The sequence below is a fragment of the Hyla sarda genome, chromosome 6 (assembly GCF_029499605.1).
Source record: "Hyla sarda isolate aHylSar1 chromosome 6, aHylSar1.hap1, whole genome shotgun sequence".
In the NCBI taxonomy this organism is placed as follows: domain Eukaryota; kingdom Metazoa; phylum Chordata; class Amphibia; order Anura; family Hylidae; genus Hyla; species Hyla sarda.
Genome location: NC_079194.1, coordinates 208,683,066 through 208,755,154, shown reverse-complemented (window position 1 = coordinate 208,755,154; position 72,089 = coordinate 208,683,066). Strand labels below are relative to the sequence as shown.

Genomic DNA, 72,089 nt, shown 5'->3' with positions numbered 1-72,089 from the left:
ATTTCCATAGCCTTAGGGTGCATGTACACCACGTTTTTGCTATACAGTTCCCGTATCAGGTTTTTGATGAAAAACTGATTCCTCAAAACCTGACTGAACTGTATCAAAACGTGTGTACAAACATATACGGTTGAAAACAGTATACGGTTTGAAAAATGGTGACCGGTTGCATCTGTTTTTTAAGGAAAAAAACATAAGTTTTTAACTTTTTACTCCATTTTGAATAAAGTTTCACTTGTTTGTTTGAAATTCCAAAGTCAAAAACCGTATGGTGAAACCCGGATGGAACCGTACGCACATACAGTTCTGCACGGTTCCCATTGACTCCCATGTTTAAAAATAAAATAAATAAAACGTATACGGTTTAATACAGTTTTTCACCCGGACCAAAAAACGTGGTAGACTATGGTTTTGGGTACAGGAAAAAAAACGGACAAAACCGTATAAGATGTAAAACGGACTAAACCGGATGATGCGTTTGACATACGGTTTACAATGTTAAGTCAATGCATACGTTTTTTTTTATTCACTTCCATGCGGTTTTTAACTTGAAACTGTATACGGGAACTGTATAGCAAAAACTTGGTGTGCATGCACTCTAAGCCAGTGGTCTCAAACTTGGGCCCTCCAGATGTTGCAAAACCACAACTCCCAGCATGCCCGGACAGCCGTTGGCTGTCCGGGCATGCTGGGAGTTGTAGTTTAGCAACATCTGAAGGGCTGCAGTTTGAGACCACTGGTCTAAGCATTAGAGTTGTAGTTTTTCAGCAGCTTTAGAGCCACAGGATGAGCAACTCTGCTCTATATAGTATGGCTATAATGTGTTCCATATGCATTAATACAGTGTTTGCCAACCAGGGTGCTTCCAGCTGTAGCCATACTACAACTCCCAGCATGCCCGGCCAGCCTTTGACTGTCCGAACATTCTAAGAGTTGTAGTTTTGCAACAGCTGGAAGCACACTGGTTGGGAAACACTGCTTTAATATCATAGTGCATGGTTTCCCAACCTGTGACTTTCCAGCTTTTGCATATCTATAACTTCCATCATCCGGGCTTGATGGGAGTTGTAGTATAGTTTTACAACACCCGAAGAGCCACAGGTTAAGCAACAGTTTAATAGTCACTCATCTACAAAGAGTGGGGTGTTTCTGCAAGTTGCCATCCTGGGTGGTGGTAGGTGCGTTGGTTTCAGTAGCTTAGGTAGGGTCACAAGGAGGGCATCCGCGCATATTTCACACGCGCATGCTCCCTGCGGTGTCTGGGCAGCTCTGTTTGTCCACTCGTAGCGGCAGATTTCCATCTGTGCATCTGCAGGCACTGTCTACAGCAGACACACAGAGCTCCCCAGCTACAGAAGGGAGCTCGCTCTTGAGTGCTGTGGATGCGTTCTGTGTGATCCTACCCTTAAAGGGGTACTCAGGTGAAAACCTTTTTTCTTTTAAATCAACTGGTGGCAGAAAGGTAAACATATTTGTAAATTACTTCTATTAAAAAATCTTAATCCTTCCAGTATGTTTTAGCTGCTGAATGCTACAGAGGAAATTCCTTTCTTTTTGGAACACTGATGACATCACGGCCACAGTGCTCTCTGCTGACATCTCTGTCCATTTTAGCAACCATGCATAGCAGATGCATAGCAGATGTATGCTAATGGCAGCATGGTGGCTCAGTGGTTAGCACTGCTGCCTTGCAGTGCTGGGGACTTGGGTTCAAATCCCACTAAGGACAACAATAATAAATACAGCATTATTATTATTATTATTATTATTATTATTATAATGTCAGCAGAGAGAACTGTGCTTGTGATGTCATCAGGGAGCATTCCAAAAAGAAAATAATTTCTTCTGTAGTATTCAGCAGCTAATAAGTACTGGAAGGATTAAGATTTTTTAGTAGAAGTAATTTACAAATATGTTTAACTTTCTGCCACCCGTTGATTTAAAAGAAAAAAGGTTTTCACCGGAGTACCCCTTTAATCTGCATGAAAGGTCTTGGTCACATGCCAGGACTAAAGCAGCACAACTTTCTATTGTCTGATTTTAGGGAGGTTCCTTGTACACACCATAGGTGGCTCTGTCACCAGTCACTGTCATCACAGCAGGCAGTAGGGGACCTAATGCCCATTATCATTGTTTCTGCTGGGGAAGAGGTACAAAACAGTCCCCCCAGAATGTTCAGAGTTGTCAGGCGATGAAACCTATTTTGAGCTGTCCTATAAAGGAACATATATTGATAAGTAAGGCTATTTTACTACTTTTTTTCTGGTCTGTAATGCTTTCCTTCTGCTTTTGCTACAAACTGTCTGCTCTGTTGTCCTCAGCCTGGCATCCTGTTTGGTGTACATCCTGTAGCATACTTCCTGTTCACATGACACTCTCTAGTGGGGAATTCAGCCAATTCAATCTCCCTCCCTCACTATGTGGGAGGGATTATAGTCAAGAAGGTGTAGAGGTAAGGAGAATTGGCTGAATTTCCAGCAAGAGTGTCCTGCACATACAGGAAGTTTATTAGAGGATGTACATTAGGATGTTGGGCTGAAGACAACAGAGCAGACAGTTTGCATCATGGATGGACAGCATAAAAGACCACAGCAAGGTAATAAAATAACTATTTACTAATATAAGTTCGTTTATTTACCAGTTGAAAATGGGTTTTGTCATAAGACAAACCCTTTAAGGTAAGCATCACTCAAGGTTTGTGGCAGATTTTCATTGTGTTTTGAGTCAAAGAAAAAGTGGATCCAAGAAGGAAGAAGTAGAAGTCCTTACTTTATATTTCCAATAAATTTTCAATCCACTCCTGGCTTTGGCTCAATAAAACTGAGTTTGACTGAATCAAAAACTGCTACAAAAAGCCTTGTGTGAACCCCCTCCCCAATAAAAGAATCTGCTTTTTCTCTTCAGAAATAGTGTCACTATTGTCAATGGCTGCTATTGCAGAATTATTTGCCAGTCACAGCTAATACATAATGTCACTGTTTGTGGGCAAAAAAACAGTTTTTATTCTTATTTTTTTCCTTCTGATTTTGGACAGCCTTTTTAATCCAGAGAAGAGCCTCTCTATAAAGATTCCTGGCGGCTTTGTGTTTTGCTGAAAGGGAACCTGTCACAAATTTTCAACCTATATAATCAGTGGCAGCATGCAATGTATATAAGCATCTTATTGTCTACCATTATTGGATGTCCGCAGTCCAATCTAAAGATGTAAAGAGGTGTGGAAATTTAAAAAGAAAACAAAGAAAAAAAAACTACGTGTCCAAGGGTCACAATCTACTTGTCTCTCATGACGATCCACTTGTCCCGGTACACAAAATAATTTAAACCAAAATAGCATGTAAATAAGGTATTTTTTAGTTTATTTAGTTTTTGCACTTTTGTTTTTTAATCCTCACCATAACTCTTTTTATTTTTCCATCTACAGACCCATATGAGGGCTTGCTGTTTGCTGGACCAATTGTACTTTGTTATGACACATTTCATTTTTCCTTAACATATACCAAAAAATTTACCTTGCCGGACTGGGCCAGAACTGCATGTCCCAGGCGTCGGGCGATATGATTTTTTTTTTTTTTTTTTAGATAACTAATTCAAATTTTATTTTATTTTCAAATAATGCACAAAACTTAGCACAAACAAATAGAGCCATCATACAAATGTGGACAAAAAGCAAAACAAGGTGAGCAACCCTGGTTGGGTACGTAGGTACTCGTAGCAGGGGCTATGGAGAGAGCCAATAGAACAACTCAATAATCAACTAACCAAGAAGTTAAGTCTCAGAGGAGAGCCATCAGTCAAAAAAGGGAAAGGAAACAACTCCTAGCAGAATCAACAGAAAGGGGAGTCATCCGGGCGATATGATTTTCACATCCCTGATTTCAGCTACCTACTAGTCTTTTGGATGGATATCTCGGCGAGTAGTCACATTCTTCAGCACTGTAATTATGTCTGTTGGGACGTGATTGACAGCGCAGGAATTCCCCTCATCTCAGCAAGCTGTTGACATAATCTTGTGTTATCCCACAGTGATCTTCAAGCTGCCACTCCTGGGCATGCACAAGATTTTGGCAATAGGTTGCAGAAATCAAAGTGAATGGCTGTTCTGTCAATCAAGCCCCAACAGTGTGATTACAGCCCTGGAGACTGTGACTATGTGCCTGAGGTGTCGTCCCTCATGACTAGTTGCAGGTAATTTAACCCCTGGAGGACATGCAACTTCGCTGCAACCTGGTACAGCCTGTGACGCACGCTAATGGCAGGCATCAGTGATCATGCTTATGTCTGCCAGTAACCCTTCAGATGCTGTGATCAATAGCGAGCGTTGCATCTAAAGGCATAGTTTTTTGGTGGGTTGGGGTTCTCATCGAATCCAGATCCAACGACTTAAAATATCTGCTTAAGATCTCTTACTCATCCTCCTACCACCATATATTCGCTTGTGTAAAACAGCCTGGCAGGGCACTGATCTTCATTGTACTGTAAATGCGATCCAATAATTGCATATAAGTCTTGGAGACTTAAAGTGTAAAATAAACAATAAAAAAAGGCCATGACCTAATGAAAATTAAAATCACCTTCCGTTTCCCATTTTACAAAAAAATAATAAATAAAAATAAAGGTATTTGTTATTGCCGCATGCAGAATTCTCCAAACTAAAATATTTCAATTTTCCCCCAAAAGTAATATTATTTTATGGTAAAATGAAAGGTTTCATCACAAAGTACAACTGGTCGCTCAAAAAAAAAGCCCTCATACTGGTCAGTTGATAATATAATATAAGCGTTATAGCTCTTAAAAGACAAGAAGGAAAAAACTAAAATGAAAATTGGCTATGTCCTCAAGGCCGAAACATGCTGTGTTCTTTAGGAGTTAAATGTTGTGTGTGATATCTTTGGATCAGACTGCGGACATCCAATAATGGTAGGAAATATGACACTTTCATACATTGCTGCTGGGTATATAGGCTGAAAAATAGTGACAGGTTCCCTTTTAAAAGACCTTCAGAAGCAAACTTTGATACGGACAGAGGTGTCAGCAGAGAGCACTGTGGTCAGACTGAAAAGAACTACACAACTTCCTCTGTAGTATACAGCAGCTAAGTACTGGAAGGCTTAAGATTTTAAATAGAAGTCATTTACAAATCTGTTTAACTTTCTGGCACCAGTTGACTTGAAAATATTTGTTTTCCCCGGAGTATCCCTTTAGGGTATGTTCACACACTAGTAGATAGCAGCGAGTTTCCTGCTGCGAGTTACGCTGCCATTGATTTAAATGGGTCCACGGACAGTCCGCAAATCTGACACTATTGCGGACTGTCTGTGGACCCATTCAAATCATTGGTAGTGTAACTCGCAGCAGGTTTCCCGCCGCGTGAAACTCGCTGCTAGTAATATCGTGTGACTGCACCCTTAACGCTTTAGGTGCAGTGATCAATGCATAGAAACATAGAATGTGTCGGCAGATAAGAACCATTTGGCCCAATAATCTGAATCCTATCAATAGTCCCTGGCCCTATCTTATATGAAGGATAGCCTTATGCCTATCCCATGTATGTTTAAACTCCTTCATTGTATTTGCAGCGACCACTTCTGCAGGAAGGCTATTCCATGCATCCACTACTCTCTCAGTAAAGTAATACTTCCTGATATTACTGCATAAACCTTTGCCCCTCTAATTTAAAACTATGTCCTCTTGTGGTAGTTTTTCTTCTTTTAAATATGCTCTCCTCCTTTACCGTGTTGATTCCCTTTATGTATTTAAAAGTCTCTATCATATCCCCTCTCTCTTCTTTCTTCCAAGCTATACATGTTAAGGTCCTTTAACCTTTCCTGGTAAGTTTTATCCTGCAATCCATGTACTAGTTTAGTATCTTCTCTGAACTCTCTCTAGAGTATCTATATCCTTCTGGAGATACGGCCTCCAGTACTGCGCACAATACTCCAAGTGAGGCCTCACCATTGTCACCTAAAAGTGAGAATTGACGGGTTCGCCAGGGCTTTGTTGGGGGTCTGATCGGGACCCATCGGTCCCCATCCACTAACATGGCGGCTGTTAGCCAATTGGTAGTGATCTGATCAGTGATGATTAGCTAAGGGGTGCTCCTCTTTACCTAGTTGCTAGACATTAATAGACATATATACACACTCAGACTCTGGTTCTCAGAGCAATCCTCATTTTTGGGCATCCTTAGATGGTGCTTTCAAGTATAATAATATAGGAAATATAGGCTGTTGGACAGTTCTGGATTTTACTATACTACTATAATCTAGCCAGGCATCAATAATACAACTGTTTAGAAAGGTCCCACTTTAATATTTGCTCTGTTTTATACATACAGGTTATGTGATTGTGGATAAGTGCAGGGCATTGGTAAAACAATGACATCTTATTCCACTATTGGTACATTTTCTTATTTGATTTGCATTCTACTGACGGTTACATCTTTCTGTCTTTAGCCCTTGACCAGCTCCAGCTATGATGATTCACGGTTTCAAAAGTAGTAATCAAGAATATAGCTTTGGACCATGGAAAGTGGCAGCTATCAAAACGCACATCATGAAGTCGGCCGATGTGGAGAAACTGGCAGAGCAGATGAACATGCCCTGTCTTCCAGAGATGATGTTTGGGGACAATGTCTTAAGAATTCAACATTCCTCTGGATTTGGTATTGAGTTCACAGCAGAGGATGCACTTAGAAGAGTGAATAAGAACCAGGGAGTTGTCAAAGTAGCTTGTGCTGAAGAATGGCAAGAAAGTAGATCAGAAAGTGAGCACAGCAAGGAAATTGTGAAGCCTTATGACTGGACATACACAACTGACTACAAGGGAACCTTGCTGGGTAATGACCTGACATTTAATGTTGTTCCCACAACAGAACGTATTAATACAGAGAAACTGAAGGCAAGAGAACAGATCATGTTTTTTGAGGAGGTGCTACTGTTTGAAGATGAACTTCATGACCACGGAGTGTCTAGCTTGAGTGTGAAGATCAGAGTTATGCCCTCCGGCTTTTTTCTTCTCCTAAGGTTCTTCCTCAGGGTGGATGGAGTTCTTATTCGAATGCATGACACTCGTCTTTACCATGAATCCGACAAGACATACATGTTGAGAGAATACACATCCAGGGAAAGTAAAATAAGTAACTTAAGTCATTTGCCCCCTCCCCTCTTCACTGAGCCTAATGAAATCTCTCAGTACTTGCCCGTTACAGAAACCATTTATGAGAAGTTAGAATTCCCCACATTACCACAGGTAGAGATCGGTGACTCTTCTGGGCAGGTAAACCAGCCTGTGCCATAGACGCCTAGGGAGTTAAGTGTCTTGAATAGAAAATGTGAACTGATGTTCACAGCACCATTGATCACTCTGAATATTTGTGCCCCCAAAACATTATTACATAATAATTTGATGTTCAAGTAACTACATGAGTTTACATGTTTTAACAGGTCTCACAAATGCAAGATGCCTTAGGTTGTATCTCTCTGTATATGAAATCCACTTTCTGACCCATAGCATAATTGACTCCAAGCAATGAGCAGTGTATTCTTATCGTGCTCCTGGATCACATCTCAGTTTTTCACTGCAATACATTAGGAAGTATTGACACGTAGGTCTCAATAAGACCTACTACTTTTCAAGAAGACAATTTAATAAAAAAATGATGAAAAATAATAGTGTCTGACTTAGCTAATTATTTACCACATAAAAAGAAACCTATTGAATTGCAAATTGGTCTTTTATAGGGGTGGTCTGTTTTCTGTGCATAATGTATGGTGGACTAAAAACCCATCATAAAAAATCTGGTCTGGATAAGAAATTTCACTATATAATTGGTATGTTTTCCATGACTCTATACTGTCTTGACCACAATGTCCTTTTATAATTTCTATAATACAAAACTTTTGCTTTGATGTGGATAATAAAGCAAAATCCCTCTGGGGAAAAAAAAAACCCTGAAAATAATGAATGCACTGCAGACTCAAAAACCCACATTATTGTTGTGGACTCCTCATAGAAAAGATGAAGGCTAATCTGTGCATGAATGTGCTGGCCTATCAGTAGCAGTTTTGGATTTTCCAAAAAATGTACGCTGCGTAAACATGGCCTTAGTTATAGTAATAAACATGCATGTTCATCTTTGCCCAGAATGCATAGGTTTTCAGTACAGAAAAGGCAATAAGTTGTTTTTAGACACCTTTGGTACTAGATTATCTCCTTTTGAGTATAAAAGTTTAATTTTAGCACACCCTCAACATCTGCTGTTGAGGGTCTGGAGTCTGGACATCCATATACAAATCCGATGGACAGCCATTCTTGCTGAAGTCAGTAGATTGGGTGACATTCATCTAACTGGCCTCTATATAATGGGGATTTGGACTTAAAGGTCTCTGAAGCTGCTTGAAAACAAAAATATGAATCTTTCTTGCACCTGCCACCGCCATTATCCCGTATTCAGTCCAATTGCACAGCAAGCTGTGTTTTGAGGTTGGCTTGTACACTGCCCAATGAATGGCCTCAGAGGTGTCCAAGCTCATCTGGTAGTGCCTGCGCCGACCCCCAAACACAGCAAGCGATGTGCAATGGGTCTGGCACCAGGAGAGCTGCGGCATTGGTGGGAGTGGGAAAGGTAAGTATATGCATTTTTTTATGTTTTCAAGCAGACTAGTAGTCCATCAAAAAATTTTTTTTATACCATGTCAATTACCCCCATGTCCAAAAATGCAGCAGTACCTCAGATCTACATTGACTGGAAGTTGTGCTCCTCCATAGTATCTGTAAAGTCCGACACCCATATGCAGCTGCTCGTCGCCATCTGGTGCACAGTTTCATAATCCCCATCGCGCTGTGCGGGCCCTCCCTGCCGCAAGTCGGGTCCTCCCTGATGATCAATGTTTAGGGCATGCTCAGCCTGCATTGGCTAGACTGAGCAAACACCCAGGATGCAGGGATCCAATGACTGAGCTGCATGCGCATTCAGCAGTCCCGGCTCTGGCCCATGTGACCCTAACCAGCAGTCTGCAGCTCCTGGGCCTGTGCTGTAGCTATATGAGCACAGTAGTATGCTACTATATTGGATATGGAGATGTTTCCTTATATGTATGTCTTGTTATTAATAAAGCCATCTCAGGTCATGAAATTCTTTTTGCTATTTGTCATTTTATTCATCTTTGCGATAATCCAATCCATATGGAATACCCAATTTAGTTTCTCTACAAAGAGTGATAAGGAAGGAGGCCTAACGCTAATCCAATTATGTAATGTAGATTTTTTTTTTTTTTGCCACCTCCGATGTAAAAATAGTATTTTTGGCTCTGTCATTCTAGGAGATTATACCAAACAGGACCCAATCCACCAATAGATGAAAAGATATAGCTAATGTAAAACAATCCTGCACTTTTTTCCAAAATTGTTTAATGACTCCTATGCAATAATTAGCCGCAACTCCGTCCCCCGTCAGGCGAAACAGGGTCCCACCTGCTCACTCACACCAATAGCCATCATCCTTCAGCCACAACTCCCTCCTCCGAAACTCCCTTGTCCAAAATGCTGTCATGCCTCAGATGATTCTCCCTTAGACGCAACTTCCTGCCGCATAGCAGAGCCGATGTTGCACAGCATGTATAGTAGAGTCGAAACTGTGAAACTTGCACGTGTACTACAGACACTAAATGTTCTACAGAGTGTGTATAGCAGAGAGAACACTGAATAGCATATACAGCAGAACCCCTTCAGATGAGGGAGTTTTGTATGATGCCTGACAGACATTGGTCTGAGGGAGGAGGCAGGACGCTGTTTCGCCTGACGTGAGACAAAGTTATGGTTGAAGACTGATGATGTCCTAAAATGGACACTGTACCAGAGCAGCCTGCCGTGCCATAGGCTGAGCATCTCTGCGCACTCCCGACAGAACGCAGCAGAGATGCGGGAGCGGTTCCCCCCCAGCAGGCTTTATCCTTCTGCCGGCAGCTCACATTATGAGAGCAAGAAGACTGGTGAGAAACAGAGCTTTTTAAAGCTCTAAAAACAAAATTAAGGCAGGGGGGTGTTAGGTGTAGTTAGGGGAAATAGTTTAGTATAGTTAGTTTGGTGACAGATACTCTTTAAATAAACTACAGTAAAATCTCCCTTAGTGGACACCTCCCAGTAGTGGACAGTTTTTAATCCCGGGCGTAGTCCTATAAGACTTAATGTATTTGCACCCTCTAAATAGGGGACACTCCCAATAGCTGACACACCCGTGCCGAGCAACACACTCCCAATAGCGGACAACCATGATTATGTGCCGGCTCTATGAGGCCCTACCTTGTACACAAGCCCTTGTAAGGGGGGGGGGGGGGGGAAGGTACAGACAATACCACAATAAGGGGCCCTGGCTCCCACTGCATCCCCCTTGTCACGATTCGGCTAGCTGGAGGTGGATCCTCTGTGCCAGAGAGGGATTGGCGTGGACCGGTTCTAAGTTGCTACTGTTATTCACCAGAGCCCGCCGCAAAGCGGGATGGTCTTGCAGCGGCGGTAGCAACCAGGTCGTATCCACCGGCAACGGCTCAACCTCTCTGACTGCTGAGATAAGCGCGGTACAAGGGAGTAGACAAAAGCAAGGTCGGACATAGCAGGTCAGGGCAGGCAGCAAGGATCGTAGTCAGGGGCAACGGCAGGAGGTCTGGAACACAGGCTAGGAACACACAAGGAAACGCTTTCACTGGCACAATGGCAACAAGATCCGGCGAGGGAGTGCAGGGGAAGTGAGGTATAAGTAGGGAGTGCACAGGTGAGGATACTGATTAGGCCTGCTGCGCCAATCAGTGGCGCAGTGGCCCTTTAAATCGCAGAGACCTGGTGCGCGCGCGCCCTAAGGAGCGGGGCCGCGCGTGCCGGGACAACACAGACAGGGAACGGGTCAGGTATGGGAGCCGAGATGCGCATCGTGAGCGGGCGCGTCACGAATCGCATCCCGGCTGGGAGTAATATCGCAGCGCACCCGGTCAGCAGGTCTGACCGGGGCGCTGCGAATGAGAGAACGCTGCGAGCGCACCGGGGAGGAGCGGGGACCCGGAGCGCTCGGCGTAACACCCCTGCAGCAGCTCCAGCACAGAAGTAGAAGAATATATTGGTTATGGAGTAGCAAGTCTGCAACGTTATTCCATACAGCAAATTGAATTTAATCCCAAAGTATACCCCCTGAGTGGTGGCTAAAATAATTTTTTTTGCCTCCATTAGGTAATGGTGGTATACTGTAAACAGACATTGCTATGGCACTTTCACAAAATCCTCACCTGCACTGTTCATTTCTGCTCTGCTCCATCATATACATGACATACAGTGGGCACTGACAGCTTCCCCAAAATATACAGCAAATAGTGTAATAAAATGCAGTGTGAAAAGGGAGCTCCTCTATAAGGTAGGTTCACATCTATGTGGAAGTCTCGCTTCAGGGCCTTCATAACAGATCGGATTTAGTACATACAGTATATCTCAGTGTGAAGTGTTATTTCTTCTGGTAAAATGCCTTCAATTCATGAAAGAACTATTTCTACACCAATAAACAGCTGAAGGTTAGAAACTTCCCTTCATTTCAATAGTTTATGTTTCTTGATTAGAAGATAGGAGCGGACTGACTGGCCGGGAAAAGGGGCCGCTGTCCGTCATATAAAATCTAATTTTTTTCAAATAGTCGGCCCCGGCATGGGGAAAGGTCCCGCCACGGCCACTAGGTCTGTGTGGCTCCGATGTCAGAGCCAGGCCCGGAGCTGTTACCGTTATTCCACTCCCAGACAGCCACTGTAGCGGTGGCCCTTTAAGAGAACTGCCTGGAGGCGCTTAGGTCACGCCCCAAGGTGACGTGAACCTCATGTCTAAGCACGGCAGCGCCGGAGTTCACTCCTGCCCTGCTTGTCCTCAGTGTACAGAGCCCCACTTGTCCTCAGTGTACGGAGCCCCGCTTGTCCTCAGTGTACAGAGCCCTGCTTGTCCTCGGTGTACGGAGCCCCGCTTGTCCTCAGTGCACGGAGTGCACCGAGCCCTGCTTGTCCCGGTGTACAGAGCCCTGCTTGTCCTCGGTGCACAGAGCCCTGCTTGTCATCAGTGTACAGAGCCCTGCTTGTCCTCGGTGCACAGAGCCCTGCTTGTCATCGGTGTACAGAGCGCTGCTTGTCCTCAGTGCACAGAGCCCTGCTTGTCCTCGGTGCACAGAGCCCCTCTTGTCCTCGGTGTACCGAGCCCTGCTTGTCCTCAGTGTACAGAGCCCTGCTTGTCCTCAGTGTACAGAGCCCAGCTTGTCCTCAGTGTACAGGGCCCCGCTTGTCCTCACTGCACAGAGCCCCGCTTGTCCTCGGTGCACAGAGCCCCGCTTGTCCTCGGTGCACAGAGCCCCGCTTGTCCTCGGTGTACAGAGCCCTGCTTGTCCTCAGTGTACAGAGCCCTGCTTGTCCTCAGTGTACAGAGCCCTGCTTGTCCTCAGTGTACAGAGCCCTGCTTGTCCTCAGTGTACAGAGCCCTGCTTGTCCCTGGTGTACAGAGCCCTGCTTGTCCTCACTGCACAGAGCCCTGCTTGTTCTCACTGTACAGAGCCCTAATTTTCCTCAGTGTACAGAGCCCCGCTTGTCCTCGGTGTACAGAGCCCTGCCGAACAAGTGTCCTGATCTCTCTGCTGGCTTTCTCAGTCAGCATCTGCATGGACCCAAAAACAGGCTAGCCTGGCCAGGTGGGTGGCTTATGAATTGTACAGTTGTATGTATCTTCTACCTGCCTTTCACCTTATCCCTACATGATGGCACAGTCTGAGATATAAGTTATATGTGAAATATAACTTATATCTCTGACTGTACCATCATGTAGGGGGCAGTGAAGATGGAGTAGGCTTCCCAGCTGCAGAGTATTTCTGGCAGGGACTGTAGTTAGGCAGACAGTCTTTCTCACTACAGTTCCCTCCAGAAATACTCTGTGCTGCTGTGCTATTTCTGTAATAAATCTAAGAGGCCTCAGCCTCACCCGAGCAGGAGGCAAAAAAGGTAAAGTGTGTGGTTATAAATGGACCAGTTGCTATTTTCTACCTGCCTTTCACCGCTCACTATATGATGATGATGTCACAGTCAGAGATATGAGTTATATTTCTGACTGTGCCATCATGTAGTGAGCGGTGAAAGGCAGGTACTCAGGTGGAAAACTTTTTTTTTTTTTTTTTAATCAACTGGTGCCAGAAAGGTAAACAGATTTGTATATTACTTCTATTTAAAAAATCTTAATCCTTCCAGTACCTATTAGCAGCTGTATACTACAGAGGAAATTCTTTTCTTTTTGGATTTCTTTTCTGTCTTACCACAGTGCTCTCTGCTGACACCTCTGTCCGTTTTAGGAACTGTCCAGACAGGAGAAATTCCCCATAGCAAACCTATGCTTCTCTGAACATTTCCTAAAATGGACAGCAGAGGTCAGCAGAGAGCACAGAGGTCAGGCAGAAAAGAAATCCAAAAAGAAAATAATTTCCTCTGTAGTATACAACTGCAAATAAGTACTGAAAGGATTAAGATTTTTTAATAGAAGTAATTTACAATTCTGTTTAATTTTCTGGCATCAGTTGATTTAAAAAAAAAAAAAAAAGTGATGTCACAACAGTCCACCTCACTGATGCAGTTTTCACAAAAGCTTACCGAACGGAGACTTACTTGAGATGTCACATTAACTTATCTGAATGTAGTCAGCTGATGACTTTAAGCCGTGTTTACATCACGACTTGAACCTTCAAGTCACGGATAAGTCTACAAAATGTCAAAATCAGCTGCTGACATGTTTTATCTGTGCTCAGATCGGCAAGGGCTCCATTCAACTCAAGATTGTCAACATTTTACGAGTTTTGGCTTAAACTGAAGAGCACAGGAAACCACGCTTTTCAGTCCAAGCCACAACTTGTATACAGTCATGGCCGTAAATGTTGGCACCCCAGAAATGTTTCTAGAAAATGAAGTATTTCTCACATAAAAGGATTGCAGTAACACATGTTTTGCTATACACATGTTTATTCCCTTTGTGTGTATCTGAGCTAAACCAAAAAAGGAAGGAAAAAAAAGCAAAAATTGGACATAATGTCACCCCAAACTCCAAAAATGGGCTGGACAAAATTATTGGCACCCTTAACTTAATATTTGGTTGCACACCCTTTGGAAAAAATAACTGAAATCAGTCGCTTCCTATAATCATCAATAAGCTTCTTACACCTCTCAGACGGAATGTTGGACTACTCTTCCTTTGCAAACTGCTCCAGGTCTCTCTTATTGGAAGGGCACCTTTTCCCAACAGCAATTTTAAAATCTCTCCACAGGTGTTTAATGGGATTTAGATCTGGACTCATTGCTGCCACTTCAGAACTTTCCAGCGCTTTGTTGCCATCCATTTCTGGGTGCTTTTTGACGTATGCTCGGGGTCATTGTCCTGCTGGAAGACCCAAGATCTCGGACGCAAACCCAGCTTTCTGACACTGGGCTGTACAGTGTGACCCAAAATCCATTGGTAATCCTCAGATGTCATGATGTCTTGAACACATTTATGGCACCCAGTGCCAGAGGCAGCAAAACAACCCCAAAACATCATTGAACCTCCACCATATTTCACTGTAGGTACTGTGTTCTTTTCTTTGTAGGCCTCATTCTGTTTTCAGTAAACAGTAGAATGATGTGATTTACCAAAAAGCTCTATCTTGGTCTCATCTGTCCACAAGACGTTTTCCCAGAGGATTTAGGCTTACTCAAGTTCATTTTGGCAAAATGCTTATCCACCATTCGGACTATCCTGTGTTGACACCTTTCATCAGTTTTTCTCTTCCATCCGTGCCCAGGGAGATTAGCTACAGTGCCATGGGTTGCAAACTTCTTGAAATGTTGCACACTGTGGACAAAGGCAAATCTAGATCTCTGGAGATGGACTTGTAACCTTCAGATTGTTGATATTTTCCCACAATTTTGGTTCTCAAGTCCTCAAACAGTTCTCTTCTCCTCTTTCTGTTGTCCATGCTTAGTGTGGCACACACAGACACATAATGCAAAGACTAAGTGAACTTCTCTCCTTTTTTATCTGCTTTCAGGTGTGATTTTTATATTGCCCACACCTGATACTTGCCCCAGGTCAGTTCAAAGGAGCATCACATGCTTGAAACAATCTTATTTTTCCACAATTTTGCCAATAATTTTGTCCAGCCCATTTTTTGGAGTTTTGTGGGACATTATGTCTAATCTGCTTTTTTTCCTCCCTTTTTTTGGTTCAGTTCAGATACCTACAAAGGGAATAAACATGTGTATAGCAAAACATGTGTTACTGCAATCCTTTTCTGTGAGAAAAACTTAATTTTTTAGAAAAATTGTAGGGGTGCCAACATTTACGGCCATGACTGTATGCTCGAAAAATGACCAGAATGTAGTCAATAGCTGACTAGGTTTGGTCAATAAATGTAATGGGGCCCATGCATTTACATCATGATTTCTACATCCATCTAGTTAAATACAATTTTATATTTAAAAATCTTATAGAATCGCATGTCTAGATGCATTCATTGACTTCTATTGACAAATCTAATCCAACACATGCACCCATTTTGGTCCGTTTATATTTTGGTCTATTTTTGTTGTTGGAGGTAAGGGAAATAAAGTAAATCAGTCCTCAAAGGACAGAAGGAAAAGATGAGAGGAAGTAGGATCCAGATAAAGACAATTTATTATATGATTCAGAAAATAGAATAAAAATTAAGTGGACCTCCTGTTGCCTTAGCAGGGCCCTTGCATCAGGCGGAGGGTTTACAATGGTAAATACACAATATAACATATATGTAAAAACAGTCTGGAATGGGTATACCAACTGAGAAGAAAACGTCTGGATGGTATAAATAGAATAAAATAGGTTGCGCTAGATGTTATGATAGTTTGTTGGAGACATAGTGCAAAGTTCAAATATTATAGAAATGTTCAGCAGTGATATTTCGTTGGTGCTATAGTGCACAGTAGCGAAATTAAAGATTCATTGGTAGCAAAGTGCAACAGTTAGGCTGGGTTCACACCACGTTTTGTTAAATACGGTTCCCGTATACGGCTGGGATGAGGGGGGGGCGGGGCTTAATCGCGGCGCCCGCACTCAGCTGTATTCGGGAACTGTATTTAATGCATATCTATGAGCCAACCGGAGTGAACCGCAGCCTCCGGTCGGCTTCTTTTTCGGCCATATGCGGTTTCCCAACCGTGGTCAAAAACGTGGTCGACCACGTTTTTGCCTGCGGTCGGGAAACCGCATACGGCCGAAAACGAAGCCGACCGGAGGCTGCGGTTCACTCCGGTTGGCTCATAGATATGCATTAAATACAGTTCCCGAATACGGCTGAGTGCGGGCGCCGCGATTTAGCCCCGCCCCCCCTCCTCCCAGCCATATATGAGAACCGTATTTAACAAAACGTGGTGTGAACCCAGCCTAAGACAATTAGGATGCTGAGGTAGAGTTATTGTAGCAGGTACAAATTCCGTTCTTCTCATGTACTTACGTTAGTGGTATAGGAGGAAGCAGGGTTGGTGCACAGCACGGCAGGTTGGGGTGTAAGAGAATCCGAAGTCCAGGCTGGCACAGAGGCGTCCGGCATTTAAAGTTGATACCTGTCTGTAGGGTCTCGTTCTCCAAGTGTGTTCAGCGGTGCACGGGACAACGTCAGGCCTTGGGGTAGGTGATCGCCGTGGTGAAAGATAAGTGGTGCAGCGGTGGTCCCGAAATAGGGGGCATCCAGCTGTTGCAAGTGTGGAAAAGGGGTTCTCCAGTTGGTAGAAAGGTAAGGGTGAATAGGTAATGATGCTAAACGCGTTTCAAGGCCGCGGGCCTTTTCTTCAGTAGCAGGATAATATAGAAAGATTTAAAAACAAAAAAATGGATACAATGGTCCTGATTTACTAAAAGTGGAGGGTAGTTTTTATTCTGGGTTTTGATTCCCGACAAGTATTTTTCCACGGTATTTACTAATGTTTCCCTACCTTTTGTACTTTTCCCTGCATTTTACATTTTTTACACATGCTCTGATCTGTGGGGTTTTCTAGAGCTCAAATCCACCACATTTTCTGTGGAAACATTAGTAAATATTTCGGGATTTTTTTTGAAAATGTTGGGGCCATGCCCCCTTTCCCCAGTGGCCACTCCCCTTTTTCTAGGTAAAACGCAGAGTCGGTCAGATTATTTGAATTGTGCGGTTGGTCAGGTTTATTTGAATTGTGCAAACAAAAAGATGACCAGTTGCCAATAGCAACCAATCAGATCCCTTTTTTTCACTTTTCAGAGGCATTTTCAAAAATAACAGAAGAAAGCTGATTGGTTGCTATGGGAAACACCCTCAATTTACAGCGCAATGTGACACATTTTGGCGCACAACCCAACAAAACAAGGGTTTACAATAGTAAATCAGGGCCGATGTTTTTAATAAAACTGACAAAAACATGTGAAAACATCCTACTTTCTGTGTGACAGAAACGATTTTTAGACATTAGACATTCTTTTATGCCCACTATTTCCTGTGACTATAAGGCTAGGTTCACACTGCAGAATTTGTGGGCAGAATTTCTGCCGGATATCGAGCCGGCGGCGCTAGGACCAAGCAGACTGCATTGCTGTCTCCATAGACTGCAATGGATTTCTGGGTGGATCTTTTTGGGAGATCTGCTCAGAAATGCATTGCCAACTATGGGGACGGCAATGTAAGGCTAGGTTCTGACTACGGAATTTCCGCCTGCAATTCTGCTTTGAAATTGCAGGCGGAAATTCCGCTTGCTAAAATGTATTGTATAGTGAATGGGTTTTCCGTTCACAAATTCACACTTCGGAATTTGTGAATGGAAAATCCGCTTGGAAATTTCCGCCTGAAGAAAGGCGTTGCTCTTTCTTCAGGCGGAAATCCGCGCGGAACACATTGCAGTCTATTGGAGACTGCAGTGTCCGCGCGGTCCTAGTGCCGACTGATTCAGTCAGCGCTGGCCGCACTTGGAATCTCCGGGCGGAAATTTTCTGCCCGGAGATTCCGTAGTCTGAACCTGGCCTAAGCCATCCATTTCAATAATACATTCCACTGCTGCAAAAAATTGTGCTGTGAATGCAGATCAGATTTTTCTGGGCAGCAAAATCTGCAGCTGCAAATCTGCAGTAGAAAATACGCACGTGTGAACACACCCTTCGGGTGTGTTCACACGTGCGTATTTTCTGCTGCAGATTTTGCTGCCCATTGACTTCAATGGGCAGAAAAATCTGCTGTCTCAAATCTGCAGCAGAAAATATGCACGTGTGAACGCTCCCTAAAAGAAACGCCAAACTTGTCCGTGCTTTGGAGGCACGAGTTGTCATGTGAACGCAGCCTAGTATAAGCTATTATTGTGTGTAATGAAAACAAAGCGAACGTGATGCTCAAGAGTCTTAGCCTCCCTGCCGCTAGGGGTCAGTATTCACTGGGCGCTCGTTTACTACTCTTCCTAGTCTCTCGATATCTCTTGTCTGTGCTCCATTTCCGATCTCGTTCGTTTCTGTGTCTGCTGCTCGTTGTGTCCGTTCGAGGGGCTGCAGAGGGGAGACCTGAGAGGTAAATATCCGTACAGGCGGGAGTATAGGCGGCCTGTACACACCTGTGTTATCTGTTACGGCTACACTCGGCCGCTGTGTTGTCTGAATGAACGTGTACGGGCTGTGTGTGTGCGGCATGAATGGAGACAATACTGTAGTGTATGTCCCGGCTCAGTGATGGGATTATAACTGGCGGAGCCTCACACAGAGGACATATTGAGGCTGCTCTATGGGGCTCCTATTGGAAAACACCCATAAGATGCCTGGTATATTACTGGAGCCCTGCAAAGTGATGCGTCCATAGTGATATCATAGGCCTGAACGTAATTGGCTGCTGCAGTCATGTGACCCTAGGTCACTATGGACATCTGGTCAGCTTCATAGTAATATGGGAGGTACTAAAGGAAGGCTATGTTCACACCTGTACCCTCCACTGCATCAAACTGGTCCAGGGTAAATCTGGCTGCTGTACATGGTGTTGGGTCATGTTGGGGTGTATGTGAAAGCCTCTTTGGGCTTAGACAACCCAAGAAGCACAATCGGAGCTAAAAGGGAACAATTTAAAAAATTTTTTTTGTTTTTGTTTGTTTTTAATCACATCATCCTTCTTGTTAAAGGGGTACTCTGGTGAAAACCTTTTTTCTTTTAAATCAACTGGTGGCAGAAAGTTAAACATATTTGTAAATGACTTCTATTAAAAAAAATCTTAATCCTTCCAGTACTTATTACCTGCTGAATGCTACAGAGGAAAATTCCTTTCTTTTTGGAACACTGATGACATCACGAGCACAGTGCTCTCTGCTGACATCTCTGTCCATTTTAGCAACCATGCATAGCAGATGTATGCTAAGGGCAGCATGGTGGCTCAGTGGTTAGCACTGCTGCCTTGCAGTGCTGGGGACTTGTGTTCAAATCCCACTAAGGACAACAATAAATAAATAAAGACTTATTGTTGTTATTATAATAACGTCAGCAGAGAGAACTGTGGTCGTGATGTCGTCAGGGAGCATTCCAAAAAGAAAAGAATTTCCTCTGTAGTATTCAGCAGCTAATAAGTACAGGAAGGATTAAGATTTTTTTTAATAGAAGTAATTTACAAATATGTAACTTTCTGCCACCAGTTGATTTAAAAGAAAAAAGGTTTTCACCGGAGTACCCCTTTAACTTGTAACCAGGGGAATTTTCAGCTAGATACATTGGAAAAAAGTTGTAATACTTGTTAATTTATATGAATGATCATCCTTGTAATACACAGGCTATGACCCCCAGCATGTAGGTGCTTCAGTCTGTTCTATATTAACATTAGCTACAGGCCGGTCTGTAAATGCAGCTCTAGTAGTACTGGTGGTGCAGGTACTTTAGCTTTGATTGAAGTTAAAGGGGTAGTCCAGTGGTGAAAAACTTATCCCCTATCCTAAGGATAGGGGATAAGTTTGAGATCGCGGGGGGTCCGACCGCTGGGGCCCCCTTCGATCTCTCTGTACGGGGGCCAGGCTCTCCGGCCAGATAGCGGGTGTCGACCCCCGCACGAGGCGGCGGCGGCAGCAGCAGACACGGCCCCTCAATACATCTCTATGGCAGAGCCGGAGATTGCTAAAGGCAGCGCTTCGGCTCTGCCATAGAGTTGTATTGAGGGGGCGTGTCGGCCGCTGCTTCGTGTGGAGGTCGACATGCCCCCTTCCCGCGGGCTGTCGGGGCTCCGTACAGGAGATCGCAGGGGGCCCCTGTGGTCGGACCCCCCGCGATCTCAAACTTATCCCCTATCCTTAGGATAGGGGATAAGTTGTTCACCACTGGGTCACCACTGGACTACTCCTTTAACAGGACTGTGCTGCAGTACCTTTTACCATTGATACAATTACAGCAGTGTTTGCGAGTGTTCATCTGCTTGCAGCCACTGTATATATTGAAGAGGCTAAAGCAGTGGTCTACAACCTGCGGACCTCCAGATGTTGCGAAACTACAACTCCCAGCATGCCCGGACAGCCAACGGCTGTCCGGGCATGCTGGGTGTGGTAGTTTTGCAACATCTGGAGGTCCGCAGGTTGTAGACCACTGGGCTAAAGTGTTTGCACTAGCGCCATGTCATCACCATGCTGTTGCTCTGTGCTTGTGTCGGGAGTCAAACCCTACCGGTCTAAAATTAATAACGAACACTAAGCGTAGGCCACCAAATTATAAAGGCTGGATGACTTTGGTCAAGATAATATGATTACCCTATCAGCTATACATCCTTCTGAGAGCTCGTGTCAAGGTGTTGCCAAGTTGCATCTTCCATGCCTTCCAATCCCACAACAATTGTTTTCTATTTACAATCCACTCATGCAGGGGGTAATGGGGGAGCAAAAAAAAAAGCCAATTGATTGGATGAGCTGCCTTGTGACGTCACTAAACTCGTAAGCTATTTGCTTTACTTAACCCCTCCCCGAGTAGATAGTTAAATAGGCACTGTCAAATACAAAAACTTTATATATATATTGTACATCTTGACAAAACATAAACCTTTCTTATTTACTTCATAAGAAAATGTTATGTCCTTTTTATAGAAATTATGGCTTATAAAATAATGGCTTTGTCCCAAGCTGAATCAAAGGCATAGACAAAGTCCAGTAAGTGAGGGTGGGGTAGCACTCCTCTGGGCTCTCTCCCATCTGATAGCACTCCTCTGTGCTCTCTCCTGTCTGATAGTACTCCTCTGGGCTCTCTCCCGTCTGATAGCACTCCTCTGGGCTCTCTCCTGTCTGATAGCACTCCTCTGGGCTCTCTCCCGTCTGATAGCACTCCTCTGGGCTCTCTCCTGTCTGATAGCACTCCTCTGGGCTCTCTCCCGTCTGATAGCACTCCTCTGGGCTCTCTCCTGTCTGATAGTACTCCTCTGGGCTCTCTCCTGTCTGATAGCACTCCTCTGGGCTCTCTCCCATCTGATAGCACTCCTCTGTGTTCTCTCCTGTCTGATAGCACTCCTCTGGGCTCTCTCCCATCTGATAGCACTCCTCTTGGCTCTCTCCCATCTGATAGCACTCCTCTGGGCTCTCTCCTGTCTGATAGCACTCCTGTGGGCTCTCTCCCGTCTGATAGCACTCCTCTGGGCTCTCTCCCGTCTGATAGCACTCCTCTGGGCTCTCTCCTGTCTGATAGCAGAATGGATGGAATAAGTGTCTACGTGGGGTTCAACCACTCCAACATCTCCAAAATGGTGTCCATCTCTTAGCTCAGAGTGCTCCCCGTCAGTTACAGGCTGAGGACATCGCACCGTCTGCTGACTGGGGGAGCAGGCCATCCCCACACAAGTTCGTCTCGGAAGATCGGAGCCAAAGTGCTCTGAGGTAATAGACAGGCCCGTTCTGGAGATTTTGGTCCAACCACTGGGACCCCCTGCGATCAGACAATTAGGGGGAGATTTATCAAAACCTGTCCAGAGGAAAATTTGCTGAGTTGCCCATAGCAACCAATCAGATCGTTTCTTTAATTTTTGAAAAGGCCTCTGAAAAATTCAAGTGATCTGATTGGTTGCTATGGGCAACTCAGCTACTTTCCTCTGGACAGGTTTTGATAAATCTCCCCCTTAGTCCTTATCCTGCCATGCTCAAATGAGACCTGTTGTTCTTTGGATAGCCTGGTGGCTGGGAGCTCAGAGCTTAATCCCTGATGAAGATACAGTGCTACAACTCATTGACATGATCATTGGGATTGCCAGAGGTCCAATCCCCCCTCACCAATAATAAACCTAGTGATGGCAGCCCAAGGAATTGCAGCATGGGCCCACTCAAGTTAGCACTTATCTGTGAGCTCCGCTGTGTGAAGAACTCCGAACCAGCACTGCATTCCCTTAATTATCACAATCAGTGGGGGTCCACGTTATAAGGTGATGCTGTACTCTAGCATTATGTTATGAGATGGAATACCCCTTAGGGTCGCTTCTAGGAATCTATGACAGTTTGGATCATAAGTTCCATGGTTGAGCTAGGACTTTCAGCTGCAATACAGTCACACAAATGCATCCATATTACACACTTCTGAAGGTGACTTTAACGATGACCTGTGGCCTTTGCGGACTTGGGAGCTGCCATTTCTGGCGCAGTGTGCTACTGGGACTGGTGCTTGGCTGCTCAGATAAAGCTGAAAAGGTCCAATTAAACAAATAGCAGTCCTCTAAGTTATAAGTGTATTTATTATTTCTATTGAAATATGTTAAAAATACACTTAACAATAGAATAAAAATATTATGAAATAAAATATAATATCTCAGTGAATGAGAGACCGCAGGGCCCTTGCGATTTACTCACATAACAGTATGCAAATCAATTTTCATAACAGTATACCTAGAATAAATGGTTATAAAATATGTCCACTGTCCTTGGTATAGACCAGTGGTCTCCAAACTGTGGCCCTCCAGATGTTGCAAAACTACAATTCCCAGTATGCATGGACAGCCTACGGCTGTCCAGGCATGCTGGGAATTGTAGTTTTGCAACATCTGGAGGGCCACAGTTTGGGGACCACTGGTATAGACAAAAGCATACTCTGCTGTAGCAGTTAGAGATGAGTGAACTTAAAGTAAATTCGATTCGTCACAAACTTCTCGGCTCGGCAGTTGATGCCTTTTCCTGCATAAATTAGTTCAGCTTTCCGGTGCTCCGGTGGGCTGGAAAAGCTGGATACAGTCCTAGGAGACTCTTTCCTAGGACTGTATCCACCTTTTCCAGCCCACCGGAGCACCTGAAGGCTGAACTAATTTACGCAGGAAAAGGCATCAACTGCCGAGCCGAGAAGTTCGTGACGAATCGAATTTACTGTAAGTTCGGTCATCTCTAGTAGCAGTATATGTAATTGTTGTATCAACTAGAGATGAGCGAACTTACAGTAAATTCGATTAGTCACGAACTTCTCGGCCTGGCAGTTGATGACTTATCCTGCATATTTTAGTTCAGCTTTCCGGTGCTCCTGTGGGCTGGAAAAGGTGGATACATTCCTAGGAAAGAGTCTCCTAGGACTGTATCCACCTTTTCCAGCCCACGGGAGCACCTGAAAGCTGAACTAATTTATGCAGGAAAAGTAATCAACTGCCGAGCCGAGAAGTTGGTGACGAATCGAATTTACTGTAAGTTCACTCATCTCTAGTATCAACGTAGAAGCAAAAATATAGCAATAGTTGTAGCCAGATGTCCAATTGTTGCATTTAGCATCAATGAAACCTTTTAAGAAAAATCCTTATATATCATATAATATACCGTATAGTAATTTTGATATGTGATGCTCCAATTGTATGGAGTGGTTGTTTTGGTGTTATACGCCTCTCACCACTGAGGTCCTGTAGATCTGCGGTGAAGGACTACAAGTCAAGTAATGCCCATATGTGTGGGAGAAGTTCTGTGGGGCTCTACATTGCAGTTGAACGAGCAGACATTCAGCTGTATGGATGTTGTGCACCCCGATGTTTAGCTGGAGTTTCTGGCGGATCATATACAGTCATGGCCGTAAATGTTGGCACCCCAGAAATGTTTCTAGAAAATGAAGTATTTCTCACAGAAAAGGATTGCAGTAACACATGTTTTGCTATATACATGTTTATTCCCTTTGTGTGTATTGAAAATAAACCAAAAAAGGAGGGAAAAAAAGCAAATTGGACATAATGTCACACCAAACTCCAAAAATGGGCTGGACAACATTATTGGCCCCTTAACTTAATATTTGGTTGCACACCCTTTGGAAAAAATTACTGAAATCTGTCGCTTCTTACACCTCTCAGCCGGAAGGTTTGACCACTCTTCCTTTGCAAACTGCTCCAGGTCTCTCTAATTGGAAGGCGCCTTTTCACAACAGCAATTTTAAGATCTCTTCACAGGTGTTCAATGGGATTTAGATCTGGACTCATTGCTGCCACTTCAGATCTCTCCAGCGCTTTGCTGCCATCCATCTCCTGGTGCTTTTTGATGTATGTTTGGAGTCATTGTCCTGCTGGAAGACCAAAGATCTCGGACTCAAACCCAGCTTTCTGACACTGGGCTGTACAGTGCGACCCAAAATCTGTTAGTTATCCTCAGATGTCATGATGCCTTGCACACATTCAAGGCACCCAGTGCCAGAGGCAGCAAAACAACCCCAAAACATCACTGAACCGCCACCATATTTCACTGTAGGTACTTTGTTCTTTTCTTTGTAGGTCTCATTCCGTTTTCGGTAAACAGTAGAATGATGTGCTTTACCAAAAAGCTCTATCTTGGTCTCATCTGTCCACAAGACATTTTCCCAGAAGGATTTTGGCTTACTCAAGTTAATTTTGGCAAAATGCAGTCTTGCTTTTTTATGTCTGTCAGCAGTGGGGTCCTCCTGGGTCTCCTGCCATAGCGTTTCATTTAAATGTTGACGGATGGTTCGCGCTGACAATGATGCTCCCTGAGCTTGCAGGACAGGTTGAATATCTTTGGAACTTGTTTGTGGCTGCTTATCCACCATATGGACTATCCTGCGTGGACACCATTCATCAATTTTTCTCTTCCGTTCACGCCCAGGGAGATTAGCTACAGTGCCATGTGTTGCAAACTTCTTGATAATGTTGCGCACTGTGGACAAAGGCAAATCTAGATCTCTGGAGATGGACTTGTAACCTTAAGATTGTTGATATTTTTCCACAATTTTGGTTCACAAGTCCTCAGACAGTTCTCTTCTCCTATTTCTGTTGTCCATGCTTAGTGTGGCACACACAGACACACAATATAAAGACTAAGTGAACTTCTCTCCTTATCTGCTTTCAGGTGTGATTTTATATTGTCCAAACCTGTTACTTGCCCCAGGGGAGTTTAAAGGAGCATCACATGCTTGAAACAATCTTATTTTTCCACAATTTTGAAAGGGTGCCAATAATTTTGTCCAGACCATTTTTGGAGTTTGGTGACATTATGTCCAATTTGCTTTTTTTTCCCCTCTCCTTTTTTGGTTAAAGGGGTAGTCCAGTGGTGAAAAACTTATCCCCTATCCTAAGGATAGGGGATAAGTTTGAGATCACGGGGGGTCCGTCTGCTGGGGGCCAGGCTCTCCGGCCACATAGCGGGTGTCGACCCCCGCACGAAGCGGCGGCTGACACGCCCCCTCAATACAACTCTATGGCAGAGCCGGAGATTGCCGAAGGCAGCGCTTCGGCTCTGCCATAAAGTTGTATTGAGGGGGCGTGTCGGCCGCCGCTTCGTGCGGAGGTCGACACGCCCCCTTCCCGCGTGCTGTCGGGGCTCCGTACAGGAGATCGCAGGGGGCCCCAGCGGTCGGACCCCCCACGATCTCAAACTTATCCCCTATCCTTAGGATAGGGGATAAGTTGTTCACCACTGGGTCACCACTGGACTACTCCTTTTAAGTTCCAATACACACAAAGGGAATAAACATGTATATAGCAAAACATGTGTTACTGTAATCCTTTTCTGTGAGAAATACTTAACTTTCTAGAAAAATTTCAGGGGTTCCAACATTTACGGGCGTGACTGTATGTCCCAGGCTTGTGGCCTGGCATGTGGATTTTTTTTTCCTTTTTTTCCTTGGGTATTGGAATTCTGCAGTAACCTCAGTAATAGGAAGGTGAAATGAGCAGCACCCCAACCTGTTTTTATTTTAAAGCTGAAAAGGGTCCTTGGACTCTGTATCTTCACCAGACCTTGCTACTGCACCATGATTGGGAGGTGCGGGTGCAAGTCATCTGGCAGCCAGAGCTATCAGATTGGCTATTTTAATGATGAAAGAAGGGTGCTGTGACTTGTAATGGGAAATGGTTACAAAGAACAATTTTTGCCTCTATATTAATCAGTAGTTAGAAATCACACATGAAATACTGTGTACAGTTTTGTACACCTGGACTTAAAAAGGACATGGCGGAACTGGAGTGGGCGCAAAGGAGGGTAGATTCCACTATCTAGAATTGTTATCAAACTTGGGTTATTTAGTGTGGAAAAAATGTTTTTCTTTTTTTTTTTTCTTTTTTAAGGGCGATCTAATCACAAATATATGAATGGATGATGCTTAGATATTTCTAGTGATCTGGGGAACAAAGTGCCAGGAGAAGTGTCTTTTATTACAAATCCTGCAGTAGTCTAGATATGTTTAAAGGGGTTCTCCACTGCCCTGCCTTCCGGAGCTCCGCTCGCAGCGTCTGGAAGTTTTACTCCGAACGCTGTGTGCGGGCTTCCGCGTTCGAGCCCGCCCCCTCGTGACGTCACGCCCGCCCCCTCAACGAAAGTCTATGGGAAGGGGGTGCGACCGCTGTCATGCCCCCTTCCCATAGACTTTCGTTGAGGGGGTGGGCATGACGTCACGGGGCGGGCGTGACTTCAAAAGGGGGAGGCCTCGAACACGGAAGCCCGCACACAGCGTTCGGAGTAAAACTTCCAGACGCTGCTAGCGGAGCTCCGGAAGGCAGGGCAGTGGAGAACCCCTTTAATTCTTATTTTTACGTTTTATTTATATATCAGGAATATTTTCTGATATACCTCAGTCCCTGTTGACTCCCATTGTAGAAGAAAGAGCAGCAGCCTAAACTTTCCCACAAAACACAACAACCCTGGGTCCTTGATAGGCAGCCTTATGAGTACACCGAGTGTCAGTGGATGGGGGGACACCTGAAGTGACCTGTAAAGCCAGACTCCCATTTTTCCTGCTTGCATTATGAGCAGTAAGTAGGTAAATGATGAAAAATGAATGGTGCCCAATGTGTAGTAAAAGACTTACTGGTCTTAGTAGTGTCTCTTTAATATAAAATAGAAATGGCTTAAAACGATTGATCAATTTCTGGCCATGTCTCTAATAAAGTGTTTCTTTTTTTTAGGTGATTGAATATGTCTTCTTGGGTGAAAGTCACTAGGGATCAGCCACAGAAACCAGTAGCTGGCAAAAAGTAAGTTCTGAAAGTTTTGTTTGCAACATAGTGTTCAGTACATAGGACTGTTGGGTGTTTCTGTATTGTCTTCTCTTCTTTTGTCTTGAATTAAAAAAGCATTTTTTTTAAGGTTTTATGCATGCAAGCATATCACAACGCTTATTACCTACAAGTTGTATGAAGCTATAATACAGCACCTTTTAGACTTTTGAGGAGTGCTACTGTTCCATATAGGGGGTCCTCCATATGGATGTATTCTGTATAAGTCCATGTTCACAGATGTTTCTGTCGCCGAAACCCCGATTCCGGCATCTGCAGAAATAATAATCATGTCTATTCTTTCTGCGGACTCTACTCAGAGATGCATTATCTACGAGACGGCGCATTTCAGAGTGGTCCTATCACCCGCTAGATCATTTAAATGTGTGGAATGTCTGTACGTGTTTTCCAGGCAGACATTCCGTACGGTATCCGCTGTATCAACATGGCTTAAATTTGACAGAAAAAGATTGGGGCTTACCCCATTGTGTTGCAGAGCCATTATCCACAAAAAGTGTTGCACCGCAGTTGTGTGTATGATACCCTATTTTATAAGATTGTAAATATGAGTTCTTTTAGTTTCACCAGTTCACACTATTTGTGGTGCCAAAAATGTTATTTAATACCACTTTTTTTTAAAGACCTACTATGGGTACTGATGGGTGTTTAAAGGGGTTGTGCGCTGCCCTGACTTTCGGAGCTCCGCTCACAGCGTCCGGAAGTTCATTACTCCGAACGCTGTGTGTGGGCTTCCGTGCTAGCAGTTGAGGGGGCGGGCAAGATGTCACGAGGGAGCGGGCGAGACGTCGCGAGGGGCCGGGCGTGACGTCACGCCCGCCCCCTCGCGACGTCTCGCTCGCCCGCCCCCTCCCGACGTCTCGCCCGCCCCCTCCCGACGTCTCGCCCGCCCCCTCCCGACGTCTTGCCCACCCCCTCGTGAAGGCTCGCCCGCCCCCTCAACGAAAGTCTATGGGAAGGGGGCGCGACCGCTGTCACGCCCCCTTCCCATAGACTTTGGTAGAGGGGGCGGGCGAGATGTAACGAGGGGCCGGGCGTGACGTCACGCCCGGCGGCAGCCAACACGGAAGTCCGCACACAGCGTTTGGAGTAATGAACTTCCGGACGCTGTGAGCGGAGCTCCGAAAATTAGGGCAGCGCACAACCCCTTTAAAGGAGTACTCCACTGCTCATCATTTGGAACAAATTGTTCTGAATGGCGGAGCCTGGAGCTCGTGACATCGTAGTCACGCCCCACCCCCTCAATGCAAGTCTATGGGAGGGGGAGTGACTGCTGTCATGCCACTCCCATAAACTTGCATTGCGGGGGTGGGGCATGATGTCATGAGGGGGTGGGGTTATGACGTTACAAGCTCCCGGCTCCAGCGTTCGGAACAGTTTGTTCCAAATGCTGATCAGCGGAGTACCCCTTTAAAAGTATTGACTTATACTTATAACTAATACTTTTTATGTTATGTGACAGCAGAGGTGGCTCTAGACTTTGTAAAACCTTAGGCAAAAGGCAAACGTGAGGCACTCACTGACAGGGGTTGTCCAGTGAAAATTATTGAATTCTCTATTCACAGGATAGGGGATAAGTATCTGTTCAGGTGGTCTGACTGCTGTGACCCCATGCGATCTCCTGTACGGTGCCCAGCTCTACAGAGAGTCCCAACGGTAGAACCCCCCACGATCAGATACTTATACCCTATCATAAGATCATTTTCACTGGACAACCACTTTAAGATATTCCCCCAGTAGTTAGGTAGGAAATCTCCCCCCATTAGGTTGAAGTCCCCAGAAGTTGGGTAGGGAGTCCCCCACCCCCTATTAGGTAGAAGCCCAAAGTAGGTAGGTAAGGAATCCTCCCCTTTTAGGTTGAAGCCCCCAGTACATAGGCAAGAAGGTAATATCTAGCACTGTGTTAATAAACACGTTATACTTGGCAGAAGAAAACATTGAGTGCTGGGATTTCTTTTCTTTCCATAGGCAAGAAGGAACTCCCCGTACAAGCCAACAAGCAGTTAGGTAGTTATGTAGATAACTATAGAAAATAATAAAAATCCCACTCACCTGCCCTCCATTCCAGTGCTTAGGCCTCTGAATCCTCCACTCTGTTAGTGGTGAAGGACCTCCTTTTTTGCACCATTATCTTGAGTGGTGTAGGATCTGCCATGCAATGAAATGACATCATTGCTCAGCAGGTCCTGCACCACTCCAAATAAGGAATCAAAGCAGAAGGTCCTGCACCAGTAACAGTGGAGGATGCAGAGGCTTCAGCGCCCAAACAGAGGAAAGGGGAGTGGGATTTTTATGGTCTGCAACTATCCGGATGGCTATCATAGCCATGTGCACGTTTACAAGTATCCGGACATCCCTATTTGTTAGAATTGTGCCCATCAGGGGTATGTAGACCCCCATCCATATTAATGTAATTCTACAGTATTAGGATAGTTATCGCCCACATTTTAAATCCTATGTAGTTTTCAGATATTTAGGAGGTGTACTCCAATAAAGAAATGTGAAAAACCCTTTGAACTGTGAAGAGGCTATAGAAAATATGGCTCATTCACTTGACCTCCATACATGAAGAAATATCTGTATCAGGACAGTAAAATATGACACTGTATTAAGATGCTAGAAGTCCTAGATCTGAGGTCTGCCTTGTATAAACAAGTTATGAGTAGAGTGTCACTAGGGAAGGTGCTGCTAAAATAAGATGGTTATGACACACATACTGAATTCCTACATGGCCACACAGCATTTCCTTAGAGGCCCTTACTAGTGAGAAAGTTCTACATTTAATTTCATTTTTAACCCCTTAAGGACCAAACTTAATTTGGTGTTAAGGACTGCATTATTTTTTATTTTTTTTTGCTTTGCCACACCATTTTGAGGTAGATATAAAATACTGTATATGCTTCTATATATATATTTTTTTTTTTGGGGGGGGGGGGGGGGCAGGGTAACAAATTCCAACATTTGACTTTTTTGTTATATTTATGCTGATTACAATTTATTATAAACAGTGTGTTCAGCATGTTACCCTTTATTCTGTGGGTGGATATGAATGTGATGTTACCCAGTTTCTATAGTTTATTTGTTTACTAGCTGAAAACTTACCGGTTCAACAAAGGAGGAAGCTTTTGACTTCATATCCCATCCTCATATATTGTTGTCATATCCCGACCTCCTATCCTGTCCGCCTATCCCGACCTGTAATATGTGTACCAGGTATTGAAATATCTCCAGCCGTTTGGAAGTTATGCAGTAACATATATTTCCCATTGAATTGTATTGGACTTTAAACATAAACCCCGCCCCTGGCAAATGGGGATGAGTAAGGGTTAAATCACCTATCCTATGTTTGTTGTTGACATATAAGTAACATGTGTGCCAAGTTTCATGTTAATATCTTTAGCTGTTTGGAAGTTTTTGTGGAACATACATACATACACACACACACACACGTTGAGTTTTATATATACCGTATTTATCGGGGTATACCACGCACCGGCCTATAACACGCACCCTCATTTTACCAAGGATATTTGGGTAAAAAAAGTTTTTTACCCAAATATCCATGATAAAATGAGGGTGCGTGTGTGCGCGTGTATACCCCGATATACCCCCAGGAAAGGCAGGGGGAGAGAGGCCGTCGCTGCTCGCTTCTCTTCCCCTGCCTTTCCTGGGGTCTAGAGCGCTGCTGTCGGCCCTTTTCACCCCCTGGTTATCGGCGCCGCTGCCCGTTCTGTCCCCCTGACTATCGGTGCCGGCGCCGATAGCCAGGGGGAGAGAAGCGTCGCCGACAGCCAGGGGGAGAGAAGGGGCAGCGGCACCCATTGCCGGCGCCGCTGCCCCGTTGCCTCCCCCCATCCCCGGTGGCATAATTACCTGAGTCGGGTCCGCGCTGCTCCAGGCCTCCGTCGTTGCTATGCGCTGAACGGCGCGGCGCATGACGTCAGAGCGCCGCGCTGTGCATAGCAACGACGCTGGGGACCAGCGTCGTTTCTATGCACGGCGCGGCGCTCTGACGTGATGCGCCGCGCCGTTCACCGCATAGCAACGATGGAGGCCTGGAGCAGCACGGACCCGACTCAGGTAATTATGCCACTGGGGATGGGGTGAGGCAACGGGGCAGCGGCGCCTGCAATGGGTGCCGCTGCCCCTTCTCTCCCCCTGGCTGTCGGCGCCGCTTCTCTCCCCCTGGCTGTCGGCGCCGCTTCTCTCCCCCTGGCTATCGGCGCCGGCACCGATAGTCAGGGGGACAGAACGGGCAGCGGCGCCGATAACCAGGGGGTGAAAAGGGCCGACAGCAGCGCTCTAGACCCCAGGAAAGGCAGGGGGAGAGAAGCGGGCAGCGACTGCCTCTCTCCCCCTGCCTTTCCTGGGGGGGGTATCGGCGTATAACACGCACACAGACTTTAGGCTAAAAATTTTAGCCTAAAAAGTGCGTGTTATACGCCGATAAATACGGTATATATTCGGTTTACTACTATTGCACAATAAAAACACTTTACACTTTTTTTTTTTTAATACTCCATATTTAAAGGGGTATTCCAGGCAAAACCTTTTTTTTATATATCAACTGGCTCCGGAAAGTTAAACAGATTTGTAAATTACTTCTATTAAAAAATCTTAATCCTTCCAATAGTTATTAGCTTCTGAAGTTTTCTGTCTAACTGCTCAATAATGATGTCACGTCCTGGGAGCTGTGCATGATGGGAGAATATCCCCATAGGAACTGCACAGCTCCCGGGACGTGAGTCATCAGGGAGCAGTTAGACAGAAAATAACTCAACTTCAGAAGCTAATAACTATTGGAAGGATTAAGATTTTTTAATAGAAGTAATTTACAAATCTGTTTAACTTTCCGGAGCCAGTTGATATATAAAAAAAGTTTTGGCCTGGAATACCCCTTTAAGATCCCTACCTGTGTGTGCATGGATTTAGCAGAACAGGTTGAAAAGGTCCTGTTATCTAGGGAAAGGTAACAACCTAGTGCCAGTGGCAAAATAATTTGACCATTGGCTCTCTGAGCTTCCCAAATTTTTCAGAATCCAGCCTGGCTCGGCTGCAGGTATGTCGGGCTGACCATGCCCAGTCAGTGAGCGGGATAGGAAATCTATTGGGGCCAGTGGAGTTGCTGTACATTTTTTAGGGAATGTTGGTTGCAGTGACTAAAACAGGTTATCAGGTTAAGCAGACTAGAGCTCCGGGTGGCTGTCGAAAGCGCCCATATGATAATCCTCTACTGGTCAGTGATATACACATTTCCAGAAGCAATACAGGGCAATGGCACAATGTGGAGTTGTAAGAAAAGATGTTCCAGAATTACGGTATATACAAAACATTCACGTCAGAAGAACTGTCAGGTCTTTAGAGAAGGGCGTTTGTTTTTCTTTAACAGGAATAAGCACAAGATTGTATTCACTCTTTGTTTTACATGTGTAGCTACGGAGTGATATGTAAAATACAACAAAAAACTACAGGTGCCAGACTGTACTTTGTACATAACCATTATGGAACCAGTTTTTAATCTTTTTAATGCAGGTTACCATAAAGTAGAATCATAGTTTACTTAACCCATACATATGAATATTTCAACAATTTTAGCACATTAATGAGTTGCTTATTATATAAGGATTCCTCCCTGGGGATAGCTCCGGGATCGTCCTGGACACTGCCACGGGACACGTTTCCACTCAATAAACCCGCAGACAACGGTTATTCATGCAAGCCTGGCACCTCGCCAGCTTTATTTAGACAGGTTGCAGGGGAAAAACAAACATAACACAGAACAAAATAAAATCCTAGACCGTCTGGTCACTGACTACACATATCAGCATGCCCTGACTATTAACTGGTGAGCTACCCTCAGCCAGTTAAATATGTGACTCCTGCAACCTGTTACTCACAGTTCACACCACTTCTTGGACCACTCACAGATTCCAGCTGTGTGCTTCCTCAACAGGGTCCGTGTGTCTCCCCCTCTAACAGCCAGCATACTGTTTCCCAGGGAGAGAACCAACTATTCTGTTTCCTTTTCTTTTAAACACACTTCCCCTTCCTGATACCTCAATCAGGCCACAGGTGGAGCATTCTCCAGAGTTAGCAAGGGAATTACACCCTTCCTTGCCACACTGCCACAATTATTAGAGAAAAATGTTGAGGTTCTTGTGTATGGCTTGTGCTTACCTGTTTTAGCTGATGTGGAAAGCATGGGTTTTCAACCATATTCATTCTATTTCATCACAAAAATAATTTCTTCCTGCTGCCTGATGTAGTACTCATTGAATTATCTGGCTTTGCAGAGAGAGGGGTGGAGTCGTCTCGTTGCACTTGTTCATTTAATCAGGCTTCTTCCCAACCAGTGTTCCTCCAGCTTTTGCTAAACTCCAACACCCAGCAGCATGCCCGGACAACCTGGAATAAAACAGATGTCGCTGTAGGACTTATGCTCTGGTAGTTTAACCCTTTACATGCTGCAGTCAAATATAGTGATCGCTGCCTGCGAAGAATGATGCTTATCTGCAGCAGCGATCCCGGCTCCGGTTTCAATGGCAGCCGGGGTCTTGTGAAGACCCACAGGCTTGGCATAGGTGTCTGTGGAACTGGTCCTGCTGTGCAGCATGGCCGGGTGCATTGCCTGTCAGTGTTATGTCGACAGCTAGAGATGAGCGAACTTACAGTAAATTTGATTCGTCACAAACTTCTCGGCTCGGCAGTTGATCCTGCATAAATTAGTTCAGCTTTCAGGTGCTCCGGTGGGCTGGAAAAGGTGGATACAGTCCTAGGAGACTCTTTCCTAGGACTGTATCCACATTTTCCAGCCCACCGGAGCACCTGAAAGCTGAACTAAAATATGCAGGATAAGTCATCAACTGCCGAGCCGAGAAGTTCATGACGAATCGAATTTACTGTAAGTTCGCTCATCTCTATCGACAGGCTGAACACACTGCACTAGTATTCTACTCCAGTGTAATATGCCAACGATTTGCTGATTGCTGTCTGTCCCCTTGAGACTAGTAAAAAGTAAAAATAAAACATAATTTAAAAAATCCCCCATTGCCCCCAAAAAAGAAAAATATATTTTTCCTGTATATTCCTTTTTCTACATGAATAAAAAACACCTATTTGGTGTCTCCACATCTGTAACGACCAGAACAGTTACATTTTTTTATTTATTTAGGCCGCAAGTTGAACACTGTAAAAAAAAATAAAAAAAAAGTCCATGATTGCAGTATTTTGTTAATCATCCTTTAAAAAAAAAAAGCAATCAAAATGTCATCAATTCACAGATGAGAACAATAGAGTCCAACACTGCTGCCCAATCAAACACCTGCTCGAACAGTAGACACCAGCTAAATTTCCTGTGGAACTTCAGAGGTGCAACCCGATAGTAGATAGGTAATAGCATATAGTTCAAGAAATGAAAGGATGCACTCACCCGGAATACTTGCTAGAAGGAATCTTTATTCACAAACAGCTTAAAAACGTACAGCGGGTAGAATCAGAGGAGCGGCCTCACAGCGACAGACTGTTTCCTGCGCTTTAAGCGCAGGAAACAGTCTGTTGCTGTGAGGCCGCTCCTCTGCTTCTACCTGCTGTACGTTTTTCTAGCAAGTATTCCGGGTGAGTGCATCCTTTCATTTCTTGAACTATATGCTATTACCTATCTATCATTTCATCCTTTCATTTCTTGAACTAAAATCAAAATGTCATATGTATTCCAAAATGGTACCAATAAAAACTACAAATTTCCCCATAAAAATGAGCCAAGACATAGCACTATTTGATGAAAATGTTCCTTTTTTAAATGTCCCTATTATGGCTATGTGGTTTAAAAAAAAAAAAAAAAATAAAAAATTTGGTATAGATGTAATTGTACTGACCCGCAAAATAAATCTATGTTATGTTTACCATATGGTGAATAGCGTAAATTAAAATGCTAACAATGAAATGGAAACAGTATTTTTTTCTTATTTGATCAGCAAAAAAAAGTTACTAAAAATGAACCAATAAAGTACACGAACCCCGAAATGATGTCATTAAAAAGTAGAACTTCTCTTGCACAATAAGCCCTTGTATGGTTCCACCTTATGTTCAGTTTCCCACTGCTGCCGGGAACGTGTCCAACCTGTTTCATCTCTGCCCACACATCCTGGGGGTCTTAGAAGCTAAACCGGGGGTTGATCACCCAATCAGTGTGGCGGCTCTCATGATATAGAAGTTGTCTGTGATTGGGCTGTCATGTCTGCGGGAGATAGTAATGGACTGATACGAGAAGTACTACAGGTATCAGGTGCCAGCCCTGTGACATCAGTATTGGAATGATATTGCCTGTGCTCTATTCATACCTTTATAAGGCTGGAATGTATAATCATATGGATTTGTAACATTGATTGGATGTCATTTCTCTGAGTTGCCTTTAGTTTAGTTAAATTTTTTATTATTTTTTTTTGCCCAGGTTATAGATTCACAGATCTCCCCAAAACAGGCACAAGTACCATATAAATCCATAGTCCATTTATCCATTGATAATAATCCTCACATCTCCCTTTGTCAGCGAGGCCCCTAGTATCCATTCTACTCCCAGTCTGTGGTCTATCCATTCACATCTTGGGATAAACCAATTGTACTTCTCCAGGGGGAATTCTTCTTGAATAGAAGCTCCCTAGAGATGTTTTACATAGCAACCACAATGCCTGTGGCTTTACTCTCTTGTAACACCATGGCAACGTACCCTTCAGCCACTATATCTCGTACAATACGGTTGAGTGACTGGCTATGTTTACGTCCACTATTACACGGATAATAATTACTCTTCAGTGCTCCACTTTTCTCCTGTGGTTTCCAGACGGAATTTTATGGTTTGCGACCTGTATTTATGGTGCCTTATGAAATGGTTAGATATAGCTGATTATGTAGCCCGTTTCTTCTGATATATTTAGTCAGCTATGTGACGCCATAATTGATCACCAGATATTCATATCATGAATTACCACGAGTATAGAACTCGCTGTAGTCAAGAAGCGTTCCGGCAGGGTCTATTCTCTTCAGACATTTTATTGTCATGAATGTGGCGTCATTTGGTAAAACCATTTCATGTCGTTTATTCTCTATAGGCTATTCAAATGATCATTGAAAATGAATACAGGCACTAAATATTTTCAGTAAACCGTGATGTTATGTGATTGCTTTGGGTGTTTAAACCCATTCACACATTGCAGAAAAAAATCTCTACATCATTTTTCTGTTTAAGAAAGATGATGGATTTCACCCATGGCATTACAATAGGCACAGTGGTGGCAATGTATCAAAACCTGTGTAGAGGAAGAGCGGCGCAGTTTCTCATAGCAACCAATAAGATTTTTTTTTTTTGGCGTCTGAAAAATAAAAAGCTATCTGGTTGCTATAGGGAACTGCACTGCTCAGCCTGAGGCCAATTTCCTGCACACAGTTTTGGGCAGTTTTTTGAAGCGTAAAATGGATGTTTAAAAGTTAATTGAAAAACAGTCATGTTTTAACCCCTTAATGCTGCTCGGAAATACTGTTCCGAACACTGGAGCCGGGAGCTCGTAACATCATAGCCTCACCCCCTCATGACATCACCTCAATGCAAGTCTATGGGAGGGACATGACTGCTGCTGAGCAACGGAGTACCCCTTTAATTATAATTGAACATTGTGCTAAAATACGTGCCAAAAAACTGAGATGTTTAGGTCTTTAAAAGGTCCAAAAGAGCTGGATGACACTTTCTTTTACAGACCTTTAAACTTAAAGGGGTTATCCAGGAAAAAAAAAAATTTTTTATATATCAACTGGCTCTAGAAAGACAGAACACTTAGACAGAAAAGAACAACTCAACTTCAGCAGCTGATAATTATTGGAAGGATTATGATTTTTTTAAATAGAAGTAATTTACAAATCTGTTAAACTTTCTGGTTGATATAAATAGTTTTCTTCTTTCCTGGAATACCCCTAATGGGGGGAAAGTTGCTGAGTTGCCCATAGCAACCAATCAGATCGCAAGAAGTGATCTGATTGGTTGCTATGGGCAACTCTTCCTCTGGACAGATTTTGATAAATCTCCCCCAATGTGTTAGACCTCAATAATGACAGACAAGTCTTGTTGTTCACCAATCCTTCATATTTGAGGAAATGATCTCCTTATCTCCATGGTGAAAGCAGGATTGAATCCTTGTTTTGGACTTGGCAGGCTTGGAGATCATGTAAGTGCCTCATCTCAACCAACTTACTTCTTAGGCTTTGTTCACACTTCAGAATGTCTGCACAGGAAAATCTCTGTGTGGGCATTCTGCAAGCTGCGGGTACCAGCATAATATGCCAGGGCTAGGACAGCACAGGAATGCACCATCTCTTTTTTTCAACTGTAATTTGTATTAAAGAATTTTTCAAGAGGAGAAAGGAAAAGAGAAAGAAGATGAGGAAGAATAATTAAGGTGGTTGTGGATCAGAAAAGTGGTCCCAAGGTTCCCAAACAGAGAGAAAGGAGGGGATAGAATTATCCTGTGAGGAATTATCCCATTAGGCCGTGAGGGATTCCAAGGAGCGGATCTCACGTATAAGGGTTAACAGGTCGGACTCAGAGGGAGGGGGGGTCCTCTTCCAACACTTAGCAATAAAAGTTTTAGCGGCCAAGGCAATATGCATGAAAAGCTTGAACGGCTTCTGAGATAGAGAGGGGTGAGAGAGGGGAAGAAGGTAAACAAGGGGGTCCAGAGGGACCGAAACACCCAGGGCATCAGATAGGAATGCACCATCTCATAGACGTTCTTTCTGCCGACACAGAAAACAGAAATTTCATGCCGGAAACATCTGGCACGGAAATTCACAGTGTAGCAGAATCCTGTTAAACTCAACGGGACTCTGCTGCAGCGGAATCTGTGCCGAATTTCAGTGCGGAATTCGGCACGGAAGTTCCGACGTTTGAACAATGGCCTAAGGTAGCATTTATATCACAATTTTTACATCTATCAAATGGATGGCACAACAGGTATGCTAAAACAGAAATTCTGATGTGTTTAAAAATAATTTCTCTAAGATGGATGCAGTACATTTTCACATGTTTTTGCCCATTTTAATGTTTTTTTTAATATAATTTGCTTTTGTTTTTTAAAATTTGAGTTTTTATGCTTCTTGATATCTCTAGACAATTTTAAAGCTACTACACGTGCAGGGGAAGAATCAATTTAAATGGATGAAAACGAATAGTGATACAATTTACATAGACAGTAATGTTTCAAATAATCGGATAGGATTTTAATCTGTTTTTGAATTGGGACAAAAAAATTGTGATCGACCATGATTTACATCTCGCAAAGTAAAACAAAAATGTAAACGGTAGGGATGTCCCGATACCATTTTTTTAAGTACGAGTACTGATACTGTAATTCTAGTACTCGCGAATACCAAGTACAAGTACTTTTATTTTAAAGGGAATCTGACACCAGGGTGACCCGGTTTCTGGCGCTGCTTACCGTATGATATGTGGGTTCTTGTTGTGTACAATGGAGGCGGCTGCAGTAGAATGAGCCAAGGTTTCTCTCTTCTCCATTGGGCACAACAATGAATTTGCATTGGAGGGGAGAATGATGTCACATGGTGAGCAGCGGTAGAAATCGGCACCTGCACTATCTACCTATAAATTCAAGTTAGTGCAGGTGACTCTGCTGTAAGATTGTCTTTAATAGTAGGTAGTATTCCCTACAGACATTAGCAGCAGCCCCCCAGCAGTCATTAGTAGCAGCCCCCCTTTAGACAGTAGGCCCCAATTTAAACAGCAGCAGCCCCTCTCCTCTAGACAGCAGCAGGGCTCCCCCTTTAGACAGCAGCAGGTCCCCCCTTTAGACAGCAGCAGGGCCCCCCATTTAGACAGCAGCCCCCCTCCCTCCCCCCCTGTAGACAGCAGGGCCCCCCCTTTAGACAGCAGCAGGGCCCCCCATTTAGACAGCAGCCCCCCCTCCCTCCACCTGGAGACATCAGGGCCCCCCTTTAGACAGCAACAGCAGCCCCTCCCTCCCCTGTAAACATTAGTAGCAGCCCCCTACTTGCAGACAGCTCACCTGTGGCTGTCCTCTGTCGGGTGCTGCCACTCCACTGTCCCGTCCTCCCGATGGTGTCCTATGGAGGAGCATGTGACACATACGTCACTCTGCTTCCTCCGTAGCGTTACTGCTGGGCGCAGGGGAGGAAGTGGAGTGACGTGTGTGTCACATGGTCCTCCATGGAACACTATGATGTGGACGGGAGGATGGGAGAACGGGGCAGCGGAGCGGCACCAGGTATCGGACATGGTATCGGGGACATTGAAAGAGTCCCCGATAACATGCAAATGGCTAGTATCGGTATCGGGACATCCCTAGTAAACGTCAGTGGATTCATCTAGATATACGATTTTATATGATTTTCAAGTATAAATTTGTATGAACCAGATGGGTGTAAAAATCTTTGAAATTACTAAATGATTTGCCTCTGTTCCAGTCTTATGTATGATAGGCCTTTGGATATCACACTCACCATTGTTTGGTAATTTATTTCTTGGACACTACTAGTTTGATTTGTGGTTTGCTTATTACTTATTTTCCTGCCATGTACAATCTTGATTCTATATGCCTTTTTATTGTATGTTACATTGTACCACGTGGGCTCAACTAATAATCTATACATTGCATTTGTTTTCATTAAAAAATACTTTAACTGCTCTGTGTTGTGATCTTTTAGTTAAAATGCAGCTCAAAATGGTGTGTGAACATAGCCTGATGCAGCCAAAGTAATAGTAATAGAAAAGAATCAGTTCTCACAAAACTAATTGGAATGGGCAAGATTCACAAAGAGAGAGATCTTGTAGAATAAAAAAATATTACATTCTTAAGCTTTTTGTTTATTTTGAGAATCTGCTCTTTGTAGTCTTGCTCTGTTCCCCTGACTGAAACCAATGATAGTCTAAGCAAAATGAGAAGAGTACTTTAAAAGTGTATTCTGGCAAAAATTTATTTATCCCCTATACACAGGATAGGCAATAAGTAGCTGATCACAGGGGGTCTGACCAGGACAGGATTCCAGCGCTCTGTGAGGAGGTAGAGTCATCTACCGGTAGGCGGCACGCACTCCATTATTTCTATGGGAGCGCCGATGATGCCCGAGAGCTGTACTCGGTAGGCGGCACGCACTCCATTATTTCTATGGGAGCGCCGATGATGCCCGAGAGCTGTACTCGGTAGGCGGCACGCACTCCATTATTTCTATGGGAGCACCCATGATGCCCGAGAGCTGTACTCGGTAGGCGGCACGCACTCCATTATTTCTATGGGAGCACCAATGATGCCCGAGAGCTGTACTCGGTAGGCGGCAGGCACTCCATTATTTCTATGGGAGCGCCCATGATGCCCAAGAGCTGTACTCGGTAGGCGGCACGCACTCCATTATTTCTATGGGAGCGCCGATGATGCCCGAGAGCTGTACTCGGTAGGCGGCACGCACTCCATTATTTCTATGGGAGCACCCATGATGCCCGAGAGCTGTACTCGGTAGGCGGCACGCACTCCATTATTTCTATGGGAGCGCCGATGATGCCCGAGAGCTGTACTCGGTAGGCGGCACGCACTCCATTATTTCTATGGGAGCACCCATGATGCCCGAGAGCTGTACTCGGTAGGCGGCACGCACTCCATTATTTCTATGGGAGCGCCGATGATGCCAGAGAGCTGTACTCGGTAGGCGGCACGCACTCCATTATTTCTATGTGAGCGCCTATGATGCCCGAGAGCTGTACTTGGGTCTTTTCTCCCATAGAAACTAATGAAGCATGTGTCTGGCTGCAGCATGCGTTCCTCACTAAGTGTCAGGGTTCCATCCCCATGAACAGGTTAGGGGATAAGTAGCTGATCACAGGGGGTCCGGCCGCTGGATAGGGGATAAGTACATTTTTGCCGGAGATCTCCTTTAATAGAACAAGACACAGAGAATTCATAAAAGGAAGATGCTGGGGAAGTGGAAAGGGGTGGTGAGCTGCAACATCATCTTTTGGGTTCTTACTGTATACTGTCACCATCTGCATTTGCAGATTATATGCATTAATGTGACTGACTACTGGACATCTCCTGTATCTTTTGCCAAGTGAACTGTTCATAAAGGAGGATTGGCTCAGTAAAAAGAGATCTGTATTTACTGCCCTTGCTTCCTCTGTCTTACAATTCATTCATTGTAAAATACCCATCCGTGTCTGCCAACTCATTAATTGCTCTTTTGTTTTCTCAGGAAGCCAAGCTGGATTCCTCGCCTTCTAGAGTAAGTTTTTGTCCTCTCTAAATGTGGAATAGATTCATGAGGTTGTATTCTATGGCCCCTTAACTTTTATAATGTAAAAACATCTACATCTGGATTTTGAGGACTCCTTTTAGTTTGGCCATAGACATAATTATTAAGAAACCTTTTGACGTAGTTGCTGCATGTTTCTACCTTGACTTGGTAAATGCCCAGAGCCAAGTTTATTGTACATTTGTATCTACGGTACACTTATATTTACTTTACATATATATTTGCTTTATATGTCATTACGGCAGAATGTTCAGCCATTATTCACTTTACGACCCATGACGTACATTTAAATCTGGTGGCTTGAGAGAAATCGCTTAGATGCCGATCATTTAACTGCTTGGATGTTGCGATCACAGTATCTAAACAGATTTTAGATGTGTCATTGATGTTCCAGTGCTCTAAACAATTCCTCAAACCATGGAAGGCTGTGGATTATAATTATTTTACCTAATTCATTATGATCCACACCTGGTTTTCAGCTTCAACACTGTAACATAACTGCACTGTGTAAGGATATGTTTAGTCCCATTGTTTTCAAAGGGATTGTGCTTCAACGTGCACAGGGTGGAATTTGTGCTGCAGAAACATCTGCAGTGGAAATTTATTTTCCGACCTCTGCAGAAATTGATTGACGTGTCATTTCTTTCTGCAGAATCCTCTCAGTAATCCATTGCAGTCTATGGAGACAGCGCATTTCCATAGTGTTTCTATCCCCGGCATGTTCTGCCGTCGCCTACTGGCTGTAGAATGTCTGCTCGAGCAAACATAGCCTAAGACCACCCTAAAGGGGAAATTATTCCTTGTCAGATTTTCCATGGAAATCAATAGGGTTTAAATTCCAGGCTAATTTTGAGGCAGAATCGAGATCAAAATCTGTGGAATTTGCCTCAAATTGTGAACATATCCTTTAAAAGGTTTATGTTCGCAAGAGAAAAAGTGTATGTGATTCATGGGCATAGGTTACTCAGTAGTGAATGTATAGGTCACCTTTTTTATATAGAGTCTGTTACATCACTTTAGTGACAAATTTTAAAATTTAGCATAGAACATAGGAATGCGCCATGCACTTTGGATATTTTTTTTTTTTACATTCATTCTTTCCTTTTTAGCATTAATCCATACAAGCCAAGTCAAAAAGCCTCATTCTCAGAACAGTATACTAGAGATCTGGAAGAAGAGAACAGGTAAGTGGTGCTACAAATTAACTTATTGCCCTAAATTCTGCTCACATTTATTTCCACTGCATGTGGCTGGGGTTTTGACAAGACGACCAGTTGATTGATGGGCATACCAATACCGTACATGTTTGTAAGGCTCTTTTCACACTGATTTTGCCCTGTCCAGTAGAGTTATACATCAGGGGACACTCCGAGGTATATCTCTACCAAATAACTAAGATGAATGTTATTCCCGAAAAGTTTGGCTCCTGGCATTCATGTGAATGTTACTTGGACACATTCTAGCTAAACATTGGTGCACACAAAGTACACTACTTTAGTATTAATGGTAGTGGCCTTACTGAATTGCTCGGGAATGGTTTGAGGAAAATGGCAAAGAATTTAGGGTGTTTACTTGATTTCTAAATTTCCCACATCTACAGCTGGTCAAACTTCTATAGGATGTACTGATAAAACAGGACCCTATCAATGGATGCTTACCTGACACCACACCTCTTTCCATGCTCTACAACGAGAAGCATACAAGACTTGTCTCATAGAGCCAAGTCCTGTATACAATTCACATGATTGCACCGTGCTTACAAATACCGGCTGTATTGCTGTGCTAAAGTCTCTGCCCACAGTAGGAGGGCCGCAGGTTGTAGACCACTGTCCTATACTTTACATTGCACGGATCCCTCAACATGCGATGGTTTCAACAAACAATGGTCCGTTAGGAACGGATTACCATCGTATGTTGAGCGACCACTGTATATGGACTACATAAGTATGGGTGGTGGCAGCATGTGATCTGTATGCAGGGCTTGGTGCAGTGAGCCGAGCGCTGTATATTAATCATAGAAGGGAAGCCAGTAGGCAGGTGATGCTGCGGCACTTCATCAACTCAGCCCTGCTTCTTTGACTCTTCATCCCTGGACAAAAATTTGATTTTATAAATAGTGACAAGGCCAACAAGTTTTATTTATCCTTTAGGGTGGGTTCACACTACATTTGTAGTGTACGGGTGCCTGATCCGGTTGGGAGGACCGAAAACCGGCCACTCCCGTATCTCAGCCAGATCCGGCACGAACCCCATTCATTTCAGTGAGCCGACCAAAGTCAAACGTTTGCTGACTCAGGATCGGCTCATTTTTGCCCTGTATACGGTTTTCTGACCGGACCTAAAACTGTGGTATACCTAATACATAATATATTTATACATAATAGTAGGCAGGCAGCTTGTGATTTTATGGCTGGCCAGTGTATGTGTAGGAGTGTTAGTGTGTGTGTGTGTATATTATATTATGCACACACATATTATAATATATATGTTGTGTTTGTGTTATGTGCTAATGCATTGTGTCTCAACAGCTTTGAAGAACTGTTTGGAAAGAAATATAACTTTACTTCTGGAAATGAAGAATACTGTGAGAGATACCAATATTCACAAAACAGTAAGTCAATAGATTTATTTACTGTTTACATTGTTAGGCCTGGTTGCAGTATTTGGAGTGTTTTATTTTTAGCCAAAGCCGGGAGAAGAACCTGTAGAGATAAAAAAAAGTATTCTTTCTCTATATCCAGTTCAAGTTTTGTAGAAGAAGAAAAATATATTTTTTATATTTCATAAAACTTTAATTTACTATAGACCAGTATTGATAAAAAGATTGCACCAGATCAACTTCATTTAATACTTTTTAGAAGGCAAGAGCAGGGCTTTCTTTCCTAATTTATGTAGCTTACCCTATATTTGTTATACTGCTGTATACAGTGTTTTGTTCCAATGTAATATTACCCATGTTTTCCTGATACACGGAACAGTGTAGTTGATGCTACATAAATAAACAATTTTTTACTGAACTATCCCTGTTCTGCTAATTTCTTGCTTTCTAATATAGGCACTCAGTACAATTCTGATGACCGAAGGGAGAAGCTTTATATGAAGTTCTATCAGCAGATCCAAGATGAATACCACAAAGAGAGACCTTCAGACTGTGTGATTGTTGCGATCAGCAAGGATCAGATGTAAGTTTAATAAGCTACAGCATGTAGTTGGGTAGCCTATTTTCCAGAGGCATTTAACATCAACAATATGTTTGCTGTGGTATATTAGATGTGTGTTAGGTAATAGATGGTCCTGCTTTTTTGCTGAAACCTAAGGTAAGTATTATATTTTCCAATTTACCATTCATGGCTAATTTTTTCCTGCAGTTAAGTACAGTGTGGTATAATGTACATACAAATCATCTTCATTTTTCCATGGGCATTAATCCTGTAGTCACTTATTTGTTAGTTCCTCTTTACACTGTATTATTAACTAAATAAATTGAGGATCAAAGCCCTAAGATTCTGTGCACATTTGCATTCTGGACTTTCTCATAAGCCTTCTGTGACGGAAAAGAGAACCCTGTGTAACGGACTCCTTAGCGTACCTGATGCGACCCATTGTAAGTCAGTGGTTCCGCTGGGCTCCTCTGCTGTCTGTTGTACGTCAGATCTGGCACAGTGGTAGGTTACATTATGAACTGAAGCTACAATGCTTAGCCTATTTGGAAAATGTTATAAATGGCACTAATGTTTTCTGCTATCATAACTGTTCCAAGTTTTAGAGCAAATCTCCATTGGAAAGAGGCCATTATTATCTTAGTCCTAACATGACTTAATGATGCTCCTACAACCCTGTGATGTACTGTTCCTTTGTGATTTTTCCTTGAAATGTATGAATAAATTGACAACAGTGCACTATTATTCCCTTTTCCAATCTGGCTTGTGCCTTCACGTTTTGGCAGTGTCAAATCAGTGCTGACAGTATCCTACTTTAGGGACACACCCTATTGATATATAAGAGGAACTGTAATGCCCAGTTGTCAATATATACCTCTACTACTTCTTACTAGTCCTCAGTGTAAAAGTAACAGGCATAATATAGTATTACATAAGTAAGAATTCACACGGTTATGTTCCCTTGTGGGGCTAAATATAACATTTTGTTTGATTTGAAGGAGAAAAAAACGCCAGCTTTTCTCTTAAATACTTTTTTCGTGAAACAAATAAAAATAAACTACGCATAATGGTTACTGCCGCACACCTGAAGTACAGCTTCATTGATAGAATAAAGTAAAACATGAAAAAAAAAAAAACTATATAAATTTGGTATTATACTGAACCAGAAATAAAGCTATTATGTTGTTTAAACTGCACAGGGAACAGCATAATTGAAAGTAATTAAAAAAGTTGCTTTGCAATCCATCTTCCTTTAAACCTGTCAATAAAAGATTAATAAAACCATGCCATTAAAAAGTACACACATTCCATAAATACTGATAAAAAAATATGTTCCTTGGAGTGCGTTATGGCCCAAAATAGGCCATTCATCAACCCCTATATTCCTTTTTATAGTGGACAATACGGGGTATTGCCTTACTGCGCAGTGTATTTACAATTTGTAGAAGAAGCCTTGTGCAGAAGTCCCATGCCACCATGCCTAGTTCTTTTTCTAACAGCATGATCAGAATAACTTGTCTACCCCAGCCTTTTACCTCTTTATAGGTATGTTCACACGTGCATATTTCCTGCTGCAGATTTTGCTACCCATTGAAGTCAATGGGCAGCAAAATCTGCAGACGTACCCTATCACTGCAGTCAATTGTCACAAATCCACCCCACTTGAACTTTGATTTGATCACCAACCAGATTTCCCAGTGATGGATGTAAAGTGGTAATCCATTAATGTGATGAGGAAATGCACTTAAAAGAAAGTCTAAAATAAAAATAAATAAAAAAAACACATATAAAATATATATTTTTTTGTGTGCATAAGTTGGAGACAAACACATGGCCATAATAGCCTAAAGAGCCGTTTTAAATTTAGGTAAATGGTCAAAAAAGCAAACAAGAATAACAATGTTTATAACATCCTCCCCTCTATATCTGTCTGTATTTAAAAATAATAAGAAAATTGTAAATGACACAGTAATTTCTAATGCTGACACTATGCAAACCCCCCCAAAAAACCTGCATAAAATCTCATGAAGCACCACGCCAATGAAAAATCTAAGACCGTTATGACTCCCATAATACACACAGGCTAAAACGAAAAAATGAAGCGCATCCTTTAGGTCCAAAGAGGCCTGGTCATGAAGGGAATAAATGGTGGTAGGTGTTACTATCATTTCAAAAAGGCTTTTGACATATCACCTTAAAGGAACACTAAACATAGAAAAACACACAAAAAAAATCCCAGTTCTTTCTCTATTTATCTCCTCCCTTTATGTTGATCCTGTTGTGCCTCCTATTACAAATAAAACAGAGAAATGCAAGAACAGTTCTCTGTGCGTTTCAGGAGCTCAGCCATGCCCCCTTTTCTTCTCCCCATTGTCTTGTGTCTGACTATGCGACATGTTCGTTTTTTATTTATTCTAATATTGCTATTTTCTGATTGTGTGTGTTATTTTTATTTCATTTTTTTTATTCTAATGTTGCAGCCATCTTGCCTGAGCTGTTTTTAACAGTGTTTAAAACATGCTTTACAGCAAGCCCCTTAGACATAGACAGCAATAATCTGGAGCTTTCCTAGACTGTGACCTGTCCAGAGGTGATTCCTCAGGGAGGGGGAGGCTAAGCTGTGAATATCACTTTTTGTCTTATTTATCTACTGATGGAGGGCAGGGCTTGAAAGTGATCTGTACAGAGGTATCAGTTTAGTTTAGTCTAGTCCTAGTGGCAGAATAGAAAGTACAAGATTTGGGGTTTGGTATGGTATATGGTACAAAGGAAAATTAGAAAAGAAACTAAAATACTTACGAAAATATGGAAATCATAAAAACGTGGTTTAAACAATTGCCATGGCATTCAGTTTGCTACCAAGGAACAAATCTGCGGGAGATTACCATGTGGTCTCTGCAGAATTTCTTTAAGGCTGTTTTATCCAGAAAATTATTTCATTATGACAAATAGGGAAAGCAGCCATATTTCTTGCTTACTGTTTACTGTTCCTTTAAGAGCTCATTATTGTGTCCTGTGATTGTATCTGCTTTTGTTTCTAAGATGTCTTCAAGCTCACTTAAATAATTCAGTTGTTTACAATAACTATGGTACATGATATTTAGGGTATATTCACATACAGTATCCTGGGCATATTTGATGCTGCAGATTTCAATGTAAACTAAATGACTGAACAAAGCATCAGATATGCACAGGATACTGTATGAATACACCCTAAGGGCTCATTCACATGGGCGGATTTGATTGCAAACTCGCAGCATGTTTCCTGCTGCGAGTTTGAATGGGGGCAGAATCTGCGGGGGAGAAGCCCCTATTTAATCTTGCAGTGGAGGGGAAACATGCTGCAAGTTCACATGTGAATGTGCTTGTAAAGTGGCCTTTTCCCCTTCCTTTCAGAGCAGATTTCTTCAAAACCTTCAAGACCTTTGTAATGCAGGTTGGGTTTTTTCTTATTGCTAAAGAATCCACTTCAAAGCAGACCTGTCAGCACCTAAACAGGAGTAAATAGAAGCCCATGACTAGATAGGACTTCTTTTCAGGATTCTGGGCTTCCTTTTTTTTATATTTATTATAACTTATTTTTATATCTCCATGGCCTTTTCTGGCACCAACATATAAGCCTTTTTTGTTAATATGTAAAGAGCCTCAAGTGTCCAGGAGGAGATGAATAAGAGTAGATGGGCTGACTATCCCTGGGCTCTTGCTGTCCTGGGGCACTTAAGCTTCATTTACATATTAGTAAAAAAAAAGGCTAATATCTCGGAGGTGGAAAGGACTTTAGAGATGATTGGATGATCCTTTGACATCCGTTCTGAAATAGTTTTGGTGGCCTGGGATCTAAAGGAGAGCTCTGGTGGCATGCAGTACCTGTGATTTGAGGTGTTTGGGAGGGTGGTCTAGATAAAGAGGTAAGGAGTATGGCCCAGATTTATCACACTGTGTGAGAAAAAATAGGGGTTGTCCCACAGCAGCCAATCACAGCTCAGCTAATGAGCTCTGGTAAAGTGAAAGCTGAGCTGTGATTGGCTGCTGTGGGAAAATCCCTCTATTTTTTTTTTTCTCTCACCAGTTTGATAAATCTGGGCCAATGTTCTTAAAAATGTTTAGTTATTTAGGGACAAATGTGATAAATCACAGATAGCTAAAAGAGTAGGTTTGTTACCCTGGGGACGTTGGAACTAATACAACAATGTGTGAAACAGTGGAGATATACTTTAGGGAAGTTTGTGCTGCAGGTAATGAAGTGGCGCTTCATCCATCCCAGCATGCATATTCTCAAATCACCTATGAACCAGAAGACCTTTCAACTGTCCATTTGTTGTTTTTCTTTTTATTATCTTCTTTTCCTTTGAGCATGAGTATACAACAGACACATGGTATACAAATGATAAAACACACCCTTTAAAACAATACTTTCACCAGAACACATGTTAAACACTGTCCCTTTGTCCTACTAGCACAATATAACACAAACTGATCTCGCTGCTTAAAACATATCATCTGTCTTTTGCCAATAACAATCATTTTCTCTTTTTAAAGGGAGTACGCCACTGCCATAGGCCATCGATTACAGGATCATGGCCTTGTGGTGGAGATGATATACTTGACATCAGAGTCCGGTCTCACACGCGCCCTCCAGGAGGTTAAAAATGATGGCTCCCCGTTTTGCATACTAGTTGAACAGTCAAATGTAGCTCTGTCCTCTTGCACTGCAATCATTCTTCATGAATCTATCAAAAGTAAGTGTAGCTATACACAAACACTATTCAATACACCAGCAGAACGTCAACATACTCGCCTCACCGCACAATAAAAATAAACCCAGCCAAAAACACATACATAAGAGCATTACAGGCCTGTTACATCCAGCTGTGGTATAATGACTAAACAACATTAAAGCAGTACCAGTCAAAAGTTTGGACATACCTTTTCATTCAAGGGTTTTTCTTGTTTTATTTGTGTTTACTTTTGATATTAAAGACAGACAACTACAAAAGGAACACAAATTGAAATAAATGGTAAACGAAAAAGTGGTAAACCAGAATATGCTTTTATATTTTTGCTTTAATGTTTTCTTTGCACACAAATGGCATTCCTATCTCAATTAGATTCATAAGATAGACACCTGGCATGGGTTTCCAATAGTCTTGAAGGAGTTTCCAAAAGTAACGAGCAATGTATTCTTCTTACTTCCTGTTAGCCCGGCACGTCACACGGAGCTTCAGCCTATCACCGGCCGCAGCGATGTCCCGCCTCGGCCGGTGATAGGCTGAAGCTCCGTGTGACGTGCCGGGCTAACAGGAAGTAAGAAGAATACAGCCCGGGGACCGAACACCTGTACTGGAGTGTACCGGTGCTCCGGGGGCTCGTTGGCAGGTAAAAGAAAGTGTGTTTTATTTTATTTTGCAGCCCGGACGGGATAAAAGGAAAAAAGTGCGCACCGGAGTACTCCTTTTAAGGTCCTTGCCCTGTTAATAAAAAAAAAAAAAAAAAAAAAAAAAAAGATCTTTCCACAAACCAGCAAACTAGATGGGATGGCATGTGGGTGAATAATTCTGTTTATAACAATACTTCTTAAGTGTTCTTTGAATTTTGAATAAGTCAGCAACAATGTCACAGGATAGCATGCCCACACAGTCACACCTTCTCCTCCATGTTCATAATGAACTTATCCTCTACAGCAGATATAACTCCAAGTGACTTTTTTTTTTGACTGGTCCTTAAAAGGGATACTCCTTTTTAAAACATCTTATCCCGTATCCAAATCATAGGGGATTAGATGTCGGATAGCGGGGGTCCTGCCGCTGGGGACCCCCGCAAACTGCGGGCCGGCAGCGGCGTCGGGAACACGGAAGCTTGCAGCTTTCCCGTTCGTGATGTCACACCATGCCTCCTCTATTCATGTCTATGGGAGAGGGCATGACAGCTAGTACATAGCTATCATGCCTTCTCCCATAGACGTGAATGGAGGGGGCTTGGCGGCTCACATTGCCAGTCATCGGGCACGGAGCAGGGGTCTTGGCCCAAAGATCGCTGGGGTCCCCTGTGGTCTAACAACTTATCCCCTATCCTTTGCAGGGTACCCCTTTAGTCCCTAGGCAACATTGAGCATACATGTAAGCCCTTGCTCTCTGGTACTGAGCGCACCAAGGTGTAAGTGTATGCCCAGGAGCGTTAAGTGGCTATGAAGCCAGCGCAGTGAGTGATGGCTATTATCAGCCCTTTATTAACACTTTAGACATTGTGATCAATATAGATCAGAGTCTAAGGGTATAACCGATAGAAGCTGCTTATCTTAGGGTGCTTATTGGACCCCTGCAATGTGATTGGGGGGTCTCATGAGCTATTCCACAAATTAACTATTAGCAAGGCATACCTGTTACCATTCCAGGTGACTACCTCATGAAGCCAACTGAGAGAATGCAAAGAGTGTGCAAAGTTGTCATTAAAGGACAACTGTAGGTGAACACTTTTATAAATTCCCTTCCCCGGGCCTCAAAAATACCTTCCTACGAGCCCCCATTGGAAGCCGGCCAGAGCTCCTTACATGACAGTGGGCTCAGCCTATCACTGGCCAGGGCGGGACATCGCTGCGGTCCATCATACGCCGACGGCTCTGCGGCATCCCCGTCACCAGGAAGTGGAATGAGGTCAGCACTGCCGGACCGTGAGGCCTGTGCCGGACCAACGGGGGCTCGTAGGAAGGTATGCATAATTTTATTTTTGATGCCCGGGCAATGGAATATGTGTTCCACTACAGTTGTCCTTTAAAGCTAAATCAAACTACAGGGTGGGCCATTTATATGGATACACCTTAATATAATGGGAATGGTTGGTAATATTAACTTCCTGTTTGTGGCACATTAGTATATGTGAGGGGGGGAAACTTTTCAAGATGGGTGGTGACCATGGCGGCCATTTTGAAGTCAGCCAATTTGAACTTTTGTTTTTTCAATAGGAAGAGGGTCATGTGACACATCAAACTTATTGGGAATTTCACAATAAAAACAATGATGTGCTTGGTTTTAACGTAACTTTTTTTCTTTCATGAGTTAATTACAAGTTTCTGACCACTTATAAAATGTGTTCAATGTGCTGCCCATTGTGTTGGATTTTCAATGCAACCCTCTTCTTGCACTCTTCACACACTGATAGCAAGACCGCAGGAGAAATGCTAGCACAGGCTTCCAGTATCCATAGTTTCAGGTGCTGCAGAATGGGCAAAACATAAATTGGAATAGGACCCTCAGTTTACGCAGAAGATGAGGCAAACTTTTATGTGAATGGTGAAGCTAACAAACAAAACCACCGCTATTGGACTGACACTAACCCCCATTGGATAGATCCCTCCAAGACTCAAAAATTGATGGTATGGTGTGGAATATGGGGTACAAAGATAGTGGGGCCATTCTTCATCAATGGAGACCTCAAGGCCACTGGATATGCGAAATTGCTACATGATGATGTGTTTCCCTCTTTATACACTGAAGCTGGCACGTTCCCTGAGTTTTTCCAGCAAGATGGTGCGCCACCACATTATGGGTGTCAGGTCTGAGCATTCCTAGATGAACAGTTTCCTGGAAAGTGGATTGGTTGTCATGGGCCAGTTGAATGGCCCCCAAGGTCTCCCGATCTGACCCCCTTAGACTTTTATCTTTGGGGTCATCTGAAGGCAATTGTCTATGCTGTGAAGATACGAGTTGTGCAGCACCTGAAACTACGGATACTGGAAGCCTGTGGTAGCATTTCTCCTGCAGTGTTGCTATCAGTGTGTGAAGAGTGGGAGAAGAGGGTTGCATTGACAGTCCAACACAATGGGCAGCACATTGTACACATTTTATAAGTGGTCAGAAAGTTGTAAATAACTCATGAAAGAATAACGTTACGTTAAAACCAAGCACATCATTGTTTTTCTTGTGAAACTCCCAATAAGATTGTGTCACATGACCCTCTTCCTATTAAAAAATCAAAAGTTGGATTCAAAATGGCCAACTTCAAAATGGCCTCCATGGTCACCACCTATCTTGAAATGTTTCCCCCCTCACATATACTAATGTGCCACAAACTGGAAGCTAATATCACCAACCATTCCCATTTTATTAAGGTGTATCCATATAAATGGCCCACCCTGTACTTTGAAGAATTAAAATCATAAACCATATTTTGGTTTAACGCTTTTTTGTTTACTTCTTAATTCCATGTTCAGCCTGTTCCCCAACCCTAAACCCAAAACACTGGGTTATAGTGTGGATGAACAGGAGACCAATAAGGGGTTACTGACTAAAATACGTATGTCCGCTCTGGAGATATGTCCCACTGAAGATCCGCTTCTATCTTCTCTGAATTGTGTGCTGGAGGCGGGCCCCGCCTGCTCAATTTAAATATTCAATGTCGCTGGTCACGTGCACTCTCGTGACCAGCGAATCCACATCACTAGGACGTGGAGTCACATACAATGAATATTCAAATTGAGCTGGCGGGGGCGGCCTCCAGCACGTGTTTAAGAGAAGATAGAAGCGGATCTTCAGTGGGACATATCTCTGGACCGAAGATATGTAATTTAGTCAGTGACCCCTCATTGTTCTCCTTTTTACCCATACTATAACCCAGTGTATTGGAGTTAGTGTGGGTAAACAGGATGACGGTTTCCTTTTAATGTCTTTATTATGGATCTACAATGTAGAGGGAAGGAATGAAAAGGTGTGTCCAAACTTTCAGTTTTGACTGTAGGTCCTTATATTGTTTACTGGTGGTGTTCCCAACATGAACATGTATGGCTTTACCATAGGACAGGCCCTAAAAGTTGATGAAGAAAGCCACAAACATGCACATTTACTTCTCTTTTCTTTGCCAGGATCCAATGGCCACCTTACTTTGGAAGTTGAGGGGTGCTTACAGTTCTTCAGAGGTTGTATCTATCAGATTTTTAAAGAATATTCTGTGCATATGCCATAATTGTCCATATTGGGAATAGCTAAATAATGATGGGAAGAGATTACATACTGTGTGCACCTAAAAACGCCATGCATTGTTGTGCAGCAAGACTGTTATCCCTTGATTAATATACACAAAACTATAAACTCCCTACCTGAGTTTCTTTATATGTAGTTATAGCCACCTGAATACACAGCTGGATTGTTAAAGGCACTTTAACACAATGTCACATCTCTAAATGACTACCCATACCTAGAATAAAAGGTCACCCCCACCCCTTGAAGTACAATCACTGTTAAGGTTGACAAGTAAAATTGTTGCTACTTAATTGTAAGCACTGCTAAACGGCCCTTATATTGTTCCCTACATAAGCCAAGATAGTCTACAATAGTGACAAAAATATTTTCAGATATAAAGCATTTATTGTTAAAAGCAATAAAAAGTACAAAACCAAAAACAATTCCTGTTCTTAAGTAGGATTTTAGCAGTGCTATGTCCTTGGCTTTTATGGAAGGGTTTCATATTTTCTACAAAAAAATAACTTAAATACACTTGCTTACCTTCTACATCTACGTTCTCACATTATTGCGTCAACACGTTTCATGATTTTAAATGCTTTTAATAGATGTGAGCGCCTGACTGACACAGTAAGTTATGTCTCTCCTCTGTAGTACACCGTAATATGCCCATGGAGGATGCCCTGGCTCTGATAGTTAAGGCATTTGGGAAAATTTTTGGCGAGCGTGAACAGCAGGAGCGTAATGAGATTTCACACAAAGCGGCTGATCTGGCGGATGACTACCTGGAGAGGCAACTCTATCAATCTTACAATGTCCCTCTGGACATTAGACACCTTCTCTTCCTCTTAAGCGATGGCAAATATTTATATTCTGAAGAGCTGAACGCAATCAGTGACTACCTGAAGACCAGGATAACTGAACTGGAAGGTATACTCAATGTTTGCCATCTTGACCCCACTACACATACACACCAAATCCCCTTTTCCTCCCGATCACAACTTGCACTGGGACCACATTTTCACAATGATTCTATAACTCACTCATGTCCCACTAAATCACATGTCAATGTTGGACTCTATAAATCAGGGATGCTCCGCTTTTACCTGTCTTCTTTGTGCCACCATTTTTCTACGTCTTCCTATTTGCCATTCTATATCCTAGATCTAAATGTGGGCTTGTTTCAGACACAAAATGATTATGTACTCCCCATATAAACCTTAAGAATTAGTTTTAAAAACAAAAAATAGAATCAACACAAAAAATTCTTAACCATCAGAATAAACCATTAACATCAAATAGACAAATCTCTACTGACATCTATGAGTAATAAGTGATCGCCCGATATCACTATGTACAAATGAACAAAACTAAAATAGGTGAACTGCTGTGCATGAGCTACAAGAAACAATTTAGTGTATACATTCAAGTGTATAAAATGCTGCAACAAATACACAAACTTCATAGTAATAGGTAAATATCACTTTCTGTGGTAAACTAAATGGACACTCACTTCCAGTCTAACTTGCCTTGATTAACTCCTCTTATGTAGCATACTTCACACCCATAAGCTGGTCCAAGAGTCAAGTTGTATCAGGAGGACACTGTAGCAGATCTGGCATGCTCAACTGGCATCACTATGAATGAGCCATTTAGAAGTCCAGTCACTAGAGGGCAAAATCCTTTACTTTATAAGGGCAATAATGCCATTATTTCCTCCATTTTCAGTCTGTTGCATACCAATCTCATGTGACAATCAAATTAGTTTTGGTATTTGTAGTTTGAGCACAGCAGTTTATCTAGAAATTTTTTCCTTTACTTTTTTGGCCTCCTCAAAAAAATAAAAAATTCAATAAATCGCTTTATATTACTAATCTTACACTAAACTATGACATTGCACCATGCAAGCTTACTTACATATTACCTAGTAAATTGCACCTCTTCCTCTAGCAATCAAAAGTAAAATTCCCATTTATTATCTGAGTACATTACTACAATGTCCTGCCAAATATTCCCTGACGATTATGGACCTGTAGGTTTATCATTTTAAAATGGGCTGAGTAGTTTATAATAATGTCAGGACTGAGACATACTTTATTGTATTCACTCACATAGTAATCTTATTAAAAATGGATACAATAGAAATAATAATAAATAAAATGAAACCAAGCATTTGTAACATTGAAATTTAGATTTAAGGTCATATTATTTTAATAAGTTTTTTTTGCCTAGAAGTATTGTGGTTTGGTCACAGCTCATAATTTGGATGTGCATCCAAAATGTTCTTTCTGGTCATTGATCACCCCCACATTTTACCTTTTATCACATTGTTTTATTTTTCTCTGCTTAATATGATTGTTACACTCTAGGCTATGAAGAAGCGGACACTACTGAGCAAGCAAACAGTCACTCCAGCACTAAGACACATCTCCTGGAGAAGCCACCTCCTCTCCTTCCAACTCCTGCAAGAAATTCCTATATAGCACAGCCTAAGCCTTCTCTGCTTGGTGACAGACCTTCAGGTGGTGGTCTCCTCCCAACTCCAGGTTAGCCTGATCTCTGCTAGATCTGTTTTAAATCTGTCAAAGCTATAGATTTACTTGTCTTGTTACCTTTTAGGTATGTTGATTTTCTTGATGGTCTATGATATCCCATTGGTATCCTAAGTGTTCAGTATACTGCTGTATGTTCATTGGCTGCAAATGAAATTTTGCTGAAATGACACTCCCCTTCTCGGACATAATTTCCTATTGACTAAACCAGAGCCTGAAAAAAATGCTTTAAAAGTGACCTCCTTCCCTTTTTTTTTTTGGCACTGATTTCCAGCGCTGTAGTTTGAAAACGGGAGCTGGAAACTGGCATTTTTAGGTGTTTTGGGGGCTTGTTTGCCCATATGAACATACATATAAAGTTCTCTGGACAAAAATATTACTTTTAATATATGACATACTCTCCTCTCCTGCTCCCCTGTGACAGGTTAAAGCGAATACTGGGTTATAGTGTGGGTGAACAGCATTAAAATGAGTGGTCACTTGAGTTAATTGGTCAAATATTGCCATAGTTATGTGTCTTCATTCTCCTATTACTATTGAGCAGCTATGCACAATGGAGGCGGGGAGCCAGATTGCAGTACTCCCCTGCCTCCTCAATATTCCCTGCTCTGTCCCGGATATGAATATGCAAATGCATTCACTCTCTTCTCTCTAGGGGTGATAGCCTGCCTGCGCTCTGCTCTCCTGTGCTGTGCTCAATAAAGAGTTTTTTCTTTTTTTCATTGTGGATTCATTGGAGCAATAAAATATAGTCATAGCTTTAATTAGTTCTGTTTATAAACATTAGGAAAGTTAACATATCGTAGTGTGGGGTCACACAGTGGATGAGGTTTCTTTTTTCAGACAGGTAAAAGAGCTGCAAAATATCATCTGTGTGTCTTGCCTATTCCCTCGTATAAATATCAGCACATATGAGGCTTGTTATAATGTAGGATAGAGAGTTTTCTGACAAAATATAAAGAAGTGTCCCCAAGAGAGAGGCGTTTGTTTTCCACAGGCATCAAGTATCAGCCACTCTTTTTGCCCATGCACACTGAGTAATTTTGGAGAGACCTGGAACTGAAGCTTATTTTGTGCAGAATATTAACACGGAAAGAAGTCCCATTGACTAATGGCCTTTTTCGAGAGGATTGAACATGGTCATTCTTTCAAGGAAATCCAGATCCATGTCGGAAGTTCTGCTACAGAACTTCTGAAGTGTGAACAGAGTAGCAGTATCCCATATAGGAGGCTGCTGGAAGCGAATTCTGCTCAAAATTTTATATTAAGAAATACATTGATGGGCTATCCTTAGGCTGTAAGTTAAAAGATGCAGACAACCCTTTTAATTTGGGACTCTAGGGATGTAAGTTTACAAACTTCAACTCGAATCAGTCAGTGCTAAATGTTTTAGTTTGTAGAGACACCCCCTATAGACAAGCGGAATGTTAACACCCACTTGTCGTATCATCCCAATGCATCCTTCTAAAGATGCTCCGCAATTGAGTATTTTGATCCAACAACTAGTTAATATTGACATATGATTTCTCTTAATAAGCTTAAGTGTTTTTGTTTAGGCTTTAACACGACAGATCAAACTGAAGATGGTGTCAGTGCTGTATATGAAGCTAATATACCAGCAATTGGTTCTGATGCACTGGCCAAGCCTCCACCACTCCTCCCTACTCCAGGCAGAACTCCACTGATGGCAATCGGGAAACCATCTCTCCTGCGTGACAGACCCTCTGCCGGACTTCTCCCTACACCAGGTTGGCTGTTTTTCTATTATAACCTATACAGAATGGTTAACAAACTAATAAGTATCATATTAAACTTAACAGGCAAAAGATGCAAAAAGACTGCACTGTTAGCCCCTTTTGACATATAAACAGCTGTAAGATATATAGATTGTAATTTAAAAAAAAAATTCTGTATACAGTATATATAGTTATACACAGGTTTGTGGTACTAATTTCCTATTTTTTTTTTGTAATATATTGTCTGTATTCTCCCTTTGTCATTTGGCTTTATTTTTGTTGTTTCATGATTTTTTACTTTTTAGGGCTTTCTGCTGCAAAAGGTAAACCACCACCTCTTTTGGCAATGCCCCCTAAAAGACCACCACTCCTTGGGTTTCCACCTCACTCACCGGCAAAACGTCCATTGCTTGGGGACAAACCTGGTCTCCTCCCAACCCCACGTAAGTATTGGTCACTTTATACTGTTCGTCATTGTCCAGGTAATTTTTTTCACTCTCCTATTAACCTAACATGTACAGTCGACTCCTTCTCCAACTGAGTGTAGTACTCCCCTAGTAGGCATTCTAGTAGGTCAGCATTGGCATTATGAAACTATTAAAGAAAAATTTTTTGTTTATTGTCCATAAGGACACTTTGTGGAGCAATTTTTATATGAATACATAGCATTTTTTTCTTCCTGAATCATGAAATGGCGAAAAAGTGCATTCTTTTATTTGTGAAATCTAGTGGATGGTACGTGTTGTGTTCTTGATAAATAAGGCATTTTACTTTTAAAGGGGAATTCCGGTGCAAAACATTTTTTTTATTTTATTTTTTTCATATCAACTGGCTCTAGAAAGTTAAACAGATTTGTAAATTAAAAAAATAGAAATATGGATGCGTAGCTCTACAACATAAAATGTACGAGGTTAACTGGATACCTCTCACCCAAAAGAGAAAAAAGGGAATTGAATCAAGGAAAATAAAATATACCAGTCCTCAGTGCACTAACTCATCAAAGAGTTATATGGTATCAGTCTGGGAAATGCCAAGAAAAGAATTCAATACAATATACCAAAAATTGTAAATTTATTAATGTACCTCAATATATAAGATATGAATGTCAGATGACAATAAAATATAATTTTAAAATATTGATGTTAATAATGTGCCAAACGTGGGGCCCCACGTTGGCACCTGAATATGCTAAACGGATACCACCATATGACTTGATAAAACCAATATGTAAAATATGGTCACTATTCACACCAGGAATAGAAAAACGCACAATGGCTCAAATAAAGCCTATGGAAAAAATTGTATCCCCTATAACGGGGTGAATTGTCCTACAATACAAGGAACAACCTGTAAATGAAAATACAGCCTACAAATAAGATATAGTGTAACAACCTGTAAATAAAATACAAATACGGTAAATACAATGTGAATCCTGCAATGAAAATGTGAATAAATACAAGATAAGACGCTGATGATATCAAATAGTTGTGGTTTCCAGTAATAACCTGTAAATGGATATATCGCAGTCCTGATATAATCTTGTGTGAATAGTGGCCACTTTCATATGTCCCGCATATAATCAAGCAGTCTTTCTTTTTTTTTGCCAATTGTATCCACTTAAAGGAGTAGTCCAGTGGTGACTCAGTGGTGAGCAACTTATCCCCTATCCTAAGGATAGGGGATAAGTTGCAGATCGCGGGGGGTCCGACCGCTGGGGCCCCCTGCGATCTCCTGTACGGAGCCCCGACAGCCCGCGGGAAGGGGGCGTGTCGACCTCCGCACGAGGCGGCGGCCGACACGCCCCCTCAATACAACTCTATGGCAGAGCCGAAGTGCTGCCTTCGGCAATCTCCGGCTCTGCCATTGAGATGTATTGAGGGGGCGTGTCGGCCGCCGCTTCGTGCGGGGGTCGACACCTGCTATCTGGGCCGAGAGCCGGGGCCCCGTACAGAGAGATCGCAGGGGGCCCCAGCGGTCGGACCTCCCGCGATCTCAAACTTATCCCCTATCCTTAGGATAGGGGATACGTTTTTCACCACTGGACTACCCCTTTAAGGATGGTAAACTGTATCAGTGTTTCCGTATGCTGTGTTCTCTAGGATTGCTGTATTATAGCTATGTTGGTATAAAGCGTAATAGCTGTAAATTAATTGTCTGCACTTTCGTGCCACTCACCGCTCATACGATCTGGTTGACTGTGTAACGCTCAAGCTGGGGTGCATTTGGAAGCCGGATTCCACTGAACCATATTCACATTTAGCACCCATCCTGGTGCGTTTTTTACCGGCTAATATCTATGAGGACTTATTGCCATTGATAGCTCAGGAATGAAAGAATTGCCTTATATCCACCTGGGATTGCTGACCATATGCTGATCGTTTGCTGAATAATATATTGGAAAAGTTAAGAGACTTTAACATCTGCTCAAACTAAACGTCCATTACAAAACAGTCAGCTGACCTGCAATCAGCTGACTGCTGACGTCAGACGCCGCCGAGACACGCTGACCGGCCGAACACCGCTATCCTCGCAGCTCGCTGAGGGAGACGTGGCCGCACATCGCCACCCCAGCTTGAGCGTTACACAGTCAACCAGATCGTAGGAGCGGTGAGTGGCACGAAAGTGCCGACAATTCATTCACAGCTATTCCGCTTTATACCAACATAGCTATAATACAGCAATCCTAGAGAGTACAGCATACGGAAACATTGATACAGTTTACCATCCTTAAGTGGATACAATTGGCAAAATAAGAAAGAAAGACTGCTTGATTATATGCGGGACATATGAAAGTGGCCACTATTCACACAAGATTATATCAGGACTGCGATATATTCATTTACAGGTTATTACTGGAAACCACAACCATTTGATATCATCAGCGTCTTATCTTATATTTATTCACATTTTCATTGCAGGATTCACATTGTATTTATTTGTATTTTATTTACAGGTTGTTACACTATATCTTATTTGTAGGCTGTATTTTCATTTACAGGTTGTTCCTTGTATTGTAGGACAAATCACCCAGTTATAGGGGTGACAATTTTTTTCCTAGGTTTTATTTGAGCCATTGTGCGTTTTTTCATTCCTGGTGTGAATAGTGACCATATTTTACATATTGGTTTTATCAAGTCATATGGTGGTATCCGTTTAGCAGATTCAGGTGCCAACGTGGGGCCCCACGTTTGGCACATTATTAACATCAATATTTTAAAATTATATTTTATTGTCATCTGACATATCTTATATATTGAGGTACATTAATAAATTTATAATTTTTGGTATATTGTATTGAATTCTTTTCTTGGCATTTCCCAGATTTGTAAATTACTTCAATTGAAAAATCTTAATCCTTCCAGTACTTATCAGCTGCTGAGTTTGAGTTGTTCTTTTCTGACAACAGTGCTCTCTGCTGAAACCTCTCTGTCTCAGGAACTGTCCAGAGCAGACAGAAAAGAACAGCTCAACTTCAGTATCTGATAAGTACTGGAAGGATTAAAATTTTTTAACCCAATAACGGCAATGGACGTCTATGCTCCTTCAAAGGCCGTTAACTGGGTATGACGCGGCCCGCGTCATACCGGCTGGCCCCCAGCTGATTTCTGTTAATTCCTGCCGCGGCCAGCTATTAACCCTTTAGATCGCGCTGTCAAATTTGACAGCAGCGTCTAAAGGTGCCTGTATACTGTCCCGGGTGGCCCGATCGCTGGGGGGGCGCGATCCACTGCTGAGGTAGCCTGAGGGCTTACCTCATGGCCTGTCCTGGTTCCGGCACTCAGAATGATAAAGCCGGGCAGGACCAGGCTTTATCAATCGAGCGCAGAGCACACAGATCAATGGGATTATGTGTAACCCCATTGATCTGTATGAGAAGTAAAATGATTTCTCCTCAAAGTCTCCTAAGGGGTCTAAAAGTAAAAAAAAAAAAAAAAAAAAAAAGTTTAAAAACACACACATTAACCCCTTCCTTATTAAAAGTTTAAATCACCCCCCTCTTCCCAAATTCCATATAAAAAAATATATAAAGATAATAAAAATAAACATATGTGGTATCGTCACGTGCGTGAATATCCGAACTATAAAAATATATCGTAAATTAAACCGCACAATCAATGGCGTACGTGCAAAAAAATTCCAAAAATCCAAAATAGCATATTTTTGCCCACTTTTCATACCATATAAAAAGCGATCAAAAAGTCAGATCTAAAGAAAAATGGTACCGATTAAAACTTCAGATCACGGCACCCCGTACATGGAAAAATAAAAAAGTTATAGGGGTCAGAAGATGTCCATTTTAAATGTATGAATTTTCGTGCATGTAGTTATGATTTTTTCCAAAAGTACAACAAAATCCAACCTATATAAGTAGGGTATCATTTTAACCGTATGGACCAACAGAATAAAGATAGGGTGTCATTTTTACCGAAAAATGTACGGCGTAGAAACGGAAGCTCCCAAAATTTACAAAAACTGTTTTTTTTCTTCATTTTTGTCGCACAATTATTTTTTTTCCCGTTTCGCCGTAGATTTTTGGGTAATAGAACTGATGTCATTACAAAGTAGAATTGTGGTGCAAAAAATAAGCCATCATATGGATTGTTAGGTGCAAAATTGAAAGGGTTATGATTTTTAAAATGTAAGGAAGAAAAAACGAAAGTGCAAAAACAGAAAAAACGCTTGGTCCTTAAGGGGTTAATAAAAGTCATTTACAAATCTGTTTTAACTTTCTGCAGCCAGTTGATATGAAAGAAATTGTCTTTAAGGTACTGGCAGTAGTAGTGATTACTAATAAGTTCTACACAGACATAGGAGGAACTTACTAAACCATTTACTGCAGTAAAACTAGCAGATGTTTGCACAATTTTTTTTAAAGCATCTCTGTGCCCCTCTCGCCACTTTCTAAAAGGTGGGTGACACTGAGCAAGGTGTCCAGGGCCTCAAGCAGCCACACACATTTACTATTTATGCCAGAAATGTAGGTAAATTGCAGAAAAAATCTACACCAACTCATAACTGCCTTAGATTTCAATTTGCTGTATATGGGCGGTCACCAATACAACAAATTTATAAATGCACCTCTTAATACATTTGGTGCATTTTTCTTTAGTGGATTTATGTTTTAGACTATTAAACAAATTCTCCTCCCTTAGATTTAAAGCATAACTGCAATGACACAGGATACTGCAGCCGCAGGATACCTGTTTTAATCTTCTGCAGCTTGTATGCACTTCAGGCCAGTTTGTATCCTGATCGCTGTAGTTGCGGGCAGGTCTGCAATGAAACAATAAGATCCCCATAATGGTGACTGCAGGCATGGAGAATGTTGTTTAAAAAAATAAATAAAAAGTAACTGAACCACTCAACAGTTATTCCGGCGATCAAAACATTTTTAAACGCTGTTTGAGGTGTTTAAAAAAACGAAAAAATAACAGCCATACTTCTTTGCCCTTGCTGCTTCATGTGATCTTTTGTTCCCCCTCCCCCCCAAAAAAAATAAGTCACTGTAGCTAGATATAGCATTGCAAAATGTGTCACATATTGCAGGTCATCACACCTGTGTGCTAAACGTGTAGATCACCCTGTTGTGATGTCAGTAGGGTGACATTATATAATGTGTGTTTATCGTGTGTAGATCACCCTGTTGTGATGTCAGTAGGGTGACATTATATAATGTGTTTATCATGTGTAGATCACCCTGTTGTGATGTCAGTAGGGTGACATTATATAATGTGTGTTTATCATGTGTAGATCACCCTGTTGTGATGTCAGTAGGGTGACTTTATACAATGTGTGTTTATCATGTGTAGATCACCCTGTTGTGATATAAGTAGGGCGACATTATATAATGTGTGTTTATCATGTGTAGATCACCCTGTTGTGATGTCAGTAGGGTGACATTATATAATGTGTTTATCATGTGTAGATCACCCTGTTGTGATGTCAGTAGGGCGACATTATATAATGTGTGTTTATCATGTGTAGATCACCCTGTTGTGATGTCAGTAGGGTGACATTATATAATGTGTTTATCATGTGTAGATCACCCTGTTGTGATGTCAGTAGGGTGACATTATATAATGTGTTTATTATGTGTAGATCACCCTGTTGTGTTGCCAGTAGGGTGACATTATATAGTGTGTGTTTATCATGTGTAGATCACCCTGTTGTGATGTCAGTAGGGTGACATTATACAATGTGTGTTTATCATGTGTAGATCACCCTGTTGTGATGTCAGTAGGGTGACATTATATAATGTGTGTTTATCATGTGTAGATCACCCTGTTGTGATGTCAGTAGGGTGACATTATAGAATGTGTGTTTATCATGTGTAGATCACCCTGTTGTGATGTCAGTAGGGTGACATTATAGAATGTGTGTTTATCATGTGTAGATCACCCTGTTGTGATGTCAGTAGGGTGACATTATACAATGTGTGTTTATCATGTGTAGATCACCCTGTTGTGATGTCAGTAGGGTGACATTATATAATGTGTGTTTATCATGTGTAGATCACCCTATTGTGTTGCCAGTAGGGTGACATTATACAATGTGTGTTTATCATGTGTAGATCACCCTGTTGTGATGTCAGTAGGGTGACTTTATACAATGTGTGTTTATCATGTGTAGATCACCCTGTTGTGATGTCAGTAGGGTGACTTTATACAATGTGTTTATCATGTGTAGATCACCCTGTTGTGATGTCAGTAGGGTGACATTATACAATGTGTGTTTATCATGTGTAGATTACCCTGTTGTGATATAAGTAGGGTGACTTTATACAATGTGTGTTTATCATGTGTAGATCACCCTGTTGTGATATAAGTAGGGTGACTTTATACAATGTGTGTTTATCATGTGTAGATCACCCTGTTGTGTTGCCAGTAGGGTGACATTATATAATGTGTGTTTATCATGTGTAGATCACCCTGTTGTGATGTCAGTAGGGCGACATTATATAATGTGTTTATCATGTGTAGATCACCCTGTTGTGATGTCAGTAGGGTGACTTTATACAATGTGTGTTTATCATGTGTAGATCACCCTGTTGTGATGTCAGTAGGGTGACATTATATAATGTGTGTTTATCATGTGTAGATCACCCTGTTGTGATGTCAGTAGGGTGACATTATATAATGTGTGTTTATCATGTGTAGATCACCCTGTTGTGTTGCCAGTAGGGTGACTTTATACAATGTTGAGTTGCCCAAGGTGTGTGTGAATCTCACATTATATGGCTATGGGAGTTTGGTCTTATGACTCTGCACATTCTACGTATTGCTGTAGAGCACCGCTCTGAATACCAATATTGGTATCTGGTAAATTATTAAAACAATAGAGGGAGGATAGCGAGTGTTGTTCTGCACTTTTCATAACCCCGGTGGTCTCATTTACTTTCTGGTAACACAAAACTGTGATATTATTGTGCTTGTCGAGGAATGTGTACCATACTGATGTTACCACTCACACGTTGTCTTCTCTCCTGGCAGCTGTTTCTGTGAACACTACTTCACTTCTCTGGCCGTCGAAGCCCAAACCTTTGCTGAAGTAAGGATAGAAGATCTCCTCCTGTCAGTATCTATTGTATACCCAGTTGTACTTGTAATTCAGTATTAGAGCAGTGCAGCAGAATTGTGATATTTGTAAAGTCCCCTACATTCCTAAAGGATCTTATTTTTTTTTTTTTTTATTCTTTATGATGTGATATATATACGGTTCCTCCATAACTTGTTACAGAGTGCAAAGCAGAAATCAAATTTTCAGGTGCAATGTAAGTTGTCAAGAGAACTACTTTATTGTTTGTATATTCCCCCCCTCATGATCTTTTCTTGGGAAAGAATAAAATTTTTGTTTTACATAATGTTGTTGAATTTGTGTCAGATGCAGTGAAGCTTGTGTTCATGTACAAAAGGCAAAGTTCACTGTTGCCAGTCCCGTCTGGCACATGCATTAAACATACACTTATAAGGTATATACACACGGGATAACGTGAGCACATCCACTCATTGCTAGAAATAATGCACCTAAAAAGTGTTTTTTAGAATCTAATGTAACTTCATATGTGAATGCAATTATTGTATATGTTGTATATATTAGAGTAAAAGAATTGGAGAAAACTGTACAATTTAGAGGAGGCTCTAGTACCCTGTTGGGCTGCCTCTAGCCTGGAAATGAGGAGATACATACGGTCGGGCTTGGAGGCATATAGGTTCTGTGTGGCATCCTATAGCCCATTTGCCCACAGATGTTGCCGCTTGGCCTGTAGATCTTATACACTTGTAGGTTGCTAAATGTTACATTTCGGAAATTCTCTATTGGCGATATATCTGGCGACCAGACAAGCAAAGACATTCCTTGGAAACCCTTAGTGTGCAGGTGATTGTCCTGCTTAAAAATACCAGTTAGGGTGCATGCACACCTTGTTTTTGCAATACAGTTCCCCTATGAGCTTTTTGATGGAAAACTGATTCCTCAAAACCTGACTAAACTGCATCAAAACGTGTGTACAAATTTCTACCTGTATACGGTTTGAAAAAGGATGTCCAGTTGCATCCATTTTTTAAGAAAAAAAGATACGTTTTTAACTTTTCACTCCATTTTGAATAAAGTTTCACTTATTTGATTGCACACATTTTTTCTCTTGGAATTTCAAAGTCAAAAACCATATGGTGAAGACCGGATGGAACCATACCCACATACGGTTCCCATTGACTTCCATGTTAAAAAAAACATATACTGTTTAATACGGTTTTTCACCCGGACCATAAAACGTGGTAGGCTATGGTTTTGGGTAGGGGTAAAAAAAAACTGACAAAACCATATAAGACACAAGACGGACTAAACCAGATGATGCGTTTGACATACGTTTACAATGTTAAGTCAATGCATACAATTCTCTATATGGTTCCGTATGGTTTTTAACTTGAAACCCTATATGGGTACTGTATAGCAAAAAAACGTGGTGTGCGTGCACCCTTAGAAGCCTTGTCGTGAGGGGCAGCACATGTGGCCACAGGATGTCCTGCACATATTGCTGAGCTGTTAATGTCCCTTGTGTGTCATAGGTACTGGACCCCTAGATCTCCACACCAGCAGTTGGGGCAGTGTATTGTTCCACAGCAAAGACAGGATTGAAACACTTACCATGTGGCCTCCATATTCAAACCCAACCAGCGTCTCATCTCAAACAAAATCTGGAATCAATGCTAAAGATGATACTGTTCAAGTCTGTAGCAGTCCAGGTTTCTTGTTCATGACACCACTTCAGATGAAGACTACATTGGCTTTCTATCAATGGCTGGATATATATTGTGCACAGTGACAACACATTTCCTTCTGAGTACCTAGAGATGATCTTGGCCAAGACAGGGGTGTGCATTAAAGATGCCATCTGTGTCTGGATGTGGACAAGGATACTGTGGGAGCTGCTCGTGCTTGTCAGTGGATCAAATGATCCTCTCTACTGGTTGGTCTCTCTGAGCCATCTGGAGCCTGTTTGCTTTGTTTGCATTCCATCATGTAACCACTGCTACGCCTCAGCTTGGTCAAAACAACTTAGATGGCAGTCCAATCATGCATCCTCTCAAAGTCTGTAAACTGGGCAAAATGTCTTCGAGTGCATCTTAGAGACATGTCTGGCAGTCGGCGATCTCCCACCAAAACGTACATTACCCAAAAGTAGCCTCTATATGGTAATCATTTTCATATATTCCTGAGACATAACAGCATGCATAGTTTTGCAACAATCTGACATTTTTATGTGGGTACATTTTACATTTCTTTTTTGGCAATTAAATTTGTTGGCATTCAACAAATGTATTTTGTGTGACACATTAATTATAAAAGAGCTACTGAAAATCTTTTCCCCCAAAACCACATTGCACAAAAATGTATGCAAATTACACAGTAATCTATGTTTGCCCCTAAACAGAAAAAAAAAGCAGTTTCTACTGTATATAACCTGGCAAGGTCCTGAAAACTGCCACATTTACGGGATGCACAGCAAGCTTTTTACTTTGTAGCAAATGCACAAATCCCAGATATGACATGCAACAATGTATAAGAGCTGAAGACAGTCCAGTTATCTGGCACAGCATAACATGCGTTGCAAACGTCACAGAAACTCCACCAGGCTCTGGCATAGCAGTGCAGTCCTCTACAGTATTCATAATAAGGAGAGCATTTCAATTGTCCTTGTGATAAGAGGCAGAATGGCACCCACCCAAATCATTGAAGCAATCTTGATGCTGTATTTATGCCATCAAAGTAAAAAATACAGTTTAGTTCAACTCTACATCTGTTTCAAATATACAAGCATGCTGTATCAGATCTGATTTTTCATGATTTGATCATGCCATGTAAGAGGTTAAACCGCTAGGATTGGCGGACCTCTGTAAAGGCACGGATGAGTGGTCACTGAGTAGATAAATTCAAGATGGGGAAAACATGGAGTATGATAAAAGATGTTGGTTGTTCCCAGTCAGCTGTGTAACATTTTATGCAATTAAAATCAAAGTGTGAAGGTTATACAAGAAAAATATACAAGTAGACCAAGAAAGCCATGAAAGCTTTTGGATTCCATATTTTTCTTGATGTTGGTTATACATATACCATTAATTGAAATTCTTCAATGAGTTTAATGGGGGACCAGGGTGGGATTCAGCCGCTCCCCTGTTCCAAGTTGTTAAAATTACAGCTGGTTTGAGGAATCTGGCAAAAACAAGATCCCTGCCTGTATTCAATTGTAAACACATCTGTAGGAAGTGCTTATAATTCCATTATCTGTTGCTGGCAGTGCACAGGAGCCCTAGGCTACCGGTAATCTGATTTTCGAGAACCCATGACAGCACCCCTCACATATACCCACCCAGGGCAATTAGAATTATAGATATTTTGTCACGATTGTAGTTTATTTGTATATAGTTCCAAATTTTGGCTTCATCTGCATACTTTTTGTTGAACTGAGGTGCGGAGAGATGTGTGCTTATTTATATCCTCAAGTTTCCTGTCCTGTGGTGGGAGGACCTCTCCAGGGGTGCTGTCATTTCTCGAAAAGCAGATTACCGGTAAGTAATCCAGATTTCTTTATGAAAATGAAGTGACATCTGATCTTTGGTGAGGTTCCATCTGTAAGCAGCACGGTTTCCTTATCTGAAGTCAAACGGAGAGACCAGAAACCACATGTACTTATCGGCGGTTATCCCGAGCGTGACTCGGGGTTAATTTTCCCTGCCAGGAGCGGTAACCCCAAGTCATGCTCCGGGTAGAATTGCAGAGTTGCCTGTGGGGCTTCACGATATATATCGCAAAAGCAATGGAATCGCGATTTTTGCTTTCTGCGATATAGCGATACAGCCCTCGGGAAAATATGTGATTATCTGCTCGGGCCGGCCAGAGCAGGTAAAGACAAAATACTAAAAGTCAGTGTTTCCCTACCAGGGGGCCTCCAGCTGTTGCAAAACTACAACTCTCAGCATGCCCGGACAGCCAAAGGCTGTCCAGGCATGCTGGGAGTAGTAGTTTCACAAAAGCTGGAGGCACCCTGGTAGAAAAACACAAAAAACCTTCTGCTCACCTAGTCCCGGTCCCTGCAGATGCTGTTCCCCTCCGTGCGGTCCGGGGTGTCCTCTCTTCATTATTCACCTTGTAGGACCTTTCCCTTTTCAGCCAATCACAGGCCACAGTGGTGTCACTTGTCAAGCCAGTGATTGGCTGAAGGGGAAAGGACTTGTTCTGCAGCAAATACACCGGGTTTGAAATCTTCCCGGCAAACCTAGTGTATGCTGCTGCAGGATAAGAAAAGGTGACAAGGGGGGATGAATGTGACAAAGGGGGGAGGGGGGAATGTGATAAGGGGGGAGGGAATGTGATAAGGGGGGAGGGAATGTGATAAGGGGGGGAATGTGATAGGGGGGGGATGTGACATAGGGGAGGAGAATGTGATAAGGGGGGGTGGGAATGTGACAAGGGAGGGGGAATGTGACGGGGGGAGATGTGAAATTTCAATGCAAAAAATTGTACCACTTTTGGTAAAAATTTCCGGACATAATCATATCACCAGGGAGGTTAATTTGAAGCGGATTCTGTCATGTTGGCATGCATTTTGTTGTGGAACTGCACCTCAAAGAAACTTTTCTTTTTTTGGGACCCCAGCCATGCTATGCAGTAAATAACCTCCCCAAATATGCGCAAGTAATTTCCACTCCCTAGGTGTGCATCCTTTTAAAAATAGAATGTTACATGTGTACTTGTGATTATATAAATAAAACAAACAAACAATAGAACAAGCTGAGGAAAATGTGCGTTTAGTGCAGGCATAGGCAACCTTCGGCACTGCAGATGTTTTGGACTACAGTTCCCATGATTTTGCAGCATTTTGGCTGTAAGAGCATCATAGGAGATGTAGTCCAAAACATCTGCAGTGCCGAAGGTTGCCTATGACTGGTTTAGTGCTCTTTTCCCCAGCTCTGTCATGTGACCAGGATGGACTGTTCGACTGTTCACATGGGCCAAAATTTCCGTGCAGACATTGTCCCGCTTTTCTCATGTCTATTCTTTCTGCGGACACCGGAATTAAAATTTCGGCTCCAGATGTTTCTGGAAATCCTGCTATGTGAACAGCACAGCAGAATCTTATTGAAATTGATGGGATTCAGCTGCTGCGGAATTCTGTCCTGCTACTATAAACACAGAGCGGGAAGAGAAGCCACTCGTTCTATCTCCTTTCTGAACACTTACAGCATGTTCATACGGCTGAAAATATGTAGAATTTCATGCAGATGTTCTGCACTTTTGCTCACTATGGCGGCGCTAGGACCGCTCAGAAATGTCTTGTCTTCATAGACTGCAATGCATTTCTGAGTGGAATTCGCAGAAACAATGTTTCTGGGAATGCTAGAATTGGGTTTTCCCCCGCAGAAACATCTGTCGTGGAAATTTTGCCATGTGCACAGTGCGACAGAATCCCTTAGGAATCAATAAGACTCTGCTGCAGCGGAATCTGCAAGCGGAATATTCCTGCTGATTTCCGCTTGAGAATCCTGACGCGTGAATGTGGCCTTTATACCCTGACCTAGAAAAACTTTAAATTAAAAAACTATGAAAATAAAAATAAATGATAAATCTAATATAAAAATGAATGATAATGTTAAAAATGCCATAATCTTGCCCATATGCACTATAAAAGGATTCTTTGAGTGCCACAGATTTTTGTCCTGTTGTATGTGGAGGCTATGCGAGGCACACTGTGTCCCTGTTGCTCTGTATTACAGAGCAATAGGCAGTGTGCGCCATTGTAGAACGCCAGAATTTTTCTTCCACTAGATAAAGGCTTTGTACTCAGACACTTTGGCATCCACCTCTGATGGACGGCTCAGAAATACAGTGGAATACATTACCGATTAGTTCCATAGGAAAGCACAGTCTTCAACACTTCCCTTTTCAGCAGAAAAAAGGAACCGGGATGTAGACTGCCCTTAGGTTACTCCTTTGGCCTCCATCATGTGAATGGAGCCCGGTGGCTAAATTTGAGAAAGCTTTTACCGGTGTACATGCTAATTGCAGGGCTCAGAAGCAATGTGCCAAGTGTCTTATACAGGAGGTAGAACATTGTATGAATCTGAATAACCTGTCTACATGACAACTCCTATGCTTTAATTTACAATTACCCATGTTAGTGATCAAGTACTGATAAACGTCTTCTATCCAAATTTATTTTACCTTAAAGGGGTTCTCCGGTGCTTAGACATCTAATCCCCTATCCAAAGGATAGGGGATAAGATGCCTGATTGCGGGAGTCCTGCCGTTGGGGACCCCCGTGATCTTGCACGCGGCACCCCGTTTGTAATCAGTCCCCGGAGCGTGTTCGCTCCGGGTCTGATTACGGACGACCA

General features: G+C 42.5%; 2 protein-coding genes across 6 annotated transcripts in view; both read left to right on the top strand.

The window, feature by feature from the left end:
- The window catches only part of TIPRL (TOR signaling pathway regulator), a 10,069-nt gene extending 942 nt beyond the window's left edge, over positions 1-9,127 (top strand). For all 3 annotated transcript variants that reach the window (XM_056526337.1, XM_056526336.1, XM_056526338.1), the window contains exon 2: positions 6,453-9,127. In XM_056526337.1, coding sequence (XP_056382312.1) covers positions 6,472-7,296 — 825 coding nt within the window. In that variant the 5' untranslated portion in view covers positions 6,453-6,471 and the 3' untranslated portion in view covers positions 7,297-9,127. The remainder of the gene's footprint in view (positions 1-6,452) is intronic.
- Positions 9,128-18,492: 9,365 nt separating this feature from the next.
- On the top strand, positions 18,493-66,041 carry LOC130276664 (nuclear receptor coactivator 5-like). 3 transcript variants are annotated; one of them, XM_056526333.1, is made up of 13 exons: positions 18,493-18,577; positions 27,368-27,436; positions 41,738-41,767; positions 42,907-42,981; positions 44,326-44,408; positions 44,853-44,979; positions 49,498-49,697; positions 53,813-53,866; positions 54,564-54,839; positions 56,279-56,455; positions 58,018-58,209; positions 58,503-58,640; positions 65,688-66,041. In XM_056526333.1, exons 2-13 carry the CDS (start codon positions 27,378-27,380, stop codon positions 65,747-65,749), a joined length of 1,473 nt encoding a protein of 490 aa, XP_056382308.1. In that variant the 5' UTR covers positions 18,493-18,577; positions 27,368-27,377; the 3' UTR covers positions 65,750-66,041. The 3 variants fall into 3 exon arrangements, with proteins under 3 accessions (XP_056382308.1, XP_056382310.1, XP_056382309.1); XM_056526335.1 differs by lacking the exon at positions 53,813-53,866 and having other exon boundaries at positions 18,494-18,577; positions 65,688-66,039; XM_056526334.1 differs by lacking the exons at positions 18,493-18,577; positions 27,368-27,436 and adding an exon at positions 36,240-36,362.
- The last annotated feature ends 6,048 nt before the right edge of the window (positions 66,042-72,089 follow it).

Coding starts and splice junctions, on each gene's coding strand:
- LOC130276664 (XM_056526333.1), top strand. CDS start 27,378: ATGTCTTCTTGGGTGAAAGTCACTAGGGATCAGCCACAGAAACCAGTA. Junction 44,409..44,852: donor ATACCAATATTCACAAAACA/GTAAGTCAATAG, acceptor TTTCTAATATAG/GCACTCAGTACAATTCTGAT. Junction 58,641..65,687: donor TGGTCTCCTCCCAACCCCAC/GTAAGTATTGGT, acceptor CTCTCCTGGCAG/CTGTTTCTGTGAACACTACT.